Here is a 72,089-nt window from a genome sequence, read left to right as displayed (position 1 = left end):
ATAAATTGATAGCAAGGAACAAAAGGATTTAGGAAGTTGTTTCCTACAGCAAAAACAGAGTTTCTAAGTAGTCTTTCCTACTCCCCTTTCAGAACCCCAATATCTAGCAAAAAACAGTGTGCAAACTAAGTTCCGAAAATATATTACATGTATAAATATATGAGATGTATATATATATATATATATATATATATATATACACACATATATATATATATATATATATATGGCAACAGATTAATGAATTAAGAACTAACACTTTCTAATCTCACTTGTTCAGTATTTTTCAGGCACATAGTGAAAATATATATCTTTCTAATGTTAAGTTGCCATACCACAGGAGGTCCTGATAAAATATCAGTATGAACAAAGGAATGAACAAATACACTTTGAGGTTAGGAAATTTATATATTCCTAATTTTCTAAATATTTTTCTTTGAGTAAAAGCATTGACATGGTGGGAGTAATTTTTTTCCCCCTTCAAGTGCTATTGTAAGCTCATGTTTTCTTTGACTTTGATGAACTATTTTGGGATCATTATTTTGCAGCTGCAAAGGAAAGTGATTTCAGCAGCATTCAATTTTTTATGGTGTCCAGGGACTTAGTCAATGGGGAATTACACATGCTTTCATATCAAGGATCTGATATGTGGACTAAAGAGGAGAGACCTTAGAGAGGAAAGGGTCCAGTACTTGCTCATGCATTATTTAAAAACCTTTGTTAGTGCTTTCGATATCAGGAACTGAGAGAGGGGGGGAAATACCTTCATCTCTAGTACATAATGAATCCATCCCTTAATAGACTGGACATGCACAATAAAACACAATTGTGGTTTACTTACATAAATCAGCTGACTTTACCCAGGCAGCTTTGTATGCAAGAAGGAGATGGGCTCTTGGGAATTAGAGATGTACTCATAAGTATGAGAGTTTGCAAATTGTCCCAACTGCAGTAGGACTTTCATTGCATGTTGGGTTCTAACAAAAGTATCCCCACTGGGTCCAATTCTGTACTGTTTCCTGCCATAAAACTCCTACATGTGTCACAGGAAACTTCAAGAGAAGAAGCCCCTAGAGAAGAAGGAGTCGATTTAATAACATATCTACAGCTCAGTATTAAGAAGACATGTACCTGAACTTCCACACTTTCCGAAACCACAGATACACCATGACACACCACTTGTGACCTGGACTCAGAAAGTAGAGCACACATTGATGGATGATTTCATCCATCACATTTTTATCATTTTTGTCTGTAATACTCTAGGCAAGACCAGCATTAGAAATGTACAGCCAGCAAATATTTATATGGTATGATTAGGAGTTAAATTGTCTCTTAGCAGTTGTTTGAACTTTCCAATATTAAATTCTTCCTAAAATACCTTCATAAAAGGCTTACAATTCAAACTGAGACTGGTAAATTTTTAGGATGCCGTCACATTAGTTCATTCCCACCCACTGCAGCAACATTCAGTGTTTTGTTAGATGGAGATCAAGTAGAGAGGGCAAAATGAAGCAGTGGATTAGGCGAGCGTGGGTTCTCCTAGAAAAGAGACTGCATGGTGGGCTGCTCCTGCCCTGAAGGCTGCCCGTGATAACATATAGGTTCCTGAATTTTACAGCAGGAACTAAATAGAAATGTGTTGGGACCAAATCTCATCATCATTCCATCGTTGAACGATGAGTCCTGGATAGAGGCTTTTGTCAATGATAAATAACAGTTATTTTACTGATTTGGAGGAGGAAAAAATATATATATATATATTTATATATATATATAGCAATCTTTGAAATAACTATTTGGAGTCCATACTTAGCTTAGCCAACAATACCAGTCATTTCCACAAATTAATAAAGGTATTTACTCCTCTATTACTCTACTAAAACTATTTTTTAGAAGTTATTAATGGCCTGATAACTGACATATTTAATCACTTGTTTTTCCGCTCCTTATTTTCTTTGACCCATACTTTTTGATATGCTCTAATCCCTTAAATTTCATGATACTTCCGTCTCTTTGTTCCTGAAAAGGGACAGAGAAGGACTTGACTCCAAAGTAATGATTAAGGGGAATCAAGGCCACAAGTCACTGCTCTGCTAGGAGTAAGAAGCCTTCCGTCTCTTTGTTCCTGAAAAGGGACAGAGAAGGACTTGACTCCAAAGTAATGATTAAGGGGAATCAAGGCCACAAGTCACTGCTCTGCTAGGAGTAAGAAGCCTTAGGGCTTACTGCTAAGAAAACAATTAGGCAATGGAATAAGAGAACAAAGAAAGGAGAAGAACTTCCTGCAACATTTCTCAGAATATATACTTGCCCATTATTTGATGGACCTCAGAAGAATGTCCTTACTCTATGCACAACTCAAAGTTAAAAACGTGTGGATTTCCTCAAAGTTCAACTTCTTAACCTGGTGGGAATGTATGAGTATTCTTTATCCTATGAAGAACCATAGAAAACGTTAGATGAATTATTTAAAATCTTTATTTTCTGGCATTTATAAACAGTGTTCCTGATGTTTTCGATAGGGATTAATCTTCTCTTTCATGAGGTTTGGTTTTGAATTCAAAATGGGGGGATTTATATGATTCTGGAATACCTCCAAATTCACAAATTCTTCATTGCAGAGTTAAGGGCGTGAAAGGAAGTGTAAATATTTGGGGAGTAGCCTGAGTCATTCCAATGGAAATATTCCCCTTCTGGTATTTTGGCATGAACTGAAAATGCCCCAGGCCTGGGCCTTGACTTTTGATTCAAATGTGAAAGATTGAAAATAAATGTAACATATAGGAACATCTTAATCATCCCCCTGAGCCCTATATTTTCCATAAATACCCATTATGAAAGGGGAATTTCCTGATGCATATTGAATTAGTAGAGTGTAGTGTGGGAGTAAGGTCTGCCAGTAGGCCCGGGTGAGACAGAAAGTGAGGAAGAAACCATCTCACCACCACTACTTCCTAACTTAAGCAGGCAGGGCGCAAGGAGCGGTTCTCAGGTTAAGTGGGAATTCCCCAATTACTCCTATAGCTGAGTCTCTGATAGCTAGTAGTCTAAAATTCTAGAGGATAGGACCAGATTCTGCCTGTACTAATTGCATTTTCCTTTCTCAATTCTCTGTGAATCGTTCGTGAACATTGTACTTTTCAAGTTACCTAACCTCGTTTTTAGTTGTTGCTGTATTTTTGTGTGATTTAAACTTTGAGGTATAACATATCTACAGAAAAGTGGTGAAATTTTACGTATTCGCCCATTTCACAACAGCCCAGATGAAATAGTCCATTAAGTGTACCAAAAGCGTTATTCTCATGCGCCCTCTAGTGAATAGTGAATACCACCCCACCAAAGGTAACCTTTATCACTGTTAATTTTACTTGTTTCTGAACTTCCTATAAATGGAATTGCATAGTATTTATTTATTTATTTATTTATTTATTTATTTATTTATTTATGGGGTTTTTACTCAACGTTATGTCTGTAAGATTCAGCTATGATGTTGCACGTAGCAGTCATTCTTTCTCATCACGGTGTAGTATTCTACTATGAACATGTCAAAATTCACTTATCCTTCTACTGTGGAGAACATGTTGACTGTTCCAGGTTTTTTTTCTATTATTAATAAAGCTGCCACAAACATTCTTCTACACTATTTTTGCTGCCCCCATGATCTTATTTTTTTTTCCCCAGTACATATCTGAGAGAAATTTCACAGGATAAGTAACAAGACTAGATAGTGCAAAGTGTTTTTCCGAGTGTTTGCCCCATTTTACAATCCCATAGCGATGTGTGAGAATCTGGTTGCTCTGCACCCTCACCAAAACTTGTGTGATTCAATCGTCCTGTTGCACGTGACTGTAGTTTTTTTGTTTGTTTGTTTTCTTTTTAGTTGCTGGATAGTGTTCCACTGTGATTATTTCCCAATTCATACATCCGTTATACTACTGGAAGACATGTGGCTCCTCAGCCATAGCCCTTATGGCAGACTGTGATGGTATTTCTCTATGGCTTTACATGTCATTTCCCCGAGGATATGCTGTTGAACATCACTCTAACATCCTGTTGCAAGCAGGAATGTCCTTAAAATACATAAGTATTATAGGTTGCATTGGTCCCCAAAGTTCATATGTTGAAGTCCTAGCCCTGGGTACTTCAGAATGTAATTTTACTTGGAAATAGAGGAGTTAAGATAAAATTAGTTAAGATTAGGGTGAGCCCTTAATCCAATACGATTGGTGTCCTTATAGAAAAGGGAACATTTGTATACATACTGACATATACAGGGAGATCACCATGTGAACAGATACAGGGAGAAAGCTGCCATCCACACACCAAAGAGGGAGGTCCTGGAGTAGATCCTTCCCTCACTGCCTCAGAGGGAACCGACCCTCGTAATATCTTCATTTCGGACTTCTAGAATCTATAAGGCAATAAATTTCTGTTGTTCTAAGGCACTCAATTTGTGGTACTTTATTAACAGCCACTCTAGGAAACTAATACAATCAGCAACTGGCTGCTTACCACTCTTCCTTGGTCAATAATCCTATTGATGTGATGTTGCCTGTTTCTTCTGGGGGAAATATCACTTACGTTGCAGCCTGAACGGCAGCATTCCGTCTTCAGAATACATTTTGGAACTTGCTATTCCAGAAGGGAGTTGGCATGGGGATAAAATAGGATGGGTTGATCATCAGAGATTTTCATGTTGATGCATTTATGGAGCAGAAAAAAAAATGTTCGAGTTCAATTAGTCTCTTTGCTTAAACAAGTCTTGAGGTGATGTTCAGCCTTGTTTTCTTCTTTGCTAATTCTGAGTATTCCAAATGAATAGTCCATTTGGCCCAGATTGAAGGCTGCCTGCACTTCGCAATGCACTGAGACCAAGAATCTTAATTTGCGTGCGTCATTCATCTCACTCATTCATTGGAACATGATGGAAGCAAAGAGAATTTATAATACTGATGCCAAAACATTATTGATGAAGGTTTTTGTATAAAAATGTATAATTAACCGAATAGATTTAAACCTGTAGTGGGATAGAAAAAATGTTTGGCTGTTGCAGTTCCGTGCCATCTTTGCCTGAATGATCCATCGGCACTGTAATTGTCACCCTAATATCATCTGCCTCAGTGAGCTAGAGATTGTAATAGAGCAAATGAAATACGGAAAAGAAAACACTTTCTCCAAGAGGAATATATAATATCAAGAGAGATGCTTAGTAAAACAGCACCCTTAAGAGCAGCACCTTTATGTACTACACATGGAAGGCATGGCTCCATAGCACTTGTTTCTGAGAGACTTTCCAGCTTCCTAGAAAACAACAGCTGGTGCAACACGAACAGACCCATTAACACCCTAGTGTGACACTATGACAATCTGTATGGTGAATAAGTTTCTAGGTATGGGATGTGCAAACACACAACTGGGGGAAACAGAGGACTCCTTTCTTTGTTCTTTTTTCTCTTTTGAAAAATATATGATTATGTTAACGGGATTCAAATGATCTTAATGAACAGCTGGGTATTAACTAACCCTCACAAAGGTCTGAGAACTCTGAACTGAAGATTGGTCATTACCTTCATTTTTTTCTAAGTCAGAGTGTCTGAAAGAAGGGTATCAGGTATACAAATATATCTGTATTTATGAAGCACTGACAGGGAAACGGTGCTATATCAAAGGTCAGTTCCCTTTTCTATCAACCCCTTCTGACTTTTCTCTAGAAAATTGCCCTGGGTGCATCCTGACATTCCTCATTGTCCATAATGGGCACAGTGAAAGGTCACAAGTGAGAAAGCTCGCAAGAGGTTGTAGCTTCCAATCTGGAAACATTGCTGGGAATAGTCCATTAACACTGCTTTTCAGAACAACAACAATACAGCAGGAGAATTCCCTTTCCTCGCTGCATGGTAGGCAGCCAATCTGACCAAAGTTTATATTGAAGGTCAGGGAAATGGCCGACATTATTGTTCAATGCTTTCCTTTTAATTCATCTTCATCCCCTATGACTGGTTCTCTATTCAGAACTATCTAACCCCACAGATTACAATATCAATGGAGAGAGACATAGTTTTGTCCTTGTGGTGTGGATTTTATAGTAGTTGCCTTTGAATCCAGGCAAATGGTGAAAGAAGCTCACCAGAAAGGAATGGGCATGTATCACGTGAATCTACTTTGCATGTTAGATTTAATATCTGAAGAGCAGAGACAGGACAGGGTCCACCTGTGTTTGGGAGCTGTTCCTTGCGCTCTGGGTTCAGTTTACACATGTAAAGAGATAAATAGTTTTTGTCCCAGCCATTAAATTACAAACTCTTATACCATTGTAGAGTTCCAGGTGTTTTATAGTTCTAGGAATATTGGAATATCTCTTTCAAATAATAAAATAATTGTTACCTTGGGGACATTACATCATCTTTGTATAGTATCTGTGTACAATTCTATATATACAAATCTGAAATGATTCCGTACACTGCATGTAAATCGAACCTGAATTTCCAAATACATACTCTTATAAATCTTCCGTATATGCCAGCTGTGTCTTTATAGCCAAATTGTGAAGCAAAGCCTTCAAAATATTAAGCCAACACCACCTCCAATTTGTCTATATTTGTTAGATTGTTCTCTCTATTGAGGTATAATATTTTGCCATTCCCTTAAGGAAAGGAGAACAGGTGCATACATTGGAAACTTGCTCTGTTTAATTTTTCCTCCTAGTAGGATTGCAGGACTGCAAAGAGATCATTTAGTGCAGCCCTAAATTGACTGGCTATACATTGTCTACCCAAGAGAGCAATGGACATTTACTCGTGATGTTCAAAATGTCTTCTTGTGGCCTGAGGAGCATTTATTAATCTAAATCTCAACAACACCTGGGACCCACAGACAGTGGGCCCAGAGAGACAGATGAAAGAGTCCTTTCAAAGTAAGAAAACCCATAAGGCAAGGTTATTTGATATCCATGCATTCTCTAGTTGCCTCTCTCCACCTTTGGTGATGCAAAATGGGGCTGGATAAGAATTATAATTTTTGTTTTTTAAATCTCATTCAGTAATATACTTCAGAAGAGAGATACTAGACAGAGGAAACTTCTGTTTTCAAAATCTTTGCATTAATACACCAATCATGTGTGATTGTCTCAAAACCTGAAAGTGCTTACATTTTTTACCTTTCCACCTGCTATTCCTGATTTTTCCCACTGTCATTTTGCTAAGAGGAAACAAGCTGATATCTGCAGTGAAATAGACTCACAGTTCCTCCTTTTAAGTTCTTAGCAATAACATACAAGATAAGAGAAGTAAAATGTGCTCATTGACTGAAAAAATTTGGCTATATGGTCACATGCCAGAAATATGATTTAATTAGATGAAATATATATAAAGAAAATACCTTGTAATTCAAAGGACTGACAGCACAGAGAAACATGATAGCACACATAGACTGCTATCCTGTGTTTCTGGGAGCTAACTGAGAATTGACAGATTTGCCTGGTGGGTTTAATCACAGTTGAGGTATACACTTATATAAACATAGTGCCTACTTTCTTTAGAATGAGTTTTTTTCAAGAAGAAATGTTATTTAAGAAAAGATACAAAGGAACAGATTGAAAAGTAGAAGGAAAAGTGACAAAAATTGGATCGCAGTTATAATTGGAAAAAGGAAAGAGTAAGGCATTGTTCATATTATTCATGTAATAAGACAATAAAGGAAACAATTTCAAGAATATGTATTATTTTTCAGGTACGTGATTAGATCATGAACTTTCAGTTCTGTGGCAAATTCAAAGCAGACATTTACTAATTTTCCCAGATAACATACATATTTTTAAAAATATATAGATATATTCATGTGGGTATACGTCTCCACAAATACCTATAGTTTGAATTTTCCAACTCTGGATATTAATGGGCAAAATAGCTATATTCCCAAATATACATTCAAGAGCTACATGCCAATATATGTTTTTTTCTTCACTTAAGCCACAGAAGAGAGAAAGTTTACTATAAACTAAGAGGAGGAAAGGAACTTACATTATTGTAAATGCAAAGATAAAACCATTATTACCCCCTTACGGAAAGGAGCAGTTTGTGCTGATGTGGTAACAAATGAGATCCTGACATACTCGTATAATATCTGCACAGAACAGAGGAGGGGCAGTTGCTGCCGGTTAGGGATATAACTATGAACTTGAGGTTTATATTCAAATTTCTGGCCTCAGATGAGCAGTTCTCCACCAGAATCAGGACCTGAAAGATAAGTGTGTTTGCTCTCTATAGAAATAAATGAGGCAGAGAATACAGGATGATGTGTATAGAACCACCTCTTAACATACAAATTAATCATCAGTCAAGAAATAGGTATAGTTTTATGTGTAACACAATAACAGGAGAGACTACTTCTTCAATTTTTTCACCTATTATTTAGAGATAATAGGTAGAAAATGAAAACTGAGAACCATTGGAAAGATACAAGTATATACATAAACACACATTCATACATATATACAGATACACATTATACCGGAGGTGCCAAAAAATGTACACATTTTCAGAAATGTTATTTATGTGTTAGTTTTTGAAGTTGAATTGAATTACAGTAGCCATGTGTAGCATGACGTTAGCTCAAAAGAGGGTGTTAATCAAATGACGGCTAGTGTCATTCATTGTATTACAATGTTAATACAATTTTCCCTTTCTTAAAATGTGTATACTTTTTTTGGCACACTCTGTATAATTACATATATATCTCTATATCTCTATCTCTGTATCTATATCTATATCAGAAATTTTACTGGAATTACAAAGAAAAATCTCAAAATTAAAAAGAAAATCATGTAGAACAAGATTCATAATTTGTATGAGATAGTTCTTCATTGATTTTGATTCATAAATGGGGACAAAAGAAAAAAGGCAGGGGAAGAATATTTTTACCCTGAAATAAAAACTTGAATGTCAATTCTCATGGGTTAAAATCGACAGAAAATAGCATCTCGTTTTTCTCTTTAATGGAACATACTATTTTGATTGAGAAGTATTTAAACCTGAATGCAGGAAAGATGTTTGGAAACAGTATTTGGCCACTGATGGTGATGATAAGAGTGACAAACAGTTATTAATCGAGTGTTTTCTGTGTGTTAGACACTACATATTCCAGGCACTGTTTTTATAAACAAACTCATTTAACTCTCACAATAATCTCTATTTTAAAGATGAGGAAATATTACACTAAACAGAGAGGCTAAGTGATACAAAGTAACACATTAAAAATGGCAACCTGAACACAGAATGTCTCATTTTAAATAATTCCACCATAACAACAGGGCCCACTAAGAAATGATCAAAAATTGTAATTGTAATATTGTATGTTACAATTTATTATAAATTGTAAGGTCTAAAAATTAGGATTAGGTTGAAGCTGAATCACCTATATTAAAGAAGTGATTGAGATATTTGAGACTCACCCTAAAAAGAATAATCATGGAATATTAGAATCTCAGAGTTCTAAAAGGTATTTAACCAAAATATGATTTTGCTGGCGATGAAGTCGAGCCCTACAGAAGCTGAGACATATAATACAGATATTACATAGTCAGGACTAGAGCAGAGTTCTGCTTATCTCTCTGCTGTTCTTTTCTCCATATCACATCATGTCATTTAAGCGAGAATATCCAAGACATACTTGCTTGGCACCCAGTTTTGTGGACAGCTCTGAGCCTTGTCTTTTTAAAACTAAAATTCAGCTTTATACATAATTCAGAAGTTTGAAAGCAGTAGGATGCTTTCTTTAAGTTTTAATGCTTGAATTGATATGTTTATGTATAATGGAGATGCAAACACTGAACAAATGAAGAATCCATTTACACTTAATTAGTTTAGTGGTTATCAATAGTAACTGACCCCCCCACCCTTGGATAAAAATGTTTAACATGCAATCCAAAGAAATCTAACAAATTGTTCCGGGATAAATATTGTTTTCACATTTATAGATGTTGAAAGTGAAGAAAAGAAACTCTAAATCATGTCCCTAGGCTTGTTACTGTCATATCTGTTACATTTTGATACATTTTGGACAATTAGGGAAATCCCTATTCTAAAGTAAAACCTCAAAGGAAAAGCAGCGTTTCCTTTGGTAAATTATTAAAATTAAAAAAGAAGAGTCTGTAAAGGATAAATGGATTGAATCAAATGAGAATGTTGCACAGAGAAATGATTTTCTCAAAAATTCATGTATAAGTTTTAAAAATTAACTTAGTTCTTGGTTTCTATTTCAATAACTATTTGCTATATGCCTGCTCTCACCCTGGTAGGAGTGGTACAAAAGTCACATGAGATGGTTGGTCATGCTTGAGGTTAGTTGCAATAAAATGAGAAACTTATAATAGAAGTGTGTAAAAGACAGTATATCAATACAAATAAGGGGCAAATGCACTCATGAAGCTTGAGAAAAGCATTATGAGTAAAATTTATCAGAAGATAAAATCTAACTTGGGGCTTGTGGGATTTGTTTAGGGAGCTCAGAGGAATAGATGAAAGTGATGAATATAGAGTCACATAGACCAGGGGTCAAATCACGCGTATGGGACTTTGGTCAAGAGATTCATACTTTCTAGGCTTCAGTGTCCTCACCAGTGATTTGCAGATGACAATGTCTACCCGACAAAGTTGTGATTACCACTAATGGATATAAAGAGCCTGCAACTTTGGTAGCACTCGATAAATGATCACAATAGTTTTAATGATGGAAGCCAAGGCAGAAAGTGGATTCAAGTTCTACGGAAGAGAGAGTTTATGTTAAATCATAAAGAGATAAAAATGAAAGTCCCAGTGTTCTCACCTTTAGAAACTGCATACATTCTATGTTCTGATTTCCTTCTCACCCTGTGTACGGACTGAACTACATCCCCCCCAAATTCTTATGTTGAAGCTATTATCCCCAGTGTGATGGTGTTTGGAGATGGGGTCTTTGCGAGATAATTAGGGTTAGATGATATCATGAGGGTGGGGCTCTGGTCCTATGGAATTAGTATCCTTGTAAGAAGACACACATGCACACACACACACACACACACACACACGTGCAGATACCAGAGAGCTTTCTTTCTCTGCATAAGCAGAAAGAGACCATGTGAGCACACAGCCAGATGGCAGCTACCTACAAGCCAAGAGAAGAGGCCTCAGAAGGAAACCTACATAATTGGCGCCCTGATCTTGGACTTCCCAGACTCCAAAACTGTGATAAAATAAATGCCTGTTGTTGAAGCTGCCCAGTATATGGTATTTCGTTATGGTATTCTGAGCAGACTAATATGCCTTGTAACTCCAGATATGAATATACGAGGTCAGACACTTCAGTTTGTGAACTCATCCTAGAAAAAGTGCTACATACCTCATTGCTGAATATCACTATGGTCACCTTCGAAGAACTCCCCTTGGGAAGCTATGCACTGATGCCAGCGCCTAGTCCACCCTTCAAAGCAATTTTGGAACTCTGTCTGGAATGGCCATCAGAGCTCTCGTCGTATTACCCTAGATGTCCTGAATGTCATCAAAATGTCTTTCTTTCAATATTTCTTTTATTTTTGGGTAAAGAAGTAAGTCCTTGGGGGCAAGATCTGGTGAGTATTGGGGGGGGTTCCAACACAGTTATTTGTTGACTGGCTAATAACTCCCTCACAGACAGTGCCATGTGAGCTGGTGAATTGTCATGATGCAAGAGCCATGAATTGTTGGGGAAAAGTTCAGGTTGCCTAATTTTTTTCATGCAGCGTTTTTCAGCACTTCCAAATAGTATACTTGGTTAACTGTTTGTCCAATTGGTACAAGTTCAGAGTGAATACTCCTTCTGATAGCAAAAAAGGTTAGCAACATTCTTACAACAAGTTCGGAACTTACTTGTCAGACCTTGAACATAGATGCCCATTTGATGCCCCTTCCTGTAAATAATCCCATAGATATCCCGCAGTGGTCTCTCTGCTTTTACCCTTGTCTCTTTACAATCCATTTTCATACAGAAATCAGAATAATACTATTTACATATCTGACAAATAATTTCCTATCGATAGCCCCTTTGAAGACTTCCCACAGTACCAAGAATAAAATGCATACTCCTTACCAAGACTTTCCCTATCCAGTCTCCATCTTCGTTTCCAACTGCATTTCCTTCTCCTCTTCCCTGACCCATTGTGCTCTAGCTGCTAAAACTTTCTCAGAGTCTTGAACACAATAAACTCTTTCCCATCTGCCTTTGGGTATTCTGTTTCCTCTGCCCTGAAGATTTGCTTATTAGTTCTTCACATGGCTGCTCCTTTTCCACGTCAGGTCTCAGATCAAACTCTACCCCAGAGAGGCCTTCTCTGTCCATCCTATCTAATTATTCATTCTTCTTGTAATTACTCTGTGTAATTATATATGTATTTGTTTGCTGGTATTTCTATCATTCCTACTAAACAATGAGCTCTGTAAGGAAGGATGTGTCTGTCTTTTTCACACTGCTTACTTGTTCTGGGAAGCCCTTGATAACACTCCTCTTCAGGCTTGACAACCCTCCCCCAACATAAAATTTCTATTTTTCTCTTCCATAGGAAATAGGATTAGAGAAGTATTACTTTTTATTGTTTCTAGATAATCAAATTAAAATCTATATGATTTTCAAAAATAAAATATGCACATTTCAACAAAAGGAACATATAATGCTTTGTTGCTGTGTTGATTGAATTGGAGCATAGAGAGAGATCTAATTATCAAATACATTTCAAATAAGGTAATGGAGTTTTGATCAAGTCTCACCATGAACAAAATTTTCTGCATCTGAAAGGTAATAAGTTGGGCTAGAAAAGGTTTCTTTGAAACAATCACATCAGCATAGTTAAAATGTGATGTCTTTATTACTATAAATAAAAAAAGTAGAAAACTCTTTGATTAGTCACATATATATGACTAATACATTTTTTTATGTTTTACATGCATACATTTATTTAGCATATATTTATAAATACATAAATAGTCATACTTAAATATATATTTAATATATTTATTTTAAAGAGTTCACTTTAGGTCTACTCCAGAAAAGACACTCTTAAGTAATAGTCAGTACTTAGCCTGGGGTGTGGAACATAGTAGTATATATTAGTTATATAAATTGATAAATGAATTAAACTGGGGAGTGGCTGAGAAAGAAAGGTTATGGTCAGAAAGGACAGATCTTGCATGCCACAATAATGAATTTAAAACACGTTCTTTAAATGACTAATAGTCATTCAAAAATTTTAAGGAAGAAAATGACACAATTAGATTTGTGCTTTATAAATATCATTCTGAGAATATTGTAATAGAGTTGAAAGACTACTGTTAATAAGCTGAGGTGTTTTTTTCCCAGGATATTTCAAAGGTTATTGAAATTTTCCATAAAATAAATTACTCAGATCTGATCTAAAATACTTGCCCTAGAAATGAAAAGGAGAACATAGATGCAAGAAGTAGTTCAGTGGTAAAATTTGTAAATTGAGCATGACAGGGAACAACTCGAGCTGACACCACGAGCTCTGTTCTTAGAGTGTGGGGATAATGATAAAGTAACCACGTCTGAGGCTGATGCTGGTGTAGAGGTAAGTGTGTTTGGCATCATCTGGCATTTGAAGTTCCTGTAGGACATCTACATGGGCATATACAGGAGGCTTTTGGAAACACTGATGTGGACATCAGAAAAGGGTGAGAGAAATAGACTAGGAAGTCATCACATGTAGGAAACAGGTAAATTCTTAAGCAAATTCATTCATTTGGCAAATATTGACTGAGTACCTCTTTTGTGTTAGGGTCTATTCTAGGCAATTCAGATACATCCATGAACTAAATAGATAAACATTCATGCTCTCTTAGACTCTATATTTTATTTGGGAAGCACAGACAATATGCCAAAACATTCAATATTCTGTTAATGCCCTGCCCATAGCCTCTTTGCACTGACAATTTCCAAAGCTGTTCACCTAAATTCCAACTATTTGTACCTCTTTTCTAAGGACTCTCTTATGCCTCGACAGGACTAGCCCTCAAATACTAATATGCAGGAGTTGGTGAAAAAGTACCCTAGATCCTTTATGCTTCTTACATGTGGGTATTGCACTGTTTCTCAGGGCCTCCAGTGGGATTTACTCCAGTTGCCCACAGTGGTGCTTGCTTGATGTTTGCTTATTGGCTCTGCTCCTTTCCCTATCCTCCTTCCCTAGTCCACTTCCTCCTCCTGCCCCACCTCCAAAAATGTCCAGACATTCCTTGTCTCAGGTTCTGCTTCAATTACTGTGTTTTCCTGAAAATAAGACCTAGTCGACTATCAGCTGTAATGCATTTTTTGGAGCAAAAATTAATATAAAACCTTGTCTTATTTTAATATAAGACTGGGTATAATATAATATAATATAATATAATATAATATAATATAATATAATAAAATATAATACAATACCAGGTCTTATATAACATAATATAAGACCAGGTCTCATAATATAATATAATATAATATAATGCCAGGTCTTATATTAATTTTTGCTCCAAAAGATGCATTAGAGCTGATGGTCCAACTAGGTCTTATTTTAGGGGAAACACGATAAGTGAATAAGCATATTAAATAATTAAATGTAGCATTTTAGAAGGTTATAAATGCTACAGGAGAAAACGTGGGAGGATCAAAGAAGCCTATGGGGCTAAAAAAGATACAGGGAAGGCTGAAGTAGTAGGAGATGAGTTCAGAGAATATACCCATGGGATACAAGGGAAAGGGATGGAAGGCAGAAGATGCCGAGCTGTAGGCCACCTTATGAATTTTGATGTGTTCTCAGGTAGAAATAGGAAACCACTAGAGGGATTTGAGTAAAATCCCATCATGGTCTGACTTACATTTTAAAACATTCATGCTGACCATTTGACTGAAAATAGACAGTAAGAGGTAAGAGTTAAAGAGACCATTAGAAACTACTATAGTAATTCAAGCAAGCGTATACAGTATCTTGTGCTAAGCTAGTGGCAATTGAGGGGTGAGTAATGATCAGATTCTAAATGTTGTGCAAGTTTTAACCTGAGCAATAGGAAGATAGAGTTGCCATCAATTGAGATGGGGATGTCCAGACTAAGAGTTCAGTTTGGGCTATATTAGGGTTTCAGTGTTGATTAGACTTTCATATGGAAATGTCCAATAGGAGGTTGGATATGTGAGACTGGAATTTGAGCAGAAGATGTATCCCATGAAACTGGCTGAGAAACCAAATAAATGAGTACAGATATAGAAGACAAGAAGATCCGAGAGCTAAGTCCTATGGCATTACAACATTTAAAGATCAGGGAAAGAGGCAGAGCCAGTGAAGGACACTGAAGAGAAATGACTGGTGTGTTAGTTTGTGATGTCTTGAAACCCAAGGGAAGAAAGTATGTCAAGGAAGAAGAAGTAAACAACTGTGGAAAATACTGATGATAATAGGGTAAGTAAAATGAAATCTGGCTGCTTACCATTCGATTTTATAGCATGGATGGATTGGTGAATTTGACAGGAGCACTTTTTGTGCAATGTAAGGGAAAATTCTCTCTAGAGTGAAGCTAGTCTAGAGAATCAAGGACAGAAATTAGAAAACATAAACTACTCTTTTGAAGGGTTTTACTGAAAAAAATCACAAAAATGAGGTGGTAAATAGTTGGAGAGAGGTGTCAAAAGAAGGAATTTTTATTTCAAGATATGAGGGAGAACATATTTGTAGATTGAGAGGAAGGTGCCAGTAGAGAGCAAAATATTGATGATGTAGAAAGAGAGGAGAGAAATGCTAGCATGATTTTCTAGCATGATGCCCTTGATGAAGAAAGGGCATGAAGAAATGCCATGAAGAAATGGGGGTGGGTTCTAGTGTAAAAGTAGTGAGACTGAATCTATATAGGATCATAGATACTCTTAGGTGACATGCAGTAAGGCACATACATGAATTCAGATGCTGAAAAATGAGTGAATGTGTTAAGGGGAGTCTTCAGAAGTTCTCTTCTGAATGCTTCAATTTTCTCAGTGAAGTTACAAACCTAATCACTGGGGAATGTTAAGTTGGGAAAGGATATATTGGAGGTTTTAAAAGAGGTATAAAATAGTCATCTAAGAAAGTGGGCAAGTATATGGATTCCTGAAATGTAATCATACGATTATTCTTTACTTTCAGTGTTTAAGGCAATATTAAGCACCAACTTGGATTTGTGGCCATAAGGTTAAGGGGAGAATAGTTAATATTATTCTAGGTTTTTCTTCATGATATTCAGCAGCACAGGTGTGGATAGATGAAAAGACTGATTTAACCAGGACTTTAATTTTGTCAGGAGAGTGTCACGAAAGGAGAGAGGCTAGGGAGAGAGTGCCAAGAGGCCAGGGAGACAGTGTATGCAAGGGAAGAAATATAAGGATTGACAGTGGAAAGTCAACTACTGAAGGAGGATGAAAAGACTATTAGAGTGAGTGACCTTGATAGACAGGAGGAGTGGTCCGAGAGTAGGACGTGTGGAATTGAATTTCTGAAAGGCATGGGTAATGATAAGTTTGGAGTACGACTGTAGGGGTGAATGGATGAATTAGTGGGGCAGAATTCATCCCCACTAATGATCTTGAGTAGAGTAGCTCATTAGAGTAGAGAAGCTCAGGGAATTGAGAGGTCAGAGCGCTGAAGACTTACCTACTTGTATGTTAAATTTACAAAGAATCATGGCAATAGTATTCCCTAGAAACAAGGAGTAAGTATGACTTGGAATTCAGAGAACATAAGTGATATACTTTTATGATCTAAGGGATTTTAGTGCAAGGGGAAAGAGAACATTATAAAAGTGGAAATGAGAAAATACCTCACCCCTAGGCCCAGAGGTTTGAGGAAAAATAAATACTTCTTGGGTGATATGCAAAGGAAGCACTGTCCTTTGAGTAGAGGCAGTTCTCCTTTGGATCAAGAAGTTGAGCTGAATGTTCAAAGAAGAGGTTGAGGGGTTTTGCAAATGATGTACTGTGGACAATAGAAGGCAAAGGTGAAGGATTTCAGGATTTGGGAAGGAGTGGGAAATAGAAAAAGAGGTGTTTACTGAGCTTCCATAGGGACAGAATCAAGTGAAGCTAGTAGCCACACAAGGATGGAAACTGGAAAACACTGAAAGTAAAGGATAAGCATAGGAGAAGAGACAATGATAGGGAACAAGTGACTGGAAAGATATAAAATCATCAAATAGTGTCACTACTGGTAAGCTAAAAGAATAAAATTCTTCATGTGATTGCTCATTTCTTACGACACAATCTCATTTTCTGCCATTTTGTGTCTCTCTTCTTCACCTTTCACGTTCATGTATTAAAAGGGAATGAGAAAGACGTCAGGTAGCACATGTCACCTCCTCACAGTTTATCCGTGAAGGCTAAGCTATTTGGTTCTTAAAGGGATATTTAAGGGGGTTATAATCTTTTAGTATAGCTGCTATAAATTCGTCACTTTTCAGAAAAAGAGTTCTAGCTTTCCTCCTAATAGCGGTTTTAAGCTGCTCTGTAGTCTCTCCAAAGCTTAGCCTAAACCAGAGGGAAAACAAAGGAATCTATCCCTTTACACGACAGTAGAAAGAAAGGCTAAGGGACCCATAGGCTCAGTCCCTTGACATTTTCAAAGAGTTCTTATTGATCAAGAGTGAGACAAGCTCTGCTCCCAAACCTGCATTTTAAACAAGTGATATATTATGCATACACAGTAATTAATGATTGGATTTATATTCTTTGACAAAATCTAGAGATATGAGTTTCAAATTAAATTTGGTTAAAGTCTAATATTTTCGTTGTTCTGTAAGTTGATAAATTTGAATCATAGGATAAATATCCTTATTTTTAAAAAAGCTTAATTTGTATATAGGCATTTATTCACTGTGTTTACTATTTAATTAAAAGTAAGAGAATTTAACATATTTATTTAAATGCAATCAGTTTGGGTTTGATTATTGTACATTTATCCAAGCCTTTTATAACTATGCTTCTGAGGAAATTACTAATGCTCATATATTTTGTTTAGTGAAATTTAATCAAGCAAACAAAAATCAAAAGGATGACACTATGTTTCCGATGCAGATAAAATTAGGGTTGATTTGTGTAAATGTTTTGCTTTATTTTGAAGCACATTTTTCTGCACATTTTCCAGCCAGTAATCAAATCAAACTGTTGTGTGCTTTTCATGATCTCTATTAATTAACCCTTCTCATTTTTGTAGGATTTGAAACCCTTTGCAATACCCTAGAGTTCTCAAAAACTCCGTAACTTCTTCCAGAGTTCAGACTGAGGAGAAACTGCGATATAAATGTCACAGAGTAACTCTTGATCATTTCCAGCTTCTATTTAAGTCAGAACTGGTAAAAAAAAAAAAAAAAAAAAAGCAGCACATATCATCTTGAAATATTTAGAGATGATAATGTTTATAAAAGCAAGATGACTCCTAAAACTATCTTCAAATTGAACTAACTCATTTTAAAACTTAATGAACATTTGATGTAAACTTATTAAAATGTCTTAATATTTAGTGAAGAGAAAAAGTACAATAAAACCTAGCTTTTAAATCTCATCAGGAACAGGACTTCATGGATTAGTTTCCTGAATTTTGATCTTAATTGAACTGAAATAGTGTCTGTAATTTGCTATCTAATCTATATGCCTCAGAAAAGTCTTCTCACTTCAACCCCATGTTGCAATCTCAAACATAACTTCATGAAATGTTCCTTCTTAGTTCTGAGATAGCATTTATGTCTGATCTTTATTGAGAAAGGTGTTTGAATTGATTCTGCTCAGCAGTCTTTTAGAGGTCAGTTTGTCTTCTCTCCCCAGATTTCCTAACTCCCAAGACTCAAATGAGACTTGCTAATCAGGCTCTGCTTTTCTCTCAACTGAAAAAAAAGTCATCAGAGGAGGAAGCAAAGTGATTTGGAATGACTTGCTTTTAGCAAACTTGCATTTGCACCTAGAGCTCAGAGAGTGAGTTCTTAATTAAGTCTTCAGGTTATCTGTCAGAGTCTATTATGATATTTTTGGGGGAGGGTCACTGTCAAGTATCCACTTCTTACATTACTTAGAAAACCGTATTTGATTGGTTTTTCTTCCATTTTTGGATACATTTCCCATCTTTTGTGACATCCTTCAAGACAAATTTCATTTTAGTAAGATTTTCCTGTTTTTCACACAACCTAGAATACAATTTCTCCAGACAAAGAAACTTCCTGTGTTGAATTAAGCACCTCTTTTAACCTCATTTTCCCAACTATACCAGTGTTGTCTGAAAACAAGACTCATGAGAGCATGATCCACACCTTCTGCACAGAGTAACTCACTATTATGTCGGCTTTACAACACCGTTATTATGGAGATGATACTTCAAACAATGTGCTCTCAGAAATAAGCTGCTGATTTGTAGTTACAGACACTTTAAGAAGTGATTGATGAAAATTCACTGAGTATATTAAGGGTCATTTTATTACCCTCATTATTCATTTAGACAGCTTGAAGTAAAAATCTATAAGTCCGAAGTCCCATTTAAAATTGTTTTTCTTCCCTTCAAGGTTAGTTGTGATGTTTTCTTCTTAGCAGGATTAATGTGGCTAATATCATTTGTGCAGTTTATACATTTCAGGTAGCATTTTATTGTCTCAGTCCATTACTATATACAATTAAAATATAACATTTGGAAATAAAAGAAAAATATCTACCTTTCATTACTACTCAAGCATAAAGATTAGAATGGGACAATGATAATTTATAAATGTTTACACTCTGGAGTCTTCTGAGTAACTATAGAGCCATTACAACTGCAAACAAGAAACAGAACAATCACTTCCTGATACATTAGGATGAATTACTCCTTGGCTCCTACATAATTAGTGAATTTGGAGAAGAACTGCAGACAATTGTGTGACTTAATTCAGATGGATTTTATAGTGCTTTTCAGATGCCATTAAAAAATAACAACAACAACAACAAAACAGTTTTGGCCATAAAATACAAAGAGTGAAATCAAAGTTTCAAATACATAAAAGCTGTATGTGCATGTAACTTATGTGTAGAATTTATGTGAAAGTACAAAAGAGTGAAGAAAACTTCTGAATTCCTCATTCATACTTTCATTTATCCATACATTCAGTTATAAAAAATAACCATCACCTCGACTTAATGATCTCAAGTTTAGAAAGAAGCAATTGTCTTTGAATTAAGGGCGCAGCAGTTTGTTTTGCCATTAAGATTGCTAGGAAGCTTATTAAATGCCCACCATGTCCAGTATGGATAATATTCATAAATAAGATGGAATTATTACAGCAAAACCTTTTCATATTTTATTAAATGATTATTTTATAGCAATTTCACAAGTATGAATACCGAATATTTAGGTGATATTTCAAATTAACATCATATAAGATGGTTGCTCTGATTTCATTAATTTACAAGGATAAAAACAGTTTCATTTTCCGTTCCTTAAAATTTTATTTCATAAGTTAAAAGATAAGATTCAGAATAACCCTAGACTCAGGGATTTCCATTTTTCTCCTCTGTATCACTGTAGAATTTGCCGCTTTCACTGAAGTAGACATCTAAAGGCAGAATGATACCCTCTTTTCTTTTTTCCTTTTTTTTTTTTGGTCAGGTAATACCAGAAAATGTTTCCAAATTCTGTAGTTTACCTGATTTAAGCTTTTTCAGACACATAGTTATTTTATCTTGCAATGACATTTTTTCAGCATATAGTTGATTGTTCATTACATTATTTCATGATTTTATTCATATCTATATGAATGTGTTCTATTAATATCGTATACTTTATGTAGATATTAATAGAATATGTTGTTTAATATATGACTAATTTAAACTTTGCTTTATAAAAATAAACAAATTAAAAAACCTAATAGTCAGGCTTTTAATAACAGTATTCATTTTTCAATGGAAAATTAATAAAGTGGCAGGATAGATTTTGCCAATTGGAGGAAAGTACAGGAACTATCTGGATAATGTACAGAGAAAACACTGATTGTCCTTTATTCTGAGATTAGAAAGCACTGGGGTGGAGAAAGCAAGGGTACTATCCCCCTGAGGGGATAGTTTTGTTGCACTTATAGATTGGAATGACTAGATTGTATTACAAAACACCGGCTGAGCTGTCTACGGGGAGGAAAGGACAATGTTTCTGTTGTGTAAGATTCCAAACTTCAGTGACTCTACTAGTGCCAAATACAGCAGATCTTCTCCTAGTCTTAGAGAGGCATGGAGAGCTAAAAGTTGAATTTTGAAAACTCAGTAGAGAATGATATTGCATACAGAAAGCACAGACACACATTAAAAATACATTTTTTTTAGTTATGGAATGAATGATCCTGATTTCCTAATACTTTTTACTTCCAAATAAGTTAACTTAAGTGATGTTTTAAAAATCATGTAGCTTTGAAAAAATAAATAATACTCCTATGATGTGAATGTTGTTGTGCTTGATGCCATCATGTCTCTTAAACTATTTTCATTGTTTACTCTTTTTTCCTTTTTGTTGTTCCGATTGGGTGTATTCTGCTACCTTATCTTCTAAATCACTGATTCTGTTCTCTGCTTCATCTAATCTGCTGGTGCAGTCTTCATTTCAGTTATTGTATTCTTTATTTTTGACTGGTTCTTTTTCATGGTTTCTATGTCCTTCTTTATGCTTGCTATCTCTTTGTTGAAATTCTCACTAAGTTCTTTAAGCATTTTTATAATCAGTATTTTATACTCTGTCTCTGGTAGGTTGGTTGCCTCCATTTCACTGAGTTCCATTTCTGGAGGTTTCTCCTGTTCTTTTATTTAGAACATGTTTTTTTTTTTTTTGTTTTCTCATTCTGGCTGCTGCTCTGCATTTGCTTCTATTTTTTAGGTAGATCTCCTGTGTCTCTCAGTCTTTGCTGGGTGGCCTTATGTAGTGTGTGTTTTGTATAGTTGAATTGTGCGATCTTCTTACTCTCCTGTGCATGTGTTCCAGGAGTGTCCCTTGTGTGTTGTGTGTGTTCTCTTGTTGTCGTTGAGCCTTGATTGCCTTTGGCATGTCAGTGGGTGGGATTGACTCCCAGGCTGACTGACTCTGAGGACTGGCTGTGCCCACAGTGTATAGGCTGCTGTGTTGGGATGATGCCTTAGAGAAGGCTTCGACTCTGTGGGCTCTTGTGCCTGTTGAGAACCCCTTTTGGGTGTGCCACTTGTGGTGCTAACCAGTTAGTGCTCTGGTGTGGTCCAAAGTTGGACTCTAGGTGTGCTGTTTCTAGTGCTTCTCAAGCTTCTGCCCCTCCACTGGAGACAAGTGAGTGTTTACAAGCCAGTGAGTCTGTGTGGGGGCCCTTTAAGAGGGTGTCGGGGTGTCCAGCCACCTTCTATCTCACTGGGATGGGCTGATAGAGTACTTGCTGATTTTCACAGCCAGATGTTATGGGAACTCATCTTCCTGGCACAGGACCCCTGGGCTGGGGAGCCCCATATGGGGCTGGGATCCCTCCCTCTTCTGGAGGGACCTCCACCAATGAGGTGGCCCTCCTGGTGTTCAACCACTACCTGCGAGTTTGGGTTCAGTCCATTTTGTGTCTCTGCCCCTCCTACTAGTCTCTATGTGGCCTCTTCTTCATATGCTTATTTATAGGGGTTTTGTTCAGGTAGTCTTCAGATGATTTTTGAGGTTGATTGTTCTATAATTTATTTTTAGTTGTGGTGTGATCTGGAGATGCAGTCAGCACAGTATTTACCTAATCCACCATCTTGGACTCTAGATAAAACTTTTTTACTAAAGTCTTTTTTATTGTGCATGTGTGTGTATGTATACACATACCCGTACACATACAAATACACACAATTTTTATTTATTTAATAAGACATTAAAACATATTAACAAATACATTTTTAGCATTCTTTAATCTATTTTGGGACACTGTTTATGAATTAAAATTAAGTGAAAAGGGCTTGGGTGCATATTTTCATTTTATAGAAATAATTTCTCTTTATTCAATTTTGGCTAAAAGTTGTGTTTCCCCTGAAAAACATCTTACTATATAACACAGATCTCCTATATATTTGTATAGTGGATTAAAAAAAAGCACACACTATGAAATTACACATACATTTGTTCAAAACCCAACATTTCCACTTCAAATTATTTAATTTTTCTTTGTTTCAATTTCTTTACGTATAAAATGAGAATAATTATAGTACCAATTTTGGAGTTCTTTGAGTTAATGTATGTAAAATATTTGTACTGTGGCCTAGTACATAATAATCAGTCAATAAGTCCTATCTGGACTACATGGACACATAGTCTCTGATATATATTATCAACATAATAATTAATAAAATAATTAAATAGAAATAAGGAAAGAGGGAAGGAAGAGAAGACAAAGAGTTTGCTGAAGCAGACAGAATCCTAGCTTCATGCATGTATTACTAATTATTATAATGATCTCTATACATGTCTTTTCCTCCCACAAGACTGTAAGTGTCATGCCGGCCAAGAAAATTGTGGCTTTTTCAGGTCTCTATTATCCAGAACTCCCAACACAGTATGTTGCAAATAGTAGACTCACAACCACTTTAAAATGAACTGAACAAAATACATAATATATATTTGTTACTAAGATTGTTTAATGTCTGTCACCAAACAAGACTGTAAGCTTCATGAAAGCAAGGAATCAACAAATATTTTTTTTAACTGCTATGTCTCTATCAGGTAGTAGAGTACTTGGTGCCATAAATGATTATTCTAAACTTCAGGGAAGAAATCCCCAAACGTACCTAAATCCCTGGGTATTGTGACCCATAAGTAGTACCATCTACATGAGCACGAGAGAAATAAACTCAGAAAGCATTATCATAAATAAGATCATCAACTTTTCAGTAACGCAGATGTCAGTTGCTTTACCTTGTACTATATGGAATTTCTGAAAAATTGTCTATATAATGGCTACCTTAAAATTACAATAGTGAAGGTCATTTTACACTAGGCTCTTAGGCATTAAAGTGTACTTGATAATATTTTGAATATTTCCGATCACAATGTGTTATTGGTTATTCTCAACATGCACTACAATAGTCTTTTTTCTACTTAGGACTCAGAAGACTTCAGACAGCCTGATTCTGCCTCCAAGAGGCCAGAGAGCCATCCGAGGTAAGTTAACTATAAGAATCAGGGCTGAGCATGCAGGATGTTGCCTGGCCGCAGAACTCCCAGAGTTGCCTGTGAGGTTACCCAGACAAGCACTTTTCACCCACAATAAGAAATTACAAGATGTGGCCATCCCATGTTGAGAGAGCTTCTTGCTGTTTCTGCTGTCACCTTGATTTTTTTTCTTTATTGGGTATGAACAAAGAAAATGCATCCCATGGGGCAACTCTTACACTTGTTACCCTCCATTTCCTTAGTCTAACTGAGTGTAAGTAATGGAACCATATTTTAATGGCCCACTATCCCCAATGCCCTCCTAACCCTTTAGCAGAGCTGCTTTGTAGCTGACAAATATGACAGGCAAGGCTAACCAACCCTTAGGCCAGTAATAGTCTCATCTTTAATCCATCATAGACATCAAAAAATAATGAGATTTCTTGAAACTGTGCCAGCAGTGAGCTCATATGACACCGAGATGATAAATTTACTCAACCACTTACAAAGAAGTAGCCAGCACACCAAAAGACCCAGGTTAATTTCACAGTGCAGAATGGCGCTGCATGAAAAACATGGTAGTTTTCCCACATTTTCTAGATAATATCTAGTCCCAGAATCTAGTCCATTTCCATTTTTAATCTTGCTTCTAAGCCACACTTTTTATTTCTTAATGTCTTGCATGGAAATTTAATTCTCCCACCCTTCTCCTGGAGATACTGATATGAGAGATATTCAAGCCGATGTATATCACGCTATTGTGGCTGTAAAACTGTGATATAATAAGACATTTAAAGAAAAAGATAGTTTTAGTTTTAGAAAAAAAGGGAAAAGAAGAATTTATGTTCTTTTAAGATTTAAGTTGAACTGGTCTACCCTAGAAGACCTGAATAGGTTTTGAAATGGCTCCAAGCATTGATCCTTTGATAGAGGTGTTTTAATAGAGACATTGTTCAAGCACAGGCCTTGCTCCCCCTAGGCCATTGTGGGTAAATGAGTTCTTTCATCAAAGTTTGAACTTCTGAGTTGAGAAACAATTGAATATTAAATTGTATATATTTTTGCACTTCTCACAAGGCTCAACAGCAATTACTTTTCTACTTTGCATCAATATGCAAAGGAAGTTTAAAAAAAGGTGTTTCCAACATCATGGAAAAGTTAAAAACTGAACTTAGTAACTATCTCCTAATAATCAAATGGAGTAAGTGGTCCTCAAATAGTCCAAACTCTGAAGTGGGTTTATTAGAATAATTAGATTAGAATATCTTAATTCTATATTTTTTCAATTTTAATCTCTGGCTTACAAAAGCACATTTATCTGCAAATATCATAACACCAGACAATTGGCCTACCAGAGTACCTGCTACTTCTGCCACAACCAAAAGAGAAAGTTTGGGGGGCTGCCCCATATCTGCCATTGCAACTGACTCTAGACTTCCCTGAGGTCAGAGCTGCTGTCTGAAATCCCATGAGGAGGAACCTATTACTTAGCTTCTACATTTTTGCCGGAAAAAATGCCAATATTTCAGAGAAAAGAGGTAATTCTTATTCCTTACTAGAAAATGTGGATAAGTTGATTAGATACTTGCTACTCAAAGTATTGTCTGCAAATACAAATCAACATCATCTGAGAGATATTAGAAATTCAGACTCTCAAAGCCCTTCCCAAAGCCTCATGATTCAGAATCTGGAATTTAGTAAGATATCCAGGTGATTTATATTCACATTAGAATTTTAGAAACACTGAATTACATAGTTTGGGTTTAAGATGAGAGATTCAAAGAATATAGTTACTGATACTTAAGAAAAAAATACAGGGAAGTAGGTCTAAAATGAAACTTGGGAAACGTCAAAATTATAATTCAATTACAGAACAACCATCATTAAGAATCACTTGAAGTCTAGTGAACAGAAGTTCTACAACTAAGGATATACAGAAGAAGCCACCTCAAGACTGGTAGGAGGGCAGAGATGCAGAACAGGCTGGTCCCATACCCAGGTGTGGTGGTTAAAACTTGGGAGGGATATCTCAGCTGTGAAAGGCCTCCCTGAGGAGTTCCAACCCCACACCAAGCTCCTCATCCCCACCCCAGGCTCCCCAGCCCAGGGTTCCAGGGCTGGGGAGAGAAGTCCCCATAACTTCTGACTGTGAAAACCAGCAAAGATTGTGGCTAAGTGAGTTGGTGGGCTGCTGGAGCTCCAGGAGTTCCTCTTAAAGGGCCTGGACATAGACTTACTCTCTAAGAGACTCTCTCTGAGCTTCAGCACTGGGACAACAGCTTGAAAGGTCCAGGGACATATTGGAAGGAATTTAATGGTCTGACTTCAGGGCAAGAGTTATAGAGGCAGCTTTCTCCCAGAAAGATGTCCTGGCAGAAGCCATTGTCCCTTTGTTGAGACCTCCCCGCACCCAGTCTACACATACAGGTGTGCACCATATCAGAGTCTCCATCAACCTGGCTAACACTCTTCACCCTGCCCTGGTAATTCCCTGAGACCTCACTTCACCCAACTTAAGGGCTCACCCAAGCCACTTCCAGTGGCCTTCCTTGGCTCATGCTATGGATTTTCCTAAAATCTCTCAAAGGTTCACAAACCCCAAGCAGCAGCTGGCCTTGGTGTGCCCTGTACCACTTGTGAAGCAACCCCACGCCTGGTACAAGTAGCAGCCAGCCTCAGTTCATAGTTTAGCCTATCACAGGCATCTCCAATACCAGCACAAGTGGCAACCATCTGCAGATCACTTTGTAACTCACACCAAGTGACTCCGGGCAGGGCACAGGCAACAACTCACCTTCATCTGCACCAGAGGCCCTCCTAAGAGGCCCCAGAATGAAAACACCTCATGACCAGCTTCAGAGCACCATCCGAGCACCTCCACAAGTGACACACCCAAAGACCAGACTGGACAGAAACCAGAGCACTGATGAGTTAAATCCTGTTCCATAGGGTCAGCCCCTGTACAACAGCTCCTTCACTGGAGCCATAGCCAGTCCTCACAACCAATCAGCCTGAGGGTCAATCCCTCTCACTGATGTGCAAACAACCAAAGCTCAGCCGCCACCATAGGAGGGCACATACAACCCACACAAGGGATACACCTGGAGCACCCAGATCATGTGACCAGGCAGACTGTACCAGTGGGGCCCTCAGGACACCTACCATATAAGGCCACTCTATGAAGGCTGGGAGAGTTAGAAGCTCTACCTAACACATATGAACAAAACAGGGAGGCAGTCAAAATCGGGAGAAAAAGAAAACACGTCCCAAATGAAAGAATTGAACAAAGCTCCAGAAAAAGAACTAAACAAGGGGAGACAAGCAATCTACCAGATCAGACTTCAAAACACTGGTAATAAGGATGCTCAATCATCTCAGTGAGAATTTCAACAAAGAGACAGGAAACATAAAAATGGTTACAAAAAAACATAAAAAAAAAAACCAGCCAGAAATGAAGAATACAATCAATAAATGGAAAAAAAAGAATACACTAGAGGGAATCAACAATAGATTAAATGAAGCAGAGGATTGAATCGGTGATTTGGAAGATAAGGTAACAGAAAACACACAATCAGATGAGCAACAAGAAAAACAAAATAAAAAAAGAAATGAAGAAAGTTTAAGGGGCTTTTGGGACAATATCAAGCATACCAAAATTTGCATCATAAGGGTACCAGAAGGAAAAGAGAGACAGCAAGTAATTGAAATTCTATTTGAAGAAATAATGACAGAAAACGTCCCTAACCTGGTGAAGGAAATAGACACATAAGCCCAGAAAGTTCAGTGAGTGCCAAACATGATGACCCAAAGAGATGCACACCAAGACACACCATAATTCGAGTGTCAGTGATTAAAGACAGAGCGATCATCCAAAAGGCAGCAAGAGAAAAGCAGCTAGTAACCCCTAAGGGAGCTCCCATAAGACTGTCAGCTGATTTCTCAACAGAAATTCTGCAGGCCAGAAGGGATTGGCACAAAATATTTAAAGTCATGAAAAGCAAGGAACTACAACCAAGATTACTCTACCCAGCAAAGCTCTCCTTTAGAATTGAAGGATAGATAAAGAGCTTCCCAGACAAGAAAAAGTTAAAGAAGGTCATCACTAAAAAAGCAATATTACAAGAAATGTTAAAGGGACTTCTTTAACAAAAAAAAGAAAACAGATAAAAAATGTGAGCAATAGAATGGCAATAACTATATATCTATCAACAATCACTTTAAATGTAAATAGATTATATGCTCCAATCAAAAGACACAGAGTAGTTAACTGAGTAAAAAATAAGATCCTTACATATGCTGCCTACAAGATATTCACTTCAGACTGAAAGACACACACAGACTGAAAATAAAGCAATGGAAAAAAGGTATTTCATGACAATGGAGACAACAAGAACAACAACAACAACAAACTGGAGTAGCAATACTTGTATCAGGCAAAATAGACTTTAAATATAGGCTATAACAAGAGACGAAGAAGGACCCAGTAATCCTACTTCTGGGTATTTATCTGAAGAAACCCAAATCACTAATTCAAAAAGACATATGTAACCATATATTCACTGCAGCATTATTTACAATAGCCAAGATATGGAAGCAACCTAAGTGTCCTTCAATAGATGAATGGATAAAGTGGTACATATATACAATGCAACATTACTTAGACATGAAAAAGAATGAAATCTTGCCATGTGCAACCACATGGATGGCCTTAGAGGGTATTATGCTGGGTCAAATAAGTCAGACAGAGATAGACACATACCATATGCTTTCATTTATATGTGGAATCTTAAAATCAAAATAAATGAATGAACAAAACAGAAACAAACTCATAGATACAGTGAAAATTTTGATGCTTGCCAGATGGGAGGGCATTAGGGGGATGGGTGAAAAAAAGGAAGTACTTAAGAAGTACACATTCGTCATTACAGAGTAGTCTTGGGGATGTATATTATAGCACAGGGAATATAGTCAATAATATTGTAATAATTATGTATGGTGTCAGATAGGTACTCTATTTATCAGGGTGATCGCTTTGTAAGTTATATAAACGTCTAATCACTGTGTTTTACACCTGAAACTAATATAATATTGTATGCCAACCGTAACTTAAAACCAAAAAACTTATTTAAAATAATAAAATGAAACTTGGCATATTTTACACTTTTCTGGGGTTTTAGTTTATTACACCATGGATGATGAAGTATGTTTATGGTGGTTCAACTCTAATTATATTAAGAGTGTTTAATTCACAAGAAAATATTTTCTTTTGGATCTTAAGCTAATGTTCAAGAGTGGAAAGTATGGAAAATTAACCCTGTAGATGAGGAAAAAGAAAATTATTCATATTTAAAAAGGAGAATTAATTCTTTAAAACGACTATGTGACCTTATATACAATTAGTACTCTATTTGAAGGCTTTCTTAGTGCCCCTTAAGGAAGATCAAATCCAATATCTATTTAATTAACATCCCAGGATTTTAGGTAAAAAGAAAGTCTGGAGAAATGCTGTGTGTTTGTGTGTGTGTGTGTGTGTGTGTGTGTGTGTGTGTGTGTGTTTATATTTGAGATCTGAACACTTAGAAGCTGAAAATGAGAAAATAATTTATGTTTCATCTCTGATCAAGAGATTGACTCAAATAAATAGCCAGTATTATTCATAGTGCAAACCATTTATACATATAAGCCAAATATAGTCAGTCCTCTTTTACTTAAGTCTTAAGCTAACTCCTGCACAAGCAGAGCCCAGAACCTTGGTGCATGGCCACATGGCTTCTGAGAATCTAGGCTGGGTACCGGGTTGGGTCAAAGCTGGTCCATGAGTTTCACAGTGAGATGCCATGAACAAAACCCACAAATAAAGCCAGAACAGATATCCAATTACACCATAAGAATACACTTCACAGAGAATGTTTGAGTAGAGAAAGAAGAACAAAGAACAGAATAAAAAGGTGAAAATGAGAGCTTTCTGAACAGAGCAAGTGCATTTAGAATGAGAATGGGAACAGGATCTATGTGTAGATCATGTAGTGCTAAGGTATATAAGGTATAGGAACTTCCCCTGCCTGCTTCCTTGCTTGGGGAAGGGGAGGTATCTAAAGAAACAGATCATTCAGACTGTCGGAGAGCACTGGTGCACCAAGTAATGGACTGCAGGGTGAAGGAACTGGTGATCAATGTCACCCAAATGGAAGCCAGAGGCCATCCTCCACGTCCAGGAGAGGCCCTAGTGCCTCTGTCACGGGAAGCCTGATGGAAAACTCTCCTGTTAGAAATTCTTACTTAGGTCCCTGTTCATGGCATTGTGCCAGTTTTTAGTCCACCAGAGAATATCCTGATGATCCCTCTTGGTAGTTGGTACTTTGTTTAGATGGTCAGTTGTTGGATAACTATTATTCAAGGAGAAATGTAGACAAGAATCAGGTAATAAGCAGAATTATTCTCCACGAGGGTGTTTTCATGAGTCAGCAACAAATTGTATGTCAATTCCATGGTGTAGAGTTAAATAGATTAGTGATTTTATGAGAAGAAATTATGTAAACTCAAGTCTATTTGAGTTCCTGAATGATATGATCCAATTTACCTATTAGCAGTGGGGTGAGGTTAGTGAATGGTGGGTTGTGGACAATTATTATAAGCTTTGAGGACCGTGAAAACTCCAAAACTAGTTCAAAAGAGGAAATTAGTTGGCATGGTTATTCAGGGAGGTGAAAATCATATCTGAGTAAGAAAGATAATATTAAAGGGAGTGGTATCCTAGAGCACAGCTAGGATTTTAAAAAGGATGCAGAATGTAGTTCTGCATTGTTTTCATCTTATGGTTTAGAGGACAGTCTCATTTTATGGTTTAAAATTCAGTATACGGTAGGTTTCTCATTTGGGCGTGTGCCAGCACCATGGATTCTACACACACAGGAAAATCGGCCACCTTGTCAAATTGGAAACACAGCTTCCCCACTGAGAATATTATTCTCTCCATAGGCTTCAGCAGGTGGTCAGCCTGGGCAGGCAGCAACAGAGCTTTATTGTGTTTCCATATTAGTAATGGGAGGTCTAATGGCAGAGCATCAAGAAGAATAGAAAAGTTATTACTAAAGTGCTTCTGATGCTCCCAGGGAGGTCTCCCAATTCACAAGTTCTGGAAGGCTCAGGCAATTCAGCCAGCTGTGCACGCAGAACTTCCCTAAAGCCTTCCTGGACCTGGGCCTACGCAATTGAGTCATTTCCTCTTTATGTCCTGGAATTAGGGCCAAAATTCCACAGGGTAACAGGTCATCGATTGTGTCCTTGCCAAAATCCACCTATCATATTGGTGGGCATCATCCAGTGGTGAGGCTGTGAAAGATGTTGCTTAATACTGCTTGGTGATAAGGTATCTTCAAAAAGAAGAGTATCTGGGAAGAGCCACGTATCTGGTCTCCACGAAAAGCATGAAACCAGGAAATTGCCGTGTACAGATACCTGGAAATTTCCCTCATGTGGGGATCAACACTAGTTGTATTCTTTGTGATGTACCATGTTCAGAAAACCATCTGTAGTTTCAACATTGATAAATAAACTGCCTATAACTGTATGTGATCATAGAATAGTGTTAAAGAGTCCTTTACTCTAAACCTTGGGCATATCCTCATCAGTTGGGACAGGATACGTATAACTTATAACTATGAATGAATATACAATGAGCAGATAGTGTCTGTAATAGCCATAGACTGGAGAATTGAGTCAAGTGGTAGATATATGAATTGGGCTCTCAGGAATAACTATGTATGTAATTTTTCTGTTTGTGTTCAGATCTCTTGCCCTCTCTTCCTGCTCTTCACTGAATTGTAGAGCACTGATCCTGCAAATTATACGTATTTTTTAGCTTCTTTGCACGTTGTCTTCTGGTTAGTCTTGGTCAACGGGAAGCACTGATGGAAGATTGGAAGGTGAGAGAAGAGAGAAGCCAGCATATGCCTCTTTATGATTTCTGCTTCCGGTCGTCTTTTAACAGTGGCTATGTTTCCTTCGTGGTCCCAATTCCCACAAATAGGCTCTGATGTCTCACTACAAGGTCTTGGATTCTGAGTTTTAGGGACACCTTCTCCCTGTGTCTTTGCAGTCTTGGCACTGCTATCAGCTTCTTTTTTGTCTTTTTAGCTCTGTGAAAACTTTTGTAACTAATTCCCCATATAAAATTATCTCTGTTTTCTTTAAACACTTGGCATGGGTTTGATAATATAATTGAACATCCAAGAGTCTTTATTGAGTAAGAGCGAGTGCAGAATATGGGCTGTGGGCTGGGGATGCATGTGCATGGACTTGCTTTCGCAGGCAGGTTGGACTAGAATCAAGAGTTGAGCCATAGATGCTAGGAGTAAAGTTGGAATCAAGCCTCACAATCAGCCTGATTAGAAGGTTAATATGCAAGGTGTTAGGCAGAAAGAAGGAAAGAGGTGTACCTAAGTAAGCTACCTGAGTGAGGTTACAATAACAATAAAAAAAATTACAATGTTGAAAAAAAAACTTTAAAATCAATGTCAATATTTATAAAACACCTTCAGATTAGCATAAAAAAGAGGGTATATTGCTTAATGCACAGCAAATTTTACTCTTTGCTCTTCTCTCTACTCAAAGTCTCACTCATCAAGGCTATCCCCTACAAAGTATCTCTCTCTCTGTCTCTCTCTCTCTGTCTCTCTCTCTCTGCCTCTCTCATCTCCTTCCGGTCCACATTCTTTGCTCTCTTCTTAATTTTTGCATTTTCCTTATATTGTGTCTTCCCTATCTCTTCTCTTCTTTTGAGAGGAGAAGCCTTTTAAAATGCAGGTCAATCTAGGGTGGGGCATGTGATTACAATTTATTATATTTCCTTGTATTCTTCTGACACAAGGTAACATAAACCAAAATGAAAATTGGAGATATTAGATTAGAATAAGTTGGCCTGAAAAGAAAGTAGAAAGATAAACTCAGAGGTATTACTCTCATCAGGGCTGAAAATAACTTTACATAATGATTGTGCCTTGTTCAAAGGGCAAACTCTGCCAATGAAACTGAGCTGGTTCAGATACTTGGGATCCAAAACTAGATGAGGAAACCAGCTGTTAAGAATTCAGAGCATGCCCGTACATAGGGATCATTTACGTACTGGGTAGGTTTCCAACGCGTCTCATGGAGAACGCACTCAATGGATGTTTGTTAAATGAATGCATATTACCTGAAATATAGTACACTATCATACCAAGAGTTCTAGAAAAATTAACCACTCGATATAAATATGCCACTATAGTTATACCTGGTGGTCAATTTATAATTCCAATTTTGAATATGAGAAACAGATCTTCCAGGCAATGAGAGTTGAAATCCCCTTCTCTTGTTTCCCCATTTCCTGTGTAATAAACAAACTCCTACTGACTCAACTATTAATTACTGACGATATCTCCCTAAGACAGAATTACAATAAGGCATTCTGAAGAATGAGCTATGACTCCATGGGGATCAGGTGAATAGGATGCCAGGGAGAAAATCCCACCCTAGAAACAAAACTTAAAATTCTCCCTTTTCTTCTTAATATGGTCCCAGAGAATGGCTTATCAGCTTTAGCTTACTGCTTCTGATTAGATCTTATTTATCTTTTAGTGTTCTGTAGAAAATTCTTACATCCTATCCTAATTTCAAAATGAGGGCCGGCCCGGTGGCTCAGGTGGTTAGAGCTCCATGCTTCTAACTCCGAAGGCTGCCGGTTCGATTCCCACATGGCCCAGTAGGCTCTCAACCACAAGGTTGCCAGTTCAATTCTTTGAGTCCCGCAAGGGATGGTGGGCTCCGCCCCCTGCAACTAAGATTGAACACGGCACCTTGAGCTGAGCTGCCTCCCAGATGGCTCAGTTGGTTGGAGCGCGTCCTCTCAACCACAAGGTTGCCTGTTCAACTCCCCCAAGGGATGGTGGGCTGCGCCCCCTGCAATTAGCAACGGCAACTGGACCTGGAGCTGAGCTGCACCCTCCACAACTAAGACTGAAAGGACAACAACTTGACTTGGAAAACAGGCCTGGAAGTACACACTGTTCCCCAATAAAGTCCTGTTCCCCTTCCCCAATAAAATCTTTAAAAAAAAAAAAAAAAAAAAACAAAAAAAAAAAATGAATCCATAGCTCTTTGGAAGGTACTAAGTGGTTTATTGGAGCAAAAAGAGGGATAAGATTTCAAAAGTTAATCTTATATGTTCTCAAGTGGTTGTTCTATAATTTAGTTGCAATTTTGATGTGATCATGGGAGGAGTTGAGCACAGCATTTACCTCTGCCATCTTGACCAGAACTCCTGTTCATAAATATTTTTAAATTATCAGTTTAAAATACTGTGGGATACATAGATAATATAATATTTAATGATGAGAAACTGGATGGTTTTCACTTAAGATTGGAACAAGGTAAAGATGTCCTTTCTCATCACACCTATTCAACATTTTACTGAAAGTACTAGCTAATGCAATGAGACAAGAAAAAGAAAGGAATAAATATAACTATCTTTGCTCACAAGGGGCATGATAGTCTATGTAGAAAACCCCAAATAATCAACAAAAAATTCCTGGAATTAATAAGCAAGTATAGTAAGCTCATAGGACACAAGGTTAATATAAAAAAAATGTCTTTCCATATACCAGTAATGAGTATAAAAATGCCAATTACAATAGAAAAAAAAGGCAAGGAAAAAGAAAAAGAAAAGAAATATTTAGGTATTCGTAACAAAATATGTACAGGATCTATATATTAAAAACCACAGAATTCTGTGAAAATCAAAGCAGATAAAAAATGAACAGCATGACATTCCATGTTCATGGATTGGAAGACTCAGTATTGCAGAGATATTTATTCTTCCCAATTTGATCTATAAATACAACAAAATCACAATGAAAATGTTAGCAAGCTATTTTGTAAATATCAACAAAGTGATTCAAAAGTATATATAGGAAGGCAAAAGACCTAGAAAATCCAATACAATATTGATGAAGAAAATATTTGGAGAACTTACACTATCATATTTCAAAACTTACTATAAATTTACAGTCGTCAAGACGATGTGGCATTGGTGAAAGACTAGACACATAGATAAATAGAAGAGAATAGAAAACCCAGAAATAAACCTACAGAAATATAGTAAACTGATTCTTCAAAAAGGAACAAAGGCAATTCAATGGAGAAAGAATGGTGTTTTCAATAAAAGGTGTTAGAACAATTGGATGCCTAGAAACAAACAAACAAAAAAAATGAATCTAGACATAAACATTTTACCTTTCATAAAAATTAACTCAAAATGGGTCATTTACATTTACCTAAATGTAAACGTAAAACTATTAAACTTCTACACGGAAACATATAAAAAAATCCAGACCTTGGGTTTAATGGTGAGTTTTTAGGTACAACACTAAAAGCATGATACATGAAAGAAAATATTGAAAAGCTAGACTAAGTTCAATTTAAAAATTACGTTTTGTGAAAGACATTGTTAAGAAAATAAAAATATGACACAGAAAATATTAGGAATAAAATATTTGGAAAACATATATCGGACAAAGGTTATATTTTCAAAATATGCAAAAAACTCTTGGAACTTAACAATAAGAAAACAAACAACCCAGTAAAAAAACAGGCAAAATATATGAACAGACAACTTATCAAAGAAGATAAAGAGATGACAACTAAGCATATGAAAAGATGCTCAACATTATGTGGCATTAAGGAATTGCATATTAAAATAATGAGATGTCACTACATCCCTCTTAGAATGCCTAACCATCCCCAGCCCACTCCCCCAAAAAGCCTGATAAAAGCAATTGCTAGTGAGAATGAGGAGCAACAGACTCTCACTTATTGCTATTCAAAGTGCAAAATGGTACAGCTACTTTGAAAGAGTTTGGCGATTTCTTACAAATACATGTATTCTTACCATACCATACAGCATTGTGTTTCCAGGTGTTATCTCAACTAACGTGAAAACTTTCATGTCCATGCCAAAGACTACACACAAGTGTATTGCAGCTTTACTCATAATTGCCCAAAGTTGGAAAAAACTAAGATGGTCTTTAATAGGTAAATGAATAAACAAACCTGGTACATCCCTATAATAGAATATTAGTTAGTTAAAAAAATAAATGAGCTATAAAGCTATGAAAAGATATGGATGAACCATTAGTGCCTACTTCTAAGTGAAAGAAGTCATCCTGCATTCTGAAAAGGGTACATATTATATGATTCCAACTATATCTCATTTTGGAAAAGGCAAAACTATGGAGAATAAAACGATCAGTGGTTACTGTGTGTTCAGGTATAGGTTGAGAGGGTTGAATAGATGAAGTAGAGGTGAGTGGTTTAGATGATGAAAATATTTTATATGATACTTTAATGATAGATACATGACTATGAATTTCTAAAAAGTTACAAAACTTTACAGCACAAGGAGGAAACTTGTTGGAAAAAAATATATACATATACATACATATATATGTATATATGTATACATATATGTATGTGTGTGTGTGTGTGTGTGTGTATGGAAGATCAGTGGATCCCAGGATAGAATGGAGAATGAATTATAAATGTATAAACCAACAGGATTAATTTTCTTGACTGCCTTGTTAGATCGTGAGAAGTTTGAGGTCAGGAATGTCTTACTCATCTGAAAATAACTTGTTTCGAACACTCAGAAGATGCATAACGAAAGCTAGCTCAATAAATGCATTGTGATCTAATCATTAAAAAAATCAGAATTCATTCTTTCCTACCATAGAAATCTGTTCACCTTATGTGAACATCATTTTATTTCACTGTTATATATAAGTTTTGCTGCAACATACTCCCAGCCCTAAGCAGTCATTCCTTTACCACTTCAGAGGTAGCAGCAGCTGTTTATGTTTTCAGCTTTGAAAAAAAAAAAAAAGCTCTATTTTTGGACTTGGTTGAAGGAATTATAGTCTGTGCCTTAGGACTAAAGGAACATGCCATTCATTATCCATCATTCCAGAGGTCATCCCTGGGTGCTTTCACTTTTATCAGCTTGGTCAGACTGACATCTGTTGCATTGTCCCTCAAGACTTCTCTTGGAATGGTTTTACATTGGATTAAAATATTCCAATTATTATTCTGTGTGTAAATTGCTTCTACTAGGATGGATTAATGTTGGAGTGAAATCAATGAAAGTGTACTATCTTGACCTGAGTTCCTTGCTACTTATTATGTATCCTCATTATCTTTATTATGGCATTTTCCAAGAAGGCATAGTGACATGGTTACAATTATACTCATAGGTGAGGCAGTCAAGGAGTCTAAACTCAAGGAAGTCTTTTTTATCATTAAGTTACTTGCTCTCTCTGAGACCTTTAATATTATTAAATATTTACCTCCTCTGGCAGCATGTTATTCCATAATATCCCTGTGGATATTAACACATAAAACTGTGTTAAGGATTGAATTATGTTCTCCCAAAATTCACGTCTAAGTCTTAATTCTTAGAACCTCATCGTGTGACCTTATTTCGAGATAAGGTCTTTACAGAGATAATCAGGTTAAAATCATACCATTAGGGTGGGCTTTAAAGCAATATAACTGGTGCCCTTATAAAAAGGAGAAATTTGCAGATAGATACACACACAGGGAGAATGCCATGAAGACAAAGACAGAGGTTGCTTTGATACTTGCCAAAGAATCTCAGCAAACCACTGAACACTAACTAGGGGAGAGACATAGAACAGACTTTTTCTCACAGCCCTCAGAAGGAACCCACTCTCCTGTCACCTTCATCTTGGACTTCTAGTCTCCAGAACTGTGAGGCAATCAGTTTCTGTTGTTTAAGCCACTTAGTTTATGGTATTTTGTCATACGACAGCCCTAGGAAACTAAAGCAGACCTCTATTCTTTTTTTTTTTCCTCCACAGAACTTTCTGTGGTAAGCCATGACCAGATCTGCTCATGGAAAGACACTAGGTGGCCATACATGTCACAGTAGGAATTCCAATCAAGTGATCATGTAGAAAGAATGCCACACCTGAAAACCCATACATTAGACCTAGGTGGTGTATTAACGAGTATAACAGGAATGTTTATTCACTCAACATATATTTGAGTGACCAATATGTTTCAGGCACTCTTATAGCTGTTGAGTATTTAGCAATGAAGAAAACATAAAAATATCCCTTTCCTCAAGGAGCTTACATTCTGGGAGAGACTCAGACAGTAAACAAATAAGTAAGTATGAAGTATAACACATCACATAGAGAAAGCTACAGCAGGAAGATGATAAGCAGTATGGTGGGAACTGAAGGCCACAACTAGAAGGTGACATTCGATAAAGATCTGATAGAGGTGAGGAAGGAACACATGTAGATACCAGGGGGAAGATATTCCAGGCAGACCCGACATCAAGGTAGGAGTTCGGAAGTAGCATACTCGACATGTTTAAAGAATAGAATGAAGGACAATGTAGCTAAAACAGAGTAAGCAAGAGGGAGAGTCCTAAGGCACGAGGTCAGAGGGGCAAAGTCTAGTAGGACACTCTAGAGTGAACTGGGAAGCCATGTCATGTTCTGAGCACAACAGTGACAATCTGATGTACAGGACCACTTTGGTGCTATGAAGAGACTAGAATGCAGGCAGCAGACGAGGTGAAGGCAGGGGAGTAGGTTGGAGAGAGAACATGGTGGTTTTCACCAAAGTGATGATGCTGGACATAGGTAGACATAGTTGATTTCTGGATACAAATTTGCTGACAGATTAGGGTGGAGTCAGAGGGTGGAGTCAGAGGTGTCTTTTTTTTTAAATATAAATTTTATTGGGGAATATTGTGGAATAGTGTGTTTCTCCAGAGCCCATCAGCTTCAAGTCGTTGTCCTTCAGTCCAGTTGTGGAGGGGGCAGCTCAGCTTCAAGTCCAGTTGTCGTTTTCAATCATTAGTTGCAGGGAGCGCAGCCCACCACCCCATGAGGGAATTGAATCGGCAATGTTGTTGTTGAGGGCTCACGCTCTAACCACCTGAGCCATCCGGCCTCCCTCTAGGTCTCTTTTTGACCTGAGGCAACTGGGAAGTTTGTATTATCATCTTCCAGTATGAGAAAGACTAATAGGAGTAGCATGTTTTGGAATGAATATCAGGAGTTGAGTTTGGACATAGAATTGTTCTTCCTTATTTGAATCCATTTAGTTCCTAAGTTTGTGTGGCAAAAGTTCACAAAGTAAGAGTTGGGATATAGAGGAAACCTGTGCTAAGTTTGAACTGTCTTAAAATATTTACATAGAGATGCTGAACTGTCAGTTGAATGTATGATTCTGGAATTCAGGGGAGATGCCTTTACTGGTTATAGAAATTTGAAGACTCATAGCACATAGGTGATATTTAAAATGTGAGACTAAATGAGATCATCAAGGGACTGAATATTGATTGAAAAGAGAAAATGTCCAAGAATCAAGTCTTGGAGATTTCCAAAATTATGAGAATGGGAAAATGAGGTAGAACCTGAAAAGAAACTGAAAGTGAGTGATCCATGAGGTAGAAAGAAAACCAGGAGAGTGTGGTGTACTGAAGCCAAGCAAAGAACAAAGGTTAACAAAGAAGAAATGCTCAACTATGCCAAGTAATGGTAATAGGTCTGATAAGAGGAGGACTGACTTACCAACACATAGAACATCGATCAGCTATGCGGTGAAAGTACAGAGTATGTAGAAAGTTGGATAAAATCAGAGATGTGATTTTATGTCACCTGACAAAGTACGAGAGGGACAAAGAGTTGAGGGCGTGTGAAATAGTGATTAAAATAGGTGATCATGAAATATAAAAGTAGATAAGGAGGGAAGTGAGAATATGAAGGAAGAGAAAGAGAAAGTGAAAAGGCAGGAGGACCAATGTATTGATGTACTGTAGGTCCCATGTGATTAAAGAATTTTTGGAATTCTAGCCTCAGAGAAAACAAACTAGAAAAATAGTAAACAGCAAGCTAAGGAATGACTACAGAGTGAGTGGCTGAGGGAAATAGATGCAGGAAAACATCACCAGAGAGAAGTCAAGGAGCTGAAAGACCAGGTGTTAAAAGAAACATCTGCGTAGATATTAAAATCACCAAGAATTATGATAGTCTTGGAGAGGGGGACAATGAAATGAGGGCAAATGACTGAAGGGTGGATAAAGGAGAGCACCAGGGAGGTTTAGCAGGGTGTGTTGCAGGAAGTAAGATTCAAAGCCTGAATGGGGAGAAGTTGAAAACAGGAAGAATGGTTTGGAAGCAGGAATAACAGACAAAGAGGACCATGAATTCACCTCTCGGCGCATGAGTAACAGGCTTGTTAAGAGAAAAATCTGACAGTTGAGAGAAGTTCAGGGGAAGAATTGTGTTCAAGGGAGACTCAGTTTTCACCTAGAGCCACAAAGTCAGGGAATAGTCAAAAAAAGATATGAATGTAGGACATTTTGTTAATGATGAACTTCAAATTCCGGAGAGTACAGTGGAAGGGTTTCAGGAATTGGGAAGGGAAGATACAGAATTTATAGAAATTAGTGTCTAGAAGTTGAAAGATGACCTGGGACACCTGAGTTCCTTATGACTTAAAAAAAGAAAAACAAAAGAAAGAAAAAAATGAATAGACTATGGTGAAGTAAGTCCTGCTGGTTCTAAGGCACAGAATCAGAGAGAGTGTGAATATCATGGACAGAAAGTTTGGAAATCTTGTTAAGGGTTCTGGGGCTACTACTTCACTCCTACTGATGGATGCCTGTAGGATAGTAGAGGTACCGTTTCATCTGAGCATGGAAATTCCTGATATTTCTCTGGCAGAGCTCTGCATTTTGCTTTAATTTCTGCCAGTAGATGGAGGCTTGTAGACCAGTAGGACCTACAAATTTACAAGCCTTCTACTTGACCTTTACAGATTGGAGCCTGGTATACCAGTGTAACTTGCTTCTAGCCAATTCTATGATCCCCGTGAGAAGGAGCAAGAAGAAAAATCTAGGAATCTTTATCTCACACCGGTTTCTCCCTTCACTTGGGTTCCTAAATTATCCTGAACATGTGGCTCAGAGATACAAAAGAGAGAATTTCGATTTACTCAGGAGTATCCTTTTCTTACGTATCTTCTTTGAGCTCTATAAAGTTTGTGAGAAGAAGCCAGTGCATTCTGTGAGCTTTATTTTTATTTTTTCATCCTTCCAATCTATTGCCCCTTCTCTTGAACTAAGGTACGGAGACTTTGGCCATGATTTTGTCTTTCATTTGTACTGTTCACAGCTCTGCTGTGACACACACCCACACCCACAATTCACTCTGGCATTGACCTTAATATATTTTTTTAAGCTCTGCTTCAGAGATGATACAGAAAATCAAAGTAGGCCATTTTCTCATTAACTACCTTAATCAAGTCCCAATTGGAACTCTGCTTATGGTAAAGAGAGCAGCATTCCTTCTACAATTCTCTCAGAGAACATCCGATCAAAACTACTAAAGTCACACTGCGTAGTTTGTTCTTTTCCTTTTGGGAACACTGGCAAAATTTCAAGGCAATCCAAGAGAAAAATGTACCAAATGTGTAAATGCTCTTGAGCTCCTCAGTCTTTGCAGTGTTTTCATATTATTTGGGGATAAATTTATGTAATTTCTGACCACTTTTTAATGATGGCAAGCCTTCATACGGTGCCAAAGCATCATTTATCAGTTCATACGCTGCCCAGTTGAACAATGTGCCTCCAGCTGACACTGTAACTCTAGGTTAATGTGAAATCATTGCAATTTGCAGAGTGTCTGCATACATCCCAAAATGGACAAAACAGGGTTTCTGAAGTCTAGAAAAAGACATCCCCTCCACTTTAGCTTGGACAACAAAAACAAAAATAAACAAAAAACCCAAAAACCAAAATTCAACTAGATTGAGATTTTTTTTTTTTTTACAATGCAAATTTAAGAGTCTGGGAACTCCCAAACTCATCCCATTTTAAAATCGCTTAAATTTTTCTCTGGAGCACTTCCTTCTGGCTTTCTGTTCTTGATGACCTTTCTTCCTAGGCCTGCTCATGCCATCCCTCACTAATGGCTAGGACTTCCTCTATTCATCTGCGAAGACTCAGTAATTGGCTCTGACAACTGAGCTCTCATGTGCTTCCCTACATGTCTGTCATTTCAGAAGTCCTGAGATCTGGGATATTAGAAGTGAATTCTGGTTCCCTTGTTTCCCTCAAATAATAGAATTCCCAGTTGCCATGCTGAATCAGCCCAGTGTCCAGGATACACCATTTCCTAATTGCCCACTTGTGTTTAATTTACGTAATTTCTGTATATGTTAGTTTTCACATCTATACTGTGGAGAGAATTATACTTATCTCATGGGCTTGTTGGAATGCTAAAATTAATTCCTGTGTATGGAGAATCCCACATTGGGCCTAGCATGCTATACAGGTGTACAACATGTATTTGCTCTCACGAGCAGATCTCCCAGAAGTACCTGCTGCTTTAGATGACTTTTGCATTGGACACCACCTGAAATAATATTGTGATTCTCTTCCTACTGGGTTTGACTTCATGGTGTTTAAAGACTAACTGAATCACACTTGAGATTATTATAAATTTTAGAGTGGTACCTCCTCAATCTTTAATAATCATACAAATCTGGGAATCTTGTTTAAAAGCAGTTCTGATTCAGTAAAGTTGAGGATGGTGACTAAGAGTCTGCATTTCTTACAAATTTCCAGATGACGGTGATACTGCTAGCCCACAGATCACATTTTGAATAGCAAAGTTTTAGATAACTGTTTCTCAGCCTTGCTGAATATTAAAGTCACCTGGAGAGCTTTTAAAAATCTCAGTGCCTTAAGCTGAATCTCAGAATAATTAAATCAGAATCCCACCCTTCCCGTCTTCCTAACTTTCTGTTTTCTTTTATTCATTCAACAAATATATATTTAATGTCTACTATCTACCAAATGATGGACAAATAATAGTGCCTAATAAAAATGTCATCCATTTGGAACAGAATGCTTTCGCAAGAATAGAAAAGTGGTTCCAAAAAGAAAGTTGTCTAAGCATATTTTTAGGGGTGGGAGAATGTTTTTAGATGTTACCCTTGGTTGTTTAATGGTAAAGGTAAATGGAAAATATCTTGATATACTGTGCTTATTATATTTCAGGCACATTGCACAGACTTTTTCATTTCATTTTGAGGCAGACAATATTTCACTTTTTTGAGATAAGGTTCAGAGTAAGTTGTTTGATGCCAAACATCTGGAAAGAGACAGATGTGGAAGTGGAACTTATGATTCTCTCATTCTAAAGGCCCTGCTCTCTCCACCATATCCCATTCCTAGATGTTCCCATGCTTCTTGGATAAGAAGTAAATATCTATAGTAGGGGTTCAGGTCATTGGATACACGTAAATAAAATTTAGTGAGGCATGTGATTTTCATTTCTAATACACATTTCCAACAACTATAAGCTAGTTATCACTTACAACATTTCAAAGGGGTTTGGTTTATCTATAATTGATTACATTGGTCAGGGTGGGCTAAATGCTATTAAAGTAATGCCAAAATATCATTAGTTTAACAAAATATAATCACATGGCAGTCCAAAGTGGTGTTCCTGGTCTTAGCAATTATCCTCGTAGCAATGATTGAGGTATGCAAGATCTTGTGATTCTGCCCTCCTCTAGGTCCTCTACAATCGCTTGGGCAAATGGGTAAACATAGAGTATCTCACATAGGAAGTTTTTATGGGAAAATGTTGTGTGACCCGTATTACTTCCACCTCCATTCTAATGGACAAAACTCATTTCCGTGGATGTACAGAATTGCAAGCAAGACAGCCTGGAAAATGTTGTCTACCTAGATGACTGCTCCCCAAAGGGAAACATTTCAAACAACAACAATTTATAGAACAGGAAAATAAATGTTGAGTTTGCGTGTGGAACAGTCCTTGCCATTACTTTTTTTTCATCCACATATTTCTGTCCCGTTTTAAATTACTCATCAGTACCCCCCAGATGAGGTCCTACCAGTCCCGAATCATTATTAACAAGGTGAGGCGGGGGATGTACACAGCAGGAAAAGGCCACACTTCTAGCCACATCTGCTTGAATTTCCTTGTTTTTGAAACGATAGAATGCAGTGAAACCACACCACTCCCTCACTCTTTAGCAGAATTCCTTGCATCCTGTCCTTTGCCAGGATCAGCTATATTCTTATATGACTGCATTCCATTCTCATCATTTCATGCTAGGAATAGAAACACTAAAATTTCAAGGTAGCAGGAAAAAAGTATGATATGAACCTTGATTACTTTTAAAGAGTAATGCATGCTATGGTGAGCTTTTTTGATTTTTTTATACATTGATCTATTTTGGACTCCTTCTTAATGGACTATTCTGTGGGTAACTTTTTCTTTTAATATATAAACTGTCCATTTTCTTACAAATATTCAAATTCTTTCTATCTTTCTTACTCCAGGAAGAAGTCTTGGAAGCATATGTGCCTTTAATACATCTTCTCAATTACCGACCATTTAAGAGATAAAATAAGCATAGTAAGTAATAACTCATTGTTTTAGAGGTACTAGATCATGGGCTGTCCACAGAGAGCCACAGCAGGAATAATCACCAGAGGAAAACAGCAAGCAAAGGCTGAAATGGTGTAAGTGGCCCAGAGGCAAATGGATACAGCAGAGGTTTGATGAATCATATTTTAAATTATACCCACACATCCTGAAATCTGAAAGGTATGCTATTTTCAGGTATGCCAATTATAGATCCCGTATCTTTCAGTGACCATTATATTTTGTTTCATGTTTGCTAGAATTTTCTAAGGTGGATCCTCCAAGTCAGATAGCCTTCAGGATTTGGTAAAAGCCCCACTCTAGTCATCCTGAAAGGTGGTACGACTTTGGTACACGTGCTGCCGAAGTGAGCACAAAAGTGGTACCACTTTGGAATATAGGCCAGATGGACTAGTTTTCCCCAGGCCTCTGAATAAGGCAGCCAATGTATATGACAATTGGTCAACACTCTGTCAGCAATAAATAACTCTATCCATGTGGGGTTTTATGACCAGTTTACATTGTGCTTAAGCCAGACTCTGAATCCCTTCCAATTCTAACCACATGAGAGAAAACACATTAACACAAACATGAAAGAGATCTGTTTTCACTTTGTCCACTTTCATTAAGGTTGGAAAACCCATAATCTTTCCATTTGAGAGCTTAATTGGTAAATTAATGATGACTGATGAGAATGTTGGTTGGATATGTGTATAATCCCCCACCCTCTTCCTTTCTGGAATCTCTGCACTCACTCAATCTGCTATTATTTTTGAGATAAAATGAGAATAGTGAGTAATAACTCATTTTTTAGAGAAATACTATAGATATCTAAAGAGTGGGTGCTGTATGGTGGTTAAGAGCCTACAGTTGGGAGTGAACAAATCTGGTTCTGAGTCAGTTCTGCTGTTTGGGAGCTCTATAACTTAACCTCTCTGTGAAATGAGGGAAAATCAGAGCAAGACCTACTGTCGGGTGAAAGCATTAAGTGTGATGAAGCACTCAGCCTGCTGGACGGCATCTGGCAGGTGTTTATCACCCAAATCATTTACATCACTGTGTGCCAGCATTGTACAAAAGGCTTCACACACACACTCTACTGCAATCCACCACAGGAAGTGAGGTTTCCACACTTTTGTAGGGGAAGAATCTGAGACTCAGAGGATTGAGCTACAGGAGCATGATGCTCATTTTGTGGAAGAGCCACTTACTCAAGAAAGTTCCATTTCCATGCTGCTGCCCCTAACCTAAATGCACTGAATGGTACTCTTAAGGATATGAAATGTGATTTTCTAAAATACTACTGACATAATACACGAGTTAAAGGCAACAGAAAAAAAAATGCACTGACTCTCTTTTCTCAGTCTGAATGGCTTTCTCTCACTTATACAGAACCTACAGCCCAACCTGTCCGGCTAGAGAAACAGAAAGGTACTGATGGGGTTTTTCTACTAACTTTTGCCAGTTCATGACATAACTATCACTTATTCTTCTGGGCCTTTTTTTCACCATGATAAGAATTGCTTAATACATTATTAAAAATAAAGAAGAATTTAGTTTCTTCAGTAGCTACCTCTCTGACACATTCACTACAATAAACAAAAATAGGATTATATACTTGGTATATTATTTTGAAAAGAAAAAAAACTATTATTAAACAGTCAATCCTTAAAAATATATAATTTAGGTTTATGGTATATTTATAAAGGAGAGTTTATATCTATATCTATCTATCTATACAATCATAGATATAATTTGATCTCAAACATTTGAGGAAAGGGAAACCAAACCAAAATGTGTTCTTATTTCCCCCTTTTCTACTTTGGGTGCTTAATTTTACTACAAACCTGAAGAGCTAGAACTCACAAACCAGAAAATTTGTCATGACCGCACTCTTTCTAGATTAAGCTAATAAAAATGAAAATATGAGAAAATTCAATAAAGGTTACTAATCATCTCTTTAATTCTGAAAACATTTGAAAATTTTCTTTTTCATTTGGGATCAATGAGCTGACAAGTTTTGTACAACTCATGTGAATTATTTTTAAAGACTCAGTATTTTTGTTTGTTTGATTAATTTTACCTATAAAATGTCCCCATATCAGCCTCTTAGCTGATTCCTAAGTAAGGAAAATTTGGTCACACCATGTAATTAGATTAAAATTGGCATTTCTGAGCCCAGATTTCTTAATTTTAATTTGGATAACAGGTGATTATAGATTTTCTCAGTATTTTCTGTTTCATGTTCACACATGATTGTTAAGCAAATATAATATGTAGTATATCTTACTACTGAAAGTATGACACCTGCTTTCTGTGAGAGACTCAGCTCAAAACTTATGAATATTTGGAGGAGGAGGCAGAACAGCAATCTTATCAGCTTTAATTTGTCACTCGGCAGTTTATCTCCATATTAGGCAGGCCATCACATGCAGAGGTGGTCCATAACTTTGAGATTAGCTAAGCCTATGAGATAACGCGTTTTATTTCTTTTCAAACCAACTTTGGCGTGCTGCGAGGGATTTATAAATGCCAACGGTGCTTGGGCTTGCTTCAGGATCCTTTTCCAAAGAGTCTGCAGAGATTTACATACAAACACCCAGCCTTGAGAAAGAAAGACGTCCTCACTCAGATAAAGGTATAGGGGAAAATATGATAGCTAAATAAAACATGTGAGAGCTAAGTCAAAATAGAGAAGGCAGATTTCTTAAAAGGAGCCACAGAATTATAAAATAGGAATTTTGAAGACTACCTGATTTCACTTGCTCATTTTAATGATGAAAACAAGAAACACCTAAGTGTCTCTGACAAGGTCACTGGGATAGGTGAGTTGAAGTTAACTCTACATCCAGTGGCCTTTTTCCTTCACTGGGAAGCCTCCCTCATCAGGGCACTCACATAGAGGTTGCGGCTAGCACACTACACGCCAGGAGTCTTCTGGAAGTGTATCTTCCTTTAAAACGGAACTTAATAAAGAATGCAGATACACAGACCCACAAAAGGTTTCCTTTTAGTGAACAGACAACTGGATCACTGTGTGTTTTCCACTTACAATTTGAGAGGTTTATGATTCATACCAGCTAATATGAGAGTCCAGCCACCCTCAACACAAAAAGGTCTGAGGAACCAAAGAAAAAATGAAAAAGGAAAACAAGAAAAAAATGATGGTCAAAACCACAGAATCACGTGCGACAGAGTTAGCCAGAGAACCTTTGGCCGAGACCCACAGAGGCTAGATTGGCTGTGGCTGTCTCCCACCACTGGAAAGGCAGAGATTGAGACAGCAGGGCCAGAGGTGGTTCTAGAACTCCACCTGTAATATCTTTAAAAAAAAAAAAAATCCCAGGGATTTCATGGTGCAAAGATGAGCTTTTTGAGGCCACGTGGATTGTAAAAACTGAATAATTCCAGCAGGAGGTACACATTTGTGTTTAGTCCACATGTATCCTTCTGGGGGCTTTAGTGTTTCATTGGGGCAGGTGAGGAAAAAAAAAAAAAAACAACCTTAAGAATTAAACTTTCAAATTGTCTGTGGGGCTCTCTGACTAAATACATACTGCATACATTTACATAACTTATGATCAGAGTGATCCTGTAAAATTGTGTTATCAGATAATATATGTTTATGCAATAAAAAACCCTGTCTGCCTTTATGTATATCCCAGAACTACATATGGCAATATATTGGTAGAGGAAATCCCTTCACTATATTATCCATTGTGGGAATTTTTGACTATGCATAAGACCAGAAAGAAAAAGGAAAAAAAAAAAAAAAAACTGATGTGAAAATACATCCCACATTTAGACAATAATTCTCCACTCCAGGGTTTTAAAATATTTTATACACACTTCAGAAGTAGATTAAAATACAAATACAGATTCAATAGGACTCACGTGGTTTTTACCTGATTCCAAGCTGACTGATGAAAACGTCACTTAGAGTAGTTTCCCATCTGTATTAGAATCCTCTGTGTCCATACACAGAGAAGCTAATTCAAAGAGCCTAACTGGGGTTGGGGATACGTGTTTTTAAAAAGCCTTAGAAAGCCAAATAATCTGTCATAAACTCACAGAATCATCACTTACCCCTAGCTTAAATCCCAAACATAAAAACCCTCTCAAGCTAAATATGAGAACTAATTTCAAGAACCAAAAACGTAAAGTCATGATAAACACTCTGATGGACCAGAGTCAGCCCACGCCTTTAGCTAAGAGAATTGAGAGTCAGTTCCTCAAGGCAGCATATTAAACCCCTCAAGGGCAGCAGTGATGTCTCATTTGCATCCCCACCTGCTAGAACAAAGCTTGATCCTGACACATTGTTTGATGAATGAAAGCAGCTTTCTTGTGGGGGACAGTGGACCGTAGACATTGTGTAATGTCTGTGTAACTGGGAGGAGAAGACCAGGAAGTATAAAGAACTAGGGGAAGTTTGTTAGATCAAGAAGTTTTTCTATCCCCATTTCTACTTCATGGGGTTTGAACCAAAATTTAGATGGTCAAGGACATGGAGCTGTTCTTTGCTGTACTTGAACACATGAGTGAGGGTGGCTGTTCTATTTATTTTTCAGATTTCCTCACATTGTCAAGCTGCTGTTTCAAGGCTAAGCAATCATATTGGTATATACACTATTGATCCCTTTCCTTGACAGTAACAAGGGATGAGTATAGGTACTTTCAAAGGACTTAATGATGAGGATGCTGAAGGGAAGTGGAACAGAGCGATTAGAGGGACCACAGTCCCAGGTGATCATTTTTGTGAAGAGTGAAAAGGTAGATCCCTGCTGTACCAAAGTTTTATTTTTATTTTTTTAATGATTACTTATATGTAGAAACCAATGCCCTTTCATGGTTTCTATGTCTAAGTCTTTAAGGGAAGGGTAAGGTGAAAACGAGATGGATACCACCTGAGATGACACGAAGCACATCTTTACCAAGTACTTCTTTACCAAGCACAACCTGACATTAGCTGGCACCTCGTTTCCTCTCAAATGCCAGATTACAAATGTTGCACTGTGTGTGTATACCCCCTGTCTATAGGGTAATGAGATGGGTGTTTTATGTGGTTTACGGAAAGCATTTCTCATTATTGTACAGCCGCTTCCCACGCCTTTCCCTATTTTCAGCAGTCAATTCTTTTTTTTTAATGTTTTATTTCCCTACCTCAATTTCTAATCTCTTTTAGAGCGACACTTTTCTAAATGGCCAATTAAGTTCAACTTCAAGTTTATCCCACTGTTTTTCATCTCTGATCCATCTGAACTGAAAACTCATTAGGAGTGAGAAAAAGAGACAAAAAATATTTTTGTTGAGATTTATATTTGGCTGTTTATTATATACTGCTATGACATAGACAGGAAAGTTAAATCATAAAGAATCTTAGATGATTATTATAGGTCTAAATAGTTCATCAAATAGGGAAAGCAGAAAAAAAGAAACCTATGTTTAAAACATTTTTTAAAATTAAGGTTTATTTTTACCTAATTTTTACCAGCGAATTGTTCATTTGTGTAGATACGGGAAGAAAATGTGGGTTTCTCAGATCATCGGAATAGAATAACCTACAATCAGTAAGAAGATTTATTTATGCAAAAAGTGCAAATATGTTATCAGTTACAACCATAGCATAGCCTTTCGATGGAAAGGGAGATTAGTTTTGGACTATAATATGCAGTTTTATGGTGTTTTTCCCCTTAGAGTTGGAATTTGACTAATATCAAAAGAAAAGCTTTCTGGTTTCCCATAATCTAGAAGAGGTTTGTGTTTCTGTACTCTTGCTCATACCCCGGAATTCTGTTATATTAGTCTCCATCCCTCCCTGGGGAGCAGATGATACCTCTGCATGCTTTCCTTGCAGAACTGGTCTCCAAATGCTAATGAAACTCACTGAGGAATGCAAGAAAAACCATGAAAAAGTAAGAGCCAGGTTAAATGATACTCCAAAAATCTCAATGATGTCAGCTTCCTGAGAAATATATGCATATGAATCTCCCCCCACCAAAAAAAAATCCTACTTACAGTTCCTATCCTCCTACTCTCTGAAATTTTTTACATCCCCTCAGTCAAAAGCCTACCAGCAAGGCATACTGCATGTAAACACCTTAATCATCCTGTATCTACCATATGACATTCAGAGAAAGGGTTTTAAAGATACTAAATCTCTGTTTGGACATGAAAAGGAAATGACCATTGTGAAATTTCTCAGCTAAATCAGTTTACAGAGAGTGACTTGGAAGGTCAGAAGAAATTATTTTTTTCTGTTACAGCTGCTTGAACACTGGCTAGAAATTAAATCTTTGGAACAGCTTCTTTGCTTTATGGCCATGATGCAACTCAGCGGTTTCAAACTTTTTACAAAGGACAAGCTAATCCTGAAAATAAATCTGTTTTCCACTAGTTCTTTAGAAAAGAAAATGTTTAGCTTTCCCCAGTCTGTCAATCTTGCGGTAAGAAAATGCCACCGGGGCACCTTTTTTAACAATCTAGGCTCAGAAATAGCTGCACAAATCATAAAATGAGATTTTTTTTTCCCTTTTTAATCCAACTGGCATTCAAGTCAATGGGCATTTTCAGAGACAGAGTCTAAAGCAGACTCACTTTGAAACCCAACTTGGAGGAGAGTCATACACGACCGTGACAATTTATTTAGAAGTGGATATTCTGATCATTGACGCTGGAAACAATGAGGAAAAAATCATTTATGATACTGTAAGCAAAGCCCTCCTAGAGCTGTCTACTTGCAAGAAGATAGAAAAGCAAATCGATACAAAAGCCCAGGGTCTTTGGAAAAGGGAGAAAAATGTCCTTGAGAGATGATATGGAGGATATTATTCTTTCATGAACTAATATTCTCTCCTTGTCAGTTTTAAATGAAAAAGGGACTAAAATCCCCAAATGGGAAGCTAAATAAAGGCTTTATAGTGCACAACAATAACAATTGAGTCGCTGAAACCAATTTCAACCCCAGGGTGACAGAGAATGGTAAATCATTTCCTTTCCCCCTACACCTTCCCCTCCTGGCCCAAAATAAAATAAAATAAAATAAAATAAGATTGCTGTTAGACGCCATTAAAATGTAATTTTATCTTACTCCGCATCTGCTTTTGTTGCGCTAATTGTCTAGCCTCCTTTCTTCACACACCAATGGGGTGAAGGCACTACTGACAGAAGGCAGAACCACAGCTGCCCTGGTAACAACACTGGATGGGACTGGTGATTTAATTGTGTAGTGCAATGTGTCCGCCACACGGCTTCTGAAAGCTCTGTTTTAATGGTATCGGATAGGATGATGTTTGGGCGGATCTCCTTTCCTGGCTCTCTTCCTTCCCCTGTGAGAAAGAATCTAGGTCAAGGGAGGAGATAAACACTCAGATATAAGATAGACGTTTCCATTTAAATTGGTTCAATATGATCACCTTATGCCTCACACAAAAATTCTGTAAAGAAAACTGAACCCTGCTTCCTTAGTGAACTGATTTCAGAGAAGCAAACAGCAGAATTCTGTTATAAATAAATTAGTATGAAATGATTTCCCCTAAGGTTTCAATTTCTAAAGCACTTTGTATGGCTTTGTAGAGTAGGAGATCTGGAGGAAAGGGGTGTTGTGGTAATAATCCAGGCCATCATGCAGGGGTTGGAGAACTAAACCAGAATCTCTCCCGTAAAAGACAGAAAAAAGGTCCAGATTGCTGTACTAGTAGCTGTTGGGAAACTAAGTGTTGGTGGCAGAATACTAAAGTCATTAGGAAGGAAACAATAGACTCTGATGGAAAGGTGAATAAATGGATATGGCCCACCTTCCCTGTTCTCCCCTACCCCTTTTCCTTCGTATTCACTTTGGACAACTGAATAGCACTCAAAAGCAATCAGCATTTAATGAGCACCAAACCAATTATGAGAGAGGCACAGAGTAAGTCAATCAAGACACAGTTCCTAACTGTAACACACATAAAAATCCTTTAATATGGTGCTGCCCTTTGACTTTTCATCTACCATCAGTTGGATAATGGGGGATGTGATCTTTTAAAGCCTAAATTATCTGAGTGCTCCACATGTGTCAATGACTCTTCTAGGCACTGTAAATCTGTTTCTTAATTATAAACCTCCCAATTAGCACTGTGAGTTAAATATTATCAACTGATGATGAACACAACTCTGAGCAATGAAATAACTTGCCCAAAGTCACTTATAAATGGCAGAACACGTACTGGATTCATTTGTGATTTAAAGCCTACATCCTATTAACATGTCGGTGTTATTCATTTAGGTAGTTTGTATAAATAATATGTTTCAACCTATGGTTAACAGTGTCCTCCCACCCTCATTGTTCTGGAACACTTTATGCAGAAATGGAAGCATAGGAAAATGATGATAAAGTAATTGTCTTTCTTGTTGATGAAAATGTTCAAATTGGATATATGCTCACTTAGAATATATGAGTACTGCCTTTCCTTCATCCCACAGGAGATGTAGTTCTGAAAATCTGGTTGCCAGAGAGACTGTAGCTGCTTGGAAACATTACACAGCACTGAGGGAGCCTGGAATACATTATTTGTAATATAGTTTCTGATTATGGCAAAAATTAAGCTCACAGCTTCCTCATGTGTTAGATAGTATTAGCAAAATTCAGCATGAATAGAGAGAATAAATCACAATTAATTTAACCTGCTTCTCAAGGGTCCACGAGTTTCTGGTAATTATTAAAGAAAAAAGCCATATTTGTATCACAGATTTCAACTTTGAATGTTGTAAATGTCTCTGTTTATTATTTAATTTATTATTTTATCCGTTCTCCACATAGATAAGTTTTGTATTTTAGAAAGTAATAAACACAGAGGTTAATAAACTTTCACAAAACTAATAGCAAAATTAATTTTTCACAGATTCTCAACTCAATAGATTCTTTATGTGATTTGTATAACTGTAAATAGATTGAATACAAAATAAAATGAATATTTTGAATTCTTAAACTCTATTCAAAATACTGTACAATACGTTATAATAAACTGATCTCTTACGTGTAGGTTTATGCAAATAACCATTCGGTGCACAGTTATGCATTTATTTGTGGACAGAGGTTTGATGAATAACTATCACTGAGTAACTGGAAACAGACATAGCATTTAGGTGGGATGGCACTGTAAGTCACAAAATAGAGAACTGGCCTTCATCCTTAGCCCTCAAAAATAACTATAGAGTTGAGAGAGAAGCATGGACGTGGAGGAAACTATATTCACTTCACACATATTCATGAAGCATTCACTATCGAAGAAGAGCATCCCAAGCAGAAAGAAAAGCAACATGGCAAGGTCTATTTTGGCTTACTCAAGAAAGAGTACCAAGATCAGTGTGGCTGAAGTGAAATGTGCTGGGGTTGAGTGGTAGGAGACAAGGTCAGATAGCACAGATGTGTCAAATCATGTAGGGCACTGGATACTATGCAAGGGCACTGAGTTTTTTATTATGAGTGAAAAGGGAAGCCAGTGGTGGATACTACTAGAGGCATTGTGTGATTTGAGAATTTAATACTATCTGGACATGCGTCTTCTGTTTTAATACATATTCGTCTATGAGCTGGATCTTTACAGGGAATATATATACATACATATATATGTTTTTGTGTCCCTTATACAAGATCATGAGCCCAGGGGTTTTAACTAGGTCCATACATGGCGTACTTAAGGACAAAAATATGTTAATCAGAGGAGGGTTGGAGGTTGTGTTATTGACCAAACATAGATGGATAAGATAGAAAGGAAAATCAAGTGACAAACAGAAAATGGGAAGTTATAGTACTGTAGCATGAATTGATGGATGGGGGCAGACATTAAGCCATAAACCTGGGATCAAAGATGAGTCTAAAGCAAACAACTTCAGTAGCTTCATGGAGTTCAAGTGAAATTCTCTATATTATTGTCTGCTACCACAAGCAATATCTTCTATAATACATGAGGAGAGTCAAAATTTTGTTAAAATTCTGGCAAATAATTAAATATTCCCTTCTGTTTGATATTCTTAGAGTTTAACTTTAATTTCATTTTATCTTTAAAAAATCTGACATTTCTCAGTTGAGGAAACTCTATTTAGAGAACTTAAGTCAAAAGACACACAATGAATAACAGACAAGCCAGTTATTATTCAAATATTTTGACTCTTAATCTAGTGACCATTTCACTCATTTAAACTTTTAAAAATATTTTATTTGCATGATTTCAGACCATTTGAATCGGAAGCTTCACCATAACATTTGATATCTTTTTAGGAGTCATTGAGAGAAAAATGTTAATAATTCAGACCCTAAATATATAAATTTAGGTCTGAAGAGAAGAGACGCTATCTACAGATAGTTGCATTATGTTGGTAATGAATCCACCACTTACTTAGTTGAGGATCTTTTGGCTAGGCTTTATTTGTAGTATAGACAAAAGCAGCTTAAAGCCAAATATGTGAAATAATTAGATAACTCAGGTTATAATTAAAATCAAGGTATCACCATAAAATCACAGGCTTGTCTTCTTATGTTATTTAAAAATCTGAAATAAAGTAACTAAAGATAAGTACTGAAACTTCTGTTTAATCTCAGGCCTGATTTGCATATATTTAAAAAAAGAACATTATTGCATATGAACAACATATAATGAGCTAGTCACTGAACAGCATGTTGCTAAAGATGGCAAGATTTTCTTCCCTGATGATTATATAAAAACTATATAAATCAAGCAGATAAAAGTGGAATACTTATCAAGAAATGAGTTACCATATGTAATTGACACCTTGGAACAACAATAATGAAGGAGCAGGAAAAAAGCCAGGATACAGTGCTACTGAGTGAAAGGCCATAATTGACAGCTAAGAATATGTAAGATATAACAAAAAGTAGTATCTAAATATTTTTTAAAAATCTATGTTAGCTGTTCTCAACAAGGGGTGATTTTGTTACCTCTCCTTCCTAAGGAAAAACTGGGCAATATCTGGAGACTTCTTTATTGTCATAATAGGGGATGCTACTGGTATCTAGTGGGTAGAATGAGGAACGCTGCTAAATATCCTATAATGCACAGGACATCCCACAACGAAGATTCATCCAGTCAAAAATATTAATAGTGCTGAGGTTGAGAAACACTGTGTAAATGAAGATTTGACTGTGAAACAACTTGGAAGAGAATTATTCTTTTCTAAATCAATTGCAATCAAGAAATAAGTGGTGGAGGATGCCACGAACTGGCTCTAAATGATGCTGGAAAGTTGGAGGTAATTTCAGTCACCAATCACAAGGAGAGGAGACAAGAAGAAAGTGATGGATATCCACAATGGAGTACTATATAGCTGTTAGAAGCAACAGATTAGATACATGCATAGCACTATCCAAAAACATAGCATTGATTAAAAAGTAAGGAGCAAAGTGAATATCCATCAAAATATTCTTTAGAAATATAACAAGTACAATAAATTAAAAAATTCACATAAAACAATACATATTTTACCAAAACATCAATAAACAAAAACATATTTATTAAACTTCTTACATCATTGCATGTCCAGAGAGGGGATATAGAGAGTAATGGAAGGAACAGAAATGATCAACTAATCAGTCAATCAAGAGAGACACCAATGAAGATAATGTGCCATCAGCGGAGATTTATGATTGCTTCGACCCTTTCCATCTGATGTTCAGATATGTACAGTGCTAAAAATATTAATCCCAACTCAACATCAGAACAGATGGTAATCACATAGAATTTTAATTATTCACATCTGGATCCATGGATTTTTCTCATTGAAGAGAGATATGAAGGAAACATTTTGGAAGGAATAAATAACTGCTTCTTAGATCAAGTAATTTTAGAATCCATATGGAAAGGAAATACAGTGACTGAGTTCTGCATAAAAGACAGGAAGTGAATCAGAAATTATACAAACCACTATATATTAGTGATCAGTATATGATTAAGTTTCACATTCTGCTGAGAGTGGGAAAGCCAAGAAACATTGAACACATGCTAACTCAATTTTGTAAAACAGACCTACATCAAAATGGGGATATTAGAAAAAAATGCAAGAAGTTGGGGGGAAAAAAAGCAAATAATCTACCAGAAACCTGGAGACTGTTTAAAACACCTTATTAGAAGCCTAGACAAAATGTGTGCCAAGGATCAAGAAACCCAGGTACTCAAACAAAATCCTTGTACGTCTAATTGGCAAAGCAAAAGAAATCATGGAGTGGCGGGGAGAGGATGGCATTTTTAATGGTACAATTGACAAAGGGAGCAAAACAAGAAAATCCACAAGGTAAGCAAATCATGTGCAAAAAACATAAGACCAGCTAAAAATGACTTGAAGGAATTCTGTGCTTGATATTCCAAAGAAAATAATGTTTTTTAAAAATAAATCAACAGTAAGATGCCAGCTCAAGAATCACTAGGACTACATAATGATGGTAGTGGAAAAGTTGACCTTTGAAATTAAAAGGATCTGACAAAAGAAATCAATGAATTATTTATTTCAGCTTTTATTATGGAAAAAATGTTAGGTGAATGTCTAGTTCCAAATAATCCTGAAAAAAAAATCAAGGGATTTTAAAAAACTTTATAATTTTATATATTCTCCATATCAGCAGTTTATCATCATAATTAGATGAGTAACATTTTTAAAGTATGGATTTGAAGGCCTCAATCTTGGAGATTCTGATACAGGCATCCACAGCTGAATCCTGTGACTTCTTATTTTTAACAAGTTCACACATAATTGGATGATCAGCTTGTTTAGAATCCATTGCTCTAGGTCTAATTAACAACCAATTTAAGTATAAGCAATTATCATGGCTAAAGCAACTCATTATTTAAATCATTTGTCACGATATATCACCCAAATTCATATTCTGACACAGGACTGGTACAAGCTAATAGCTATTCTGAGTCTCACCCAGAGAAGACCATGAAAAATACAAAATGTGAATTAAATGTGCTAATTTCAATTCCATATCTGACGATCTGGAACTATAATAAAAGTCAGGATGATTCTGCACTTAAATATGCATAGCAATTTAGTAAAAAGGCAATATGCTATTCTTTAAAAAAATTGTTCTTTTTATTTATTTGGGTTATTTGATAGAACTTTACAAGAAACAGATGATATACTTTACTCAGAATTTAAATAATACAAAGTTATGTAGTTAAGGGTATTAAAAATGGTTGATCAACATAAAATGGAAAGACAAATTTTTTAGAAGAGAGAATGATTTGCAGGCAAAAGAAGAAGAAAAATATAGTATTCCATTGTGTATATATACCACATCTTCTTCATCCAATCATCTATCGAAGGACACTTTGGTTGTTTCCATGTCTCGGCTACCGTAAATAATGCTGGAATGAACATAGGAGCACATATATTTTTATGCATACATGTTTTCAGATTTTTTGGGTAGATACCCAGGAGAGGGATTGCTGGGTCATAAGGTAATTCTATTCTTAAGTTTTTGAGGAACCTCCATCCTGTTTTCCATAGCAGCTGTACCAATTTAAATTCCTACCAACAGTGTATGAGGGTTCCTTTAGCCTCTCCAAAACTTGTTATTTTCTTGTTGATGACAGCTATTATAACAGGTGTGAGGTGATACCTCATTGTGGTTTTGGTTTGCATTTCCCTAATTGATAGTGAAATTGAACATTTTTTCCTATATCTGTTGGCTGTTTGTATGTCTTGTTGGGAGAAGATGCTGTTCATATCCTCTTCCATACGTACACAATGGAATACTACTCTGCCATGAAAAAAGATGAAATATTGCCATTTGCAACAACATGGATGGATCTTGAGATTATTACCCTACGTGAAATAAGTCAGAAAATGTTGAGAACCACATGACTTCACTCATATGTGGGATGTAAAACTGAAGGCAAAAATGAAGAAAGACAAACAAATAAAGAAACAAAAACTCATAGACACAGATAACAGTTTAGTGGCTACCAGATGGTAAGGGGGGAAGTGGGGATGGTAGAAGAGGGTAAAGAGGGTCAAATATATGGTGATGGAAGGAGAACTGACTCTGGATGGTGAACACATAATGCAATATATAGATGACATATTATAGAATTGTACATTTGAAACCTATGCAGTTTTGTTGACCATTGTCACCCCAATAAATTTTAATAATAATAATTTTAAAAAAAGGCTGGGAGAAATAGGCTCTTTCAAATGCTTAGGAAAAGATACCAAGGCCCAAGGTATAATGGCTAAATATTTAATTTTATATGTCAACTTGGTTGGGCCATAAGATACCCCAACAGTTGCTCAAACAGTATTCTGGATGTTTCTGTGAGAGTGTTTTTGAATGAGATTAATATTTAAACCAGTAGACTTAGGAAAACAGACTCCATAATGAGGGTGGACCTCATCCAATCAGTTGAAGGTTTGAATAGAACAAATCCTGCCTTTCCCATGAGTAAGAGAATTTGCCACCTGTCAACCTTCTAACTAGAATATCAGCTCTTTCTGGTTATAAAGCAGCCTTCCAGCTTTCAGACTCAATCTGGGAAGTGAGTTCTGCAGATTTTGGACTTGCCAGCCTCCATAATCATATGAGCTAATTATTTATAATCAGTCTCTCCCTATCTTTCTCTCTCTCCCCTGCCCCCCCCCCCCCCCCCCCCCCCCGCCTATCCTTCTCCTATCCTTCTCTCTGTTCATTCTGTTTCTCTGGAGAACCTTGGCTAACAAACAAGTTGTCACCTACCTGGACATCTTTACAATGACTTGAAAAAAAGGTCACTATGGGAAACTTCAAGATTTTCAGATAGCACTAAATATTTAAAGACAATGACATGTTTAGTGGAGGAGTATAATCTAAAATCAAGTGTTTCATATGAATTAGCAGAAGAATGGAAACTAAGTATCTTTGTGACCTAGCACAATATAATACACTTAGCAAAAAGGAGTTACACAGACACACACTCACAGACATACCATAAGGATAATGGTTTTATCTTGTAGAAACATTTCTAAAAATGAAGAACATGAGGCAAACAAAGCCATGAGAATTATTGGAAAGGTGGTTAAAAGAAAAATTATTCAGTTAACATATTTTTATCCTTGAATCAAATATAATTCATCTAAGTTAGAATAATGAATGTATTTCTATATGCCATACTTTAAGAAATAAATAACAGTACAGAAATAGATTCAGACAAGGGACAAGTAGAAAATGGTGTGTGGGTTTTTAAAAAAACAAAAACAAAACACGACAGTTAAAGAGATTCAAAACTTGGGCATAATAGTGGAGGTGAAATCACATTTAAAAATGATGAAAGATGTGATATTATTATTACATTATTAATATTTATTTGTTTTTTCAGTTCTGGAATATTATGATTAGAAAGCATTCTCTTGAAGTATAGAAGAGATAATACCAGAAAGAACAAATAGAAGCAGGTTGCAGAACTTAAGGAATAGCAAATTTTAATAACTTGGTCTCAATTATTTAGCCACAATATTCATCATTTATGGATTTTACCAAGTGGGAAAATGTTATTTATGGATTATCAAATGAGTAAATGCTAGCTATATAAGGTAGATTATAGACCTGGAAACATTTTCAAGATATTGCCTCTTCAAGACGTGTGGTTCAAAGCAAGCAAACAATTGTTATTTCCATTGCAATTAAGACACAGAGTGGATGACTAATTTTTTTTCCAAGAAAATTTTCCATGCAATTAAACAGTATTAGAATCCAGGTATTTTTGTCTTTTAGAAAGTGTCCTGTTGAATAACATGTATATTAATACATGTGTGCAAAGCGATCAGCTATATGATGATGCATTCCTTATAACTGCCTCTGCTGTCACTACACCCTTTTAAAATGTTCATAAAATGAATTATCCTATCATTTTACCATAAAGTTAACCTGTCTTAAAATGATATTTTTCTATTGTAGTGGTTCTCAAAGTATGGTCCCTGAATCAACAGCAGAAGTAATATCTGGAAACTCATGAGAAATGCAAATTTTGGGACTCCACTTCAGAGCTACTGACTAGGAACTCTGGATTTAAGACCTAGCAATTTATGTTTTATGAAGCCCTTCTGGTATGGCTAGTGTACACTACAGTTTAAGAAGTACTGTCTTAAAAAATAGCAATTCTCGGAAATGAGTGGAAGAAAGAATAATTTCTCTACATACCATTTTTTTTTCCTTCTTCAAGGAAGAAGGAAATTTCATGAAGAAAGTTAATTTCAGGAAGAAATTAACTCCTTAAAAAGAGGCTGATTGTGTTAGATGTATTATTAAAAATCCCCTTTCAGAGTGAAGATGTGAGCTACTATATCTGACACCTTATGCATAAACAGAGTTCTGTTGTAGAATAAGTGACTAGGATAATGAGTAAATGAAACAAAAGACCTCCGATCAGGGCTTTCTTATAGGCCATTCATTCCTCGCCTCACTTGCTGCAAGGCACTTGTTTAGTTTTGATGCTGCTGGACCACAGAGGTTTCATTGGAAAATGTTGGTAGAGTACAAACCATTATAACTCAGTGTAACTCACATAAGGCTGTGTACGTCAGAATGATACAACTACCTGCTCCTTTCCTTAATTCCCAGCTGAAGATATGTAGCTTTAGCACTAGATGTTCAAAAAGACAAATGGGTTATTCCATCATACCCCAAGAAAACACATAAGTCCTCAAGAATGATCACATAACTTACCATAAGTTTCATCACAGAGAAAGATTGATAGATAAACATTTAGTCACCTTATCATAGACTACACACTTAATTATATTAAAAAAGAACATGTCTGAAGTGACTTAGACCTTTGAAATTAGAACAATGACTGTGAACACTGGCATTCAGTCTCCTTCTAGAAGATCACTGTGTTAAGTGCATGGTGGAAAGTTCGCAAACTTAATTGTCCAACCTCGTATACAATCACTTGTCCAAGTTTCAATGCCAGCTGTCGCATCAGGCTATTCACAATTTGAATAGTATTGCGTTGACTCAAACCCATAGCAGTCTGAGATCTATTTAAAATGCAACTTGCACTTTAAAATCGGAATAATCAATATTCAAATTTCTTATGCTTCCATTCCTTTACCCATAGATAATATTGTCAAAATGAAAATGCACGGCCATAAAACTATAAACATTGAATGAGTATTAATTTTAGGATGTAAAAACTAAAAGAATAGAAGTACACAAAATTGGATTTATTTAACTGGTAGCTCTTGATTGCCTCAGAGATGGGTTGGTGGGGAAAATTTTTCTTCTACTGGGAAAGAACCCCAGTACATCTAGGATTCATTCAAATGTCTACTCTAGATTAAAAAAGGAAAAATGCCTATATTTGCAAAAGTCAATATCAAACTACATTATTCTCTGTCTCTTATGTTTGTTAAAATGACAGTCCTACATTAACTGCTCCAGTTAAGTTTCATTTGAATTAAGTATAGAAGGAAAATTCACTCTGGTGATGTTAAAGATTCTCAGAAATTTTCTTTTAATGTAACGGCTCTTTTATTAATTTCCTAAAGTACAATGTTTGTCTTGGCTGAGATGGAGGATACCAAGAAAATGGCCTTTTCTTCCCTCTGCCCTCGTCTAGGAACTATATTTATGCATCTTCTCAAAGAGAAATATTTTTTCAAGTTATTGAAAAATTAATCAGTAATGTTATGAATTTTATGGGGCATGACCTGCATTTCATTTTAAACTTCTGCTCTTTTTTATCTTTTTTTTTTCTTTATAGGCTTTGAATTTAGCTCTGTGTCTCCTGTTTCTGCCATTTATGCATAAATAAAAATTATGGAATTCAATAAGTGAGCCAACCCTGGAATAATAAGTAAATAAAATTTTAAAAATTATCTGAGCAGTTTCTTTCTATCAGACCAAACAGGTCTCTCACCTCACCCTCATCCAAGTATTTAGGTAAAGATGAAGCATTTAAAAGAAGCTGATTCAGAGAAGTTTCATCTACAAATGTCGGTACAGTGAAAATCATCGTCATTTAGACCAACACACACGTATCTTTTCCAGAATGATGCTACTATCACTTTCTTTACATCATAACTTAGCTGAAACCATTCAGTGTTAGGACTTCGTATTAGGACATATTGATTATACTGTCGTATCCCCAGAGATACATATCCACATATACAAATCACTCGACACCTTAAAATAGTTTTTACTGCAGAAGAACATCAATGAGCATGCATGTATCCCTCTGATCTACTGCACACTCAGTTCTGCTCAGCAAATATTGATCAGCCTTCTTGGATTTGGTCAAGGATGGGAACAGTTAATCAATCTAGAAGCTGGAAATGCCATGAAAAAGAATACAAACAAAATAGAAATCTACTGGTTAAATTAACACATTCATAAAATAAGAAATGTAGTGGGAAAGACACAGAAAAATAAACAGATGAACTAAAACTGTTGTTTCTTGAAAATATGTATATGACATAGCTAAGTCAGTATCATCAATCAAGGTTATCTTTCATAAAATATATATGTGACAGAGAGTACTGGTAAGCAACTTTCAAATTGCTAAACAATCGTTTTTAAAATAAAATTGAAAAATCGACTACAGGCATACCACTTAAAGCTACAGATGAAAGATAACTCTTGTTTTTCTTGGTGTTATATTTATAAACTCTAGCAACAGCTTCTTTGAATGTAAATAGATTTGCATATATACAAAAATATTTGAACATATTAATATAAACATTTTATGATCAATGAAAAGTTTAGCTCAAAATACTCTACATTTATTTATCTCTCCATGTTTATATAATATATCCTTTCTTTATTAGTACATGTGGCTTCCACCTGTACTAATTCTTTTCACAATATTTTTTACTTGTATATATTACACCTGGTATGATACATGATATGACATGATTTCATCTGCGTTTTTCTATTTATAGATACGCTGAGCCTCTGCAGTCAGTTCTATAGGGAGAAAGAACCATTCATCAATGTGAACAGTTTTTCATGAGGACTTTGAAGGGATTCCAACTTGGCTGACTACATTTCCACAGATGTGTACACCCTATGACTGAGATAACCACATGTTCAATTATCTCACTTGAACTTACAAGGGAGATAAATATACTTTTAAAAACAGTAGAAATGTTGGAACAATAAGCAACATATCTTTTAATAAAATATCTGCTAAGAGTAACCTAGACATCTTCCAAATGTAAACATTTAACTTCTACGACCATTAAATTTGTTGTAAAATGGTGATAAGTATCCTTTGATCTTAAGAAACAGCAAGGTTATGTCAAAATCACCTGGAGGGGGAAATAGAGAAAAAGACAGAAGAGTCTATGTTTTGAAATTCCTAAGAAGAATCCAAGAGGCCTCCTATCAGAAATAATCTCACTGAGAAACCAAATTTCAATTCCACTTTCTTGGGGAAAGAACCTCAAGTAAGTTGTCTTTCCTCAACCACACGACACCCTCTATTGGCTCTGTCTCTTCCCACATGCAACTCTATGATTGAAATATCCTTTATCTTTTGTTCCAGGTAAACACCTTCTGCTAATTAAGATTCACCTCCTGGAGAACATTCGAGGCTGGTAAACATGCTCTTCTCTCACTTCTGGGCTTCCTTGATCCTTTGCGTCTACAATTTTTATCACACATTATAAAACTATAATTATTTTTAAGTGTTAATCTCTCTCACAAAACTCAGTATATATGAAAAGAAAGATGAATCCACTATTAACTATTATGTCTTTATTTCAAAATCATTTATCACAGAAGTGGCAAGCTAGTGATATGTTGTCCAAATTCAGCCTACAGGTATATTTTGTATCATACCTGCACAGTGTTTCAAAAGGATTGAAATTTTCACATGAACACCCATATTACTGCCTTCTCTTAAAAACTCTAAATATCTTACAATACTAGGCCTTGATTTCCACATTATATCATTAGGTATACATGAATAATGGCTTTCCATTTTAGACAAAACGGAAATCTCCAGTTTTCCTCAGTCTTCATTACTCAAAGTTGTCTTAGACCTTTCTTACTTTACAATATTACATACTAGTCCACGGTATTTACTTGTGTTGGAGATTCCTGGCTGATTCAGATTAAACATTAAGACTACTGGCAAGTAAATAAAAGAATTAAACCCACTTATATGAGTTACATTTCATAGCATACAGAGCATTGTGGAAGGCCAGACCTTCAGGTACAAAAGGCTCAATTCTAAGCAGTAATGGATATGACCAGAAAGTGGTAGGAGTTTGGTATACCCTCTAAGGAACGTGAGGACCACAGAATACAGAATAGGAAATACCAAAGATTATTTTCACCTTCTTCACAGCTTTACTTAAGAGCTGCACTAATCATGATAAATTGTAATTAAATCCATAAAGCACATCATTAAAACATTCAATGTTGTAAAAAGCAAAGATTTGTAGAATAGTGTCATACATATGTTCCTGGTAGGTACTTTTTAAAAAGTTACCCACCTTACGGTATTTTGATTTCTCTTCCCATCAGTTCATTTTTCTCTACACCTGATCATTTTGAAATTATTAATGCTTATGCTCTCTGTTGTTGAATTTTATTAGGCACTGTTTGTGTAAAGGTCCCTATACATGATGATGCTGTGGATAGTGTACGTGTGTGCACACACACATATGTGTGTGCATTTTACAGAAATAAACAGAATTAAGGAAAAATAGGGAAAGGAGAGAAACAGAAAAAGATCAAGATATAGAGATAGGAAGGTGGTTCATAGAAAACTGGGGCTTACACTGATTATTAAACCTAAAAAAAGCATATTTTAAATGTTAGTCAACTAATGTGGATGCATTCTATTGTAGTTACTTTATTCTCAAGTAAATCCGGTAAGCAGAACTGATTGCCTTAAAATCTTGAGTTGTGAAAGTCATGCTGTTCATGTTTCCCCATGTAATGCTTTAAAAGAGGAGTGGAAGTAAATAAAGGGTCTCTGCAATGATGGGAGACGATAGTCACATAATCTAAGTAAGCTATAAAGATAACTGTAATGACAGTAATAGAAAACAAAGGAAGAGGAAATTGTAATGCCCAGTAGAGAATCAGGTCCTTGCCTATGCTTCCACAAAAGTTTTACAAAATTTAAATACATAATAGTTATTTCATACTTGTTTTTCTTACCACGGTGCTAGGCATTCTGGGAAGACACTGGGGCAGAATCTCTGTTCTTGCCGAGATTATTCGTAGAAGTGAAATTATTAGTGTTAAGGATATAAAGCTGATTAGGTCACAATTGTTACCTAGCCTTATACCTACAATAATTTGAAATAGTAATATGTATATGAGATCGAGCCAGTCACTTTGCTTCATTCATCAGTGATTGTTGCCATCACACGCCATTCGGAGATAAACTTTCTATTAGAATATTAGATGAAATTTCTAAATTCCGACCAAAATTCGTAGAAATGATAATCTAATCACACATCAGGATTATATTTCAGGATACTCCTTAGTATTGGGGCTAGTTAATCAAGGATCCATATAGTCATTAAAATTCTTTATATATGAGTTATATAAACAGATATAGATATACGAAAAAGCGTCCCCTCACCCGCCACACACGCACACACACACACACACATTCTTTCTCCAAATATAATACTTCATTCCTAGATGCCAGCCCTAGCAAATAAACAAATAAATTTTCTTTACAAAGATATCCCAAGTGAAAGTGATAAGAGCTATTATAAAAATCAATTATAGCTGTGCTTAGATAATAAGCATAACCATTGCATTTTCTGGTGGGTATTCTCTTGGTGAAGTCCTCATTCAATTGCTAGACTTGCTGTGCTCAGTTCCTCAGTTCAGGCTGGCTGCTAAATCTTATTCATGTAACACATCATTCTTCAGTATTCTCAAGGACTGAATAAATACTAAAGAAAAGTAAAAAGCTTATATGCAAATGATTTCTATTAACAAATTGCAAAAATGTTTGAACAATCAAATGAACAATGGTGAATTATAATGATTTCATAACAATGTGCTAAACTAATCACTCTAGTTTTAAGTACCAAAGGATAAAATAGTGGAAAGAGAAAAAATAAAACGGAAATGGATGAATGGCTTTTAGTTTTGCTGAATCCCCAGTACCTATCAAGATCAGTACAGCTCCTAGCTCTTGCCTCCTTTATCTCCCTCACCTACCCATTGCTAAAAAGGGTCAACAGATAAAATATAAAGGCTCAACTTTACCTATAATTCCTAGGATTAACCCTAGTTTGAGCCAAAAGTGGAGTAAGAAAATGTACAGCACTACGTAGCCCGTCATCAACTTTATCCAACAACAATCAGACACTGGAACATCAAACATGACTGAGGAAGTCTTTTTTATTTTATTTTATTTTTTTCAGTCACATAAGGAGCTCACCCTCTAGAGGAAGGAGGGTTGATAATGACACATAATCACAATTCAGTGTGAATCATCTTGTATTAGCTGCTCATACAAAGTGATGTCATCAAGGAAGAGTTGGGTACTCACTCTGCTCACGACACAGAAACTAATGAGGACTTCATGAATAATTTTAAGAGCTCTCCAACAGGAAAAAGAATTCTAGTTGAGGAAAGATCTTATGCAAAATGCATAGGCAAAGATGGATACAATAATCGATTTGTTTTACAGAGATGGAAATAGAAAGATAGTTTAGAAGATAAATTCAAATCTGAGATTAAAGATAGAGCGACAGATAAGATAATATTTCAAAAGTCTAGGCAAAGAATCTTGATAGAATTTAGTCAGAGATGGAGAAGGAAGAGGGTTTGGAGTGAAATAAGTATTTGGATTGAATGTCAGGAATATGGGAGAGTAAAAGTCAGATTGATTTGAGTCTGTTATCGTGTTAGGCTAGATTATAATATTCTTATAACTGAGAAAGAATATAGAAAAAGTAAACATGCTTTACAGAAAATTTGGTTTTAAATAAGGTAGGTTAAGGTACCTGCAAATATAGAGACAAACAGATAAAGATATTCAATAAGAAGCTAGAAATATGAGTCTTAAGAGAGATGAGGGCTGAGGATAGCATGAGAGTCATTAGTGTAATCACTCACATCAAAATGCTAGACTTCATTGTTTAGAAGCAGAAAATAACTTTTTCCCCATTGTCTCTTAAAACACGCACAGTGAGATATTTTCCCACTTGCTGGATGCAGTCTCCAACAGATCCACCTCTAGATCACCCTTTGATAATAAAAGCCTTCCATCATTTTGTAACTTCAAGAATAGTCTCAGTATACAACATACAATAACTAGTCTAGATAATTCTCAAATGCTGGCTTTCATCCAACCTCAGAGCTCCTTCTCTTCCCAGGTTGCGATGGATTTCTTAAGTTTACTCATCTTGTACTTCACTTCCTCCTTCTTGCCCTCACTCAGGATTCGAGGGAGAAGAGGCCATAGACGTCTTAGTTCCTGAGAGTGACCTGGCATCTGTGCTTTCAGAGCTCAGAGCATCTTCCAACTTGAGTCTCATGGGTACTTCTATGGGTTCCTTATAGACTGCCTTTCCCAGAACATCTGACTACAGCTTCCTGATGCAGGCAATGCTCTCTTCTGGCTGGTTACTTACCAAACTGTCTTCAGATTCTGCAAATGATTATATATCTCTAACCTTTGGTACACTAAAGGATTTCCTAGTGAGGCTGCCCTACTCTTTGGGCCTTGGAAAATACACAGCTATTCCTTACTATCTGAGAAATCACAGCTGGCTCCCAACGTAGTCACTATGTGTCCACGTCTAATGTTTAAATTATAACAGTCATTCAACATTCACTTGTGTTGCTGCAAACATTAGGAGACAAATTTTAAGCATTGGATGCTGTGGTAGGTGAAAGCTGACCCTTTCCTTTCTCTGCAAAACAGCGAACCTCCACTAGCATTTCCATGGCTCTCTTCAAATAAACTCTGTTTCTCTCTTCCTTTTTCAACCCCAACATTTTTAAACCCTCCAGGCAATTGCTAGACTAACAGTTTTAAAGTATTTTTTTTTTTTTACCACAAAATTGCACAGTTTAAATAGGTGGCATAGAACTTCATTTTGGAATATGGGGTACTTGACAACAATTGGTTGGTTCTTGTGTTTTTAAGTGTCAAAATTATTAACACAAAGAGCTTCAAATAAAACGCTGTTACTCTGGAAAATAAGAATACAATTTCCCAGTGAGATCTTATAGGGATAGAAGAGAACTGCCAGTGTTCAAACCCTGGGGAGAACCTTAGAAATCTAGGAAATGGGCCAATGAAGGAAATTTAGGATTGGTAATGAGAATGAAAAGGAGAACCAGAAAAATAATTGTGCATGGATGTTAAGAGAGGAGTTGATTTCAATAAGGTGGGAGTATTCTACAATGACATATGCTTCAGGGTGAGGGCTACAAACCATTGGATATGAGAGTTATTAAGGCATTTGTGATATTGATGAGTGAAAAGGTAAAGTCAAAGTTCGATTTCAGTGAATTGAGATGTCCGGAGTAGAGGGAAAGGAAAAAGATGATGGTAGTTCAAGAGGGCTTTCCCTCTAGCCAAATAAAAAGCATTATTTGTATGTGTGATTTGGCATGGGGAAGTACAGACTATGTTTGGCAGTTCTATCACCTTTGTACAGTCAGCTCAGCTGTATTTCTTCTTGGTTCCAGAGAGGAGCTCACACATCGTGCTTCGGATCACATAACTATGTTTGGTCTACGGTTCCTTTCCAAAGTTTCCACCCTGGTAACTTTCCTCATACCTATGACCCTGGATAGGTCTGAGGTGAACTTGATAGTGAATGGGATCATGGTCCAGTGATTAGGACCTTGTTCTTGACATGATTATCTAAGTATCCCTGACATACTCTTGTCCTCACTAGTCTCTGCCACCTGTTAAGATACTCTCCTACTTTAACATGGGACTCCAACTCTTTGGTGACTCTTTGCTGGACAATTCTACATATTGTCATATATTTTGACATTGGGTTTTGGCTGGTAGGGTACGTCAGTTCCCCCATTCTAACCTATTTCCATCTGAGTCTTTTCCTGTCTTTCCTGCCGTGTTAAAAGTAGATGCTAGATCTAAAGACAGTGGACCATGCCATGCTCAGCAGATATTCCCAGGCTTTGTAAAAATGAATATTAAAGACTTCCTTTGTAGATGTCTGTTATCTTTCAGGAGCTAAAAACCAGAATATGTTTCTGGCTTCCATCTTCCTAGTTGTTTATATCATAGGGAGTTGGAAAAGATGTCATAATTTTAAAATCCTCATTTAACTAAGCTCTAGTAGCTACATTATCTAACTGAAGTAAATTTTTACAAATACTTTTTATGCATAACTATCTTTGGGTAAAATCAAACATTTTGTTATTAACTACTGTACCACAAGAAAAAAAAAGACAAAAATTTAACACAATTACTTTGTGCTTTAATTGATTGCTTTAAAAATGCTAATTGGTAAGAAAATACACCTCTGGATGCAGTGAAATAACTTTTCCCTTCTTTGGCAAATATTAATGGAAAGGAAATGGGTGATAATTCAATTATTTACTAAATATCAGACACCTAACGAAATTCAGCATTATTTATATTCTGTCACCAGTGAGTACTGGGCAGGATTATTACTCCTTAAAGATCTACTTCAGTTTTATGACTTTTCCAGAGACATGTAATGCTGAAAATAAGACTTCTCTTATTAATCGTAGGCATAATTAGAGGCAATGGTGGACTGTGAAGCAGGCTGAAGATTGAATTTCTAGACATTTGTTTTAATATACTGCCATTTTCTTTTGTTTTTCTATCTTTACACACACCTGGATCCTAGATAAATGGTTTGTCTATAAAGGCAAATTTGAAACATATAGACTCATCTATGTATATTGTACGATATATCCAAAATGTGCTTTTCTAGAAAGTAGATTAGTATAGATATTCTTATTTCTAAATAATGCTGGTTTTCTCATTTTTGGTGTTCTTAATCTTGCTCATTCTTTCCTTTGCACAATAAAATGCTTCAGCTCCTCTTCCTTTTTATTGTTTATAGCTGGTTACTCTCTTGGGATTATTAAAAATTGTGATTTATATAAAATTCTATTCTAACATTTATGAACAGTTTGGCTGAATTTTATAGTCCCATGAAGCTAAATAATACACACCATGCAACGTAGAATAAATCATTGTATAGTTTTCCAAACAAGCACAGTTTTAGTTTGTTTTCTCTGTGTTTTCTTTTGTTGTTTGGTACTTTAAAAAGTTAGCTTTGTAAGTACGTCAGAGGAAAAAAAATCATATGAAATTGTTAGAATTTACATTTTAAAGTTCTACCAACATTTCCTGAACACTTACCATGTTCTAAGTATTACTCTAAGCATTAAGTCATGGCTTATGATTAGAGAGATAAGTAAAAATAATGCAATATAGTGAACATAATATGTGCAGCACACTCAGTATTGTGCTCAATATCTATTCCCTTCTTTCTTGCCAAAAGAATCCTGATTTTGTTGGTTAGAGCAACTAAATACTCATTTTCTCTAGCAACTAGCTGTGACCATGTGACAACTCTAAACAGAAAGAGAAAGTAAGAAGAAGAAGGAGGAGAAAAAAAATGTGCAGTGATGGATGGCAAGTAGACTTATTGTGGTTATCATTCTGCAATACATACAAATGTCAAATCATTATGTTGTAGCCTGGAAATTAATGTTACATGTCAATTGTACCAGAATTTTAAGAAAATAAAATAAAAAACGGAGATAGAGGAGAAGGAGGAAGAATAATAATCAGACCACAATGTTGAGGTCCATATTTAGATTCCTGTTCGGAATTTTATTATTTATGTTGGGAAATAAAAGCAATTCAAGCAATAGAAATATTAACTTTATTGCATAGATTCTTCTGCCCCGTCAAACTTTTGGAAAAACAGAAAAGCCAGAATAAAATATCTTAGTTTCAAAGGAGCAATGACAGCTATAGTTGTCGTCAGAAATTATGCCAACCCACCCCAAACTATTTGGCAAGGATATAAAACGATGGCAGAGCTGTACCCATAGCCACACAGAAGATAGATGCCAGGAGAATGAAAGAACACTGTGACCCGATCCCAACACCATGCCTTATCCTAATTCCATTTTACCAGGTTTCTTTACCCTTAAACGTTTGATTGAAAAACAAGAAGAGTAGAGCAGTTAGGAAAACATGGGTGGCTTGAGAATCAGAGTGAACAGAGCTGTGAAAAAAAAAAAATTGCCAATACAATACAAGCTGTGAGTGTAAAGGAGACCTACTTAAACACACACACACACACACACACAGACACACACACACGCACACACACTAGAATTTCTTCATCAATACGAACATCAACTCCTTCAAAGCTGTCATTTTTTGAAGATTCGTTTCTGGAACATTTCCATTGAATATTTC

Source organism: Rhinolophus ferrumequinum, chromosome 7 (genome assembly GCF_004115265.2).
Source record: "Rhinolophus ferrumequinum isolate MPI-CBG mRhiFer1 chromosome 7, mRhiFer1_v1.p, whole genome shotgun sequence".
NCBI lineage: Eukaryota > Metazoa > Chordata > Mammalia > Chiroptera > Rhinolophidae > Rhinolophus > Rhinolophus ferrumequinum.
The sequence above is the reverse complement of the archived record's forward strand: the minus strand, read 5'-3'. Positions refer to the sequence as shown.